Source organism: Sinohyriopsis cumingii, chromosome 14 (assembly GCF_028554795.1).
Source record: "Sinohyriopsis cumingii isolate HCF-2022 chromosome 14, ASM2855479v2, whole genome shotgun sequence".
NCBI lineage: Eukaryota > Metazoa > Mollusca > Bivalvia > Unionida > Unionidae > Sinohyriopsis > Sinohyriopsis cumingii.
The window spans coordinates 105,318,444-105,390,532 of NC_142974.1; the positions used below are offsets into that span (position 1 = coordinate 105,318,444).

The 72,089-nt window shown below is 33.1% G+C and overlaps 1 protein-coding gene across 1 annotated transcript; it reads right to left on the minus strand.

The window, feature by feature from the left end:
- Positions 1–21,824: 21,824 nt before the first annotated feature.
- LOC149784553 (uncharacterized) lies at positions 21,825–39,355 on the minus strand. The gene is made up of 6 exons (XM_089933005.1): positions 39,198–39,355; positions 37,436–37,606; positions 35,269–35,439; positions 32,660–32,893; positions 26,189–26,321; positions 21,825–22,074 (listed from the first exon to the last, which is right to left on the minus strand). The coding sequence occupies exons 1-6, from the start codon at positions 39,295–39,297 to the stop codon at positions 21,825–21,827; spliced, it is 1,059 nt and encodes a 352-aa protein (XP_089789131.1). The 5' UTR covers positions 39,298–39,355.
- Between the last annotated feature and the right edge of the window lie 32,734 nt (positions 39,356–72,089).

The following is a 72,089-nucleotide window of genomic DNA, read 5'->3' on the forward strand; positions in this document are numbered from 1 at the left end:
AGCTTATATGGTGAAAGGGAGGTAACTCAATGAATTACATACTGGTGTAGTAAGTTCTGTGTTTGGCTTGTATGGAATGAATGGGCCATATATAACCAATGTAATTTCTGTTAATAAATGTTCGGCTTTATATGAGAAAATTACTATAGAAACAATTCCATAATTCTAGAAAAATTAATAAAATCAATACAATTTTTTTTTCTTTTCTTGATATGATGGTCCTATACATTATATCCCCTGCCTTGCGCTTGAGCCGATATACTATGATATCAGCAAGTAGAATCTGAGAGAGTGCATTTTGCTTTTTCATGCTTTCAACATTAACACAGCGCTAGTAAACTGATATTAGGCGATATTGCCGATAGGATAAATGGTTTAAATGCACTGGAATTAATGCGTTTTAGTGTGAGCAGAGCAGTCCCGATCCACTGTTTGAAGTCAACAGGTAAAACACATAATTTTTTGTGTGATGGTATCATGAGTGTTTGTCACCGAAATCAAATTTACGCTAAATCAAGCATTTAAAGTTATTTACGATTGATCTGAGTCATTAGCACGCTTCCTTTACCATTGATAGCTAATACTGGATTCTCTCTCTCTAACTCTCTCTCTCTCTCTCTCTCTCTCTCTCTCAAACACACACGCGCGCACGCATTGTATTTAGATGAATACAGTAATTATAATTTATGTGGCAAATACCACTCACACTCTTTATCGCTGCAGCACATTTTGCTAGACACTAATACAGGGCCGGATTAATGCCTTTGGTGGCCCTGGGCACAGCCAACATAAGGGCCCATATACGGGGCCTCCTAAGGCTCGGGTTACCTGACTGTGAAATTAGACGATAATTAAGGGACCCTTTGAAACTCCGATGCCCTGAAAAGATTACCCGCTTTGCAGTATGGATAATCTGGACCTGCTCTAATATACGTCTTGTCCTGTAATGTGTTATATGTTCGTTAACACTTTAAAACCGATAAACGTTTCAATTGTGTTTCTAGTGACGTACATTTCATGCTAAAATAACTATATTAGAATGTTTTATTATGTACTAAACAAGAAAAGTAGGCAATATATAGTATTGAACATAACTGGTTCATTTCTAGCCATTACATTCAATTTTGTATTGTAATTTGTATCAAGTTGGATGGATTTCATAAATATTAAGTGCATTTAAAATATTACAGACAACATTTGACTCGTGTCCGTTTTGGTCTTTTAAGATAGTATCAATAATTCTAAAAACATTCTTATTCCTTTCATCAGCATCACTCCTAATATTTCGTTTAGGTTTGTAATTCTTCAGGTACATCCTCAACCACAATACTATTCCAGCATTACTTTGGATCGACATTACATTATTAACTCGTTGACCGCTGCTGCTATTTCAATCAAAGACCGTTATTGCTTTCATCACCGAATATAAATTAATTATTCAGATAATTAATTACGTTTTGTTCATTAGATCATTTTATGACACTTATACGTATTTTAAGTTGACAGCAATCTGTCCTCGGTCTTCGTGGAAATTGTTGAGTGTTAAAAGGAAAAGAAGTTGCAGGCGTGTAGTTGTGTATTTACTAAATTGCAACACTGGCCACGTAAAGACCGTTTGGAGAATGGCACTCAAAGGAGTATTGAATACAGATTTGTATTTGCTGATGAAAGAAACATACAACATATCCACACTGACGTTTTCATGAAATGGACTGAATGAGTACATAACGTACAGAGTGTTTTGTCTATGAGCCTAGTCTCGGAAGAAGAAACACTATTTCCATCAAAGTCTTACATTTTAACACTCTTAACTAGATAAAATACCTCTGATATCTAGCCGTTCATTACACGATGCTTTATATTATCCATGCACCAGCCCAGATGAATGCTGAGAGTCCAACAATATAGGTCCACACACTTTATTGTTTAATTTAGTTTTGTGATGACTTACTCGATACATATTTAGGGATCTCTTGATTATAACTTTGAAATAAATACAATTCTTCTTCAAAATGTGTCCGTATGTATTGTTTGCAAAACGTAAAACAACTAGTGGTTATTGTCCAGTTGAGAGACAACGAAGACCACGAATCCAAATCAAACTTAGCATATTCACCCCGAAGTAGAACTGTGCTATATACCGATAAATCAACCCCAAAATCATTGTTGATACTAATAGACAATACGTGGGTCTTCTGTCACATGTTCATTAATATGTAAATTTGCATTGTATGCAATTACTTCCCGAACAAACCAGCGTGCACTTTAGACACATAATGGTAATTGGTAACATAAATATCTAGCGCGAAATTTCAATAACACATCAGCCAACGGTAGTTACACAGCCATGTATAAAACACCTATGTGTGTAGCCAACATTTTCCGTAGACTTTTGCAGATTTGAATGAATAGGCGATATAATCCTCTAGACTGAAAATCGAAAACATCAAGGATGAGGATTTTTATCGGCCTACCTTATATCTTATAGATCTTAGTGTTGAATGCGTGCGTGTGTGTGGGTGGGGTGGGGGTGTGCGTATGTGTGCAAAAATTCCATTACTAGGTACATAAGACATAAATCTCACATTTTTTAGCAATCTAGTGGAAGTATTTGTATTTTGGTATGTGCTCAAGTTCCTCCAGATTATGCCAGAGGTGAAATCTCTTCATGCGCCCTGACAAGTGAAATATGTGGATGCTCACTGACAGGGGAAATCGGTTTATGCTTCCTGCAGGGTGGCAGAATCAGCGATACATCAGTTATAGTGGACTGCTTAAAACACCTATTGCTTTCTCTATGATGCATATCTAGTGTGTTCAATTTGTCCAAGCATGAACTAGCACTGTTGAAGTTAATATGGTGTCATCTAAATGAGATGTCTCAAATCGTAGATAAATTTTCAGTGTTCTCCCTAACAGTTTGGATTACTGCATTATTTAGTTTCGAATTCTTTGTATTTGTTGATTTTATTTGGATTGTTTTAAAGCAATTTATTTTTGAGTTACACCATGACCAACTATTAGCTTGGCTATAGGTCAAAAGAGAGCGATTGTATGGGGATAGGTCCAGAACGAAGATGGGGGTGTAGGCCTAGAGAGAACACGTGCTTCGTAGTCCAGAAGAAAAAGGTGGTTATCGATCCAGAGTCTATGCGTGGATGTAGGTGCAGAGAGAAGACGCGAGTATAGATCCAGGTAGAAGACGTGGGTATAGATTCAGAGAAAAGACGTGGGTATAGGTCTAGAACAAAGATTTGGATATCCATCCAGAAAGTAGACGTCGGTATAGGTCCTGGGAGAAGACGTGGGTCGAGGTTTGGAGAAAGGGATGGATATCGATCCATAGAGAAAAAGTGGGTATAAGTCCAGAGCTAATACTTGTGTGTAGGTAGGGAGCAAAGTGACCGATTGCTCGATTCTCCATATAATAAATTTTGAAGAGAAAGTATAATAATGTCCAGACTTTCAAGTAATTGTAGACATTTAGAATCTCACCTTGTTAGAAGTTCATAATTCCATATCGTGTCCATGTTGATGCTAAATCATATTACACACTGTGTTATTCATCCTTTAACGTAGTACACGGCGTTATACATCCTTTTAAGTGGAACACATTGTTATTGATCCTTTAGTGTGGGACACGGTATTTTGAATCCTTTAAATTAGTAAACGGTGTTATTCATTTTTAATGTAATACACAGTGTTATTCATCATGTAAATTAGTACACAGTGTTATTCATTCTTTAATGTAATACGCGGTGTTATTCATCCTGTAAATTAGTACACGGTGTTATTCATTCTTTAATGTGGGACACAGTGTTATTCATCCTTTAAAGTGGGACACGGTGTTTTCATATTTAATGAAGTACACGGTGTTATACATCCTTTAGAGTTGGACACGGTGTCATTCGTCCTTAAAAGTGGAGACGAAGTTATTCGTTCTTTCTCATTGGAAATATTAAAGGTAAAATAGATTTCAGTGATGACTATGAAAATATCCTAAATTTGAGTGACCGTGTGTGGCATGTTTAATAATTATGCAATACTGTGCTGACAGGAACGTATACTTGAGTTATACTGTCATTTGGTGTCCCTTTCCATGTGTTGTTTCCAGCCATGTTTTCTTTGTTCCAGGGATCCGCTATAATCCCGTTGGCCTCGAAATTGATAGGTCGTCGGTTCGAAACACGTCTGAACCTTTCTGGGATGGTTATCGTTTGTATATCCTTTTGAAAGGTACTTTGATTTCATTTTGCCAAATTAGTATAGCCAATAAAAAGTAACAGGTATCGTTACTAGTCAACCAGCAAAACAATGAACGAACATATTTTGTTTGGACTTAATACCACGGTCATTTTAATCTATGATTTGAATTATACATGAATTTGAGACAGGTGATAAGGATACACAGCCATATGAGCAATCATATTGTTTAAAAAAGGCTATTAAATTGCAAACAAAACCAACACTTTTGTTCAAAACAATAATCATATATTTTGTAGGGAACAAACGTTGAAACCTAAAACCTATTATTGAAATTCGAGTTCAAATAACCATGTAATGCATATATAACTGTATAAGAAGTATTTTATTGATAACGGGGAAACCATGCAGCGGATTGCCAATTATAACGTGTTAGTTGTCATTAATTATTCTAAAGACTAATTCGAATGCGCTTGGAGGAATAAGTGATTCATAGTTATACGATCATCTATATCACCTTGGGAAAGCAAGATATTATAAACCATTGTCAGAGAACGTTAACGTTTCTTTCGCTAAACCTTTCTCATCTAATTTGTAATCCAATTTTTCTGATAAAAATATTTGTATATGTCAAACCTAAAACTGTATTAGACGTTATTTGGACAACTCAGTGTGTCCAAAAATTATGAGAAGCTAGGGAAACTTGTCTTCTCTCATTCTCCTTTTGTTAATGGAATACGCCCTATCAGAAGCAGCATGCCAAATGACATATCTTTCAAAAGAGTGCATTCGGGAGATTTTTTCCGCTTTTACCACAATATACCATACAAGCCTATATCAATGCGCCACTGAGTGTACACTTAGTAGAGAAAGATTTAAATCTTTTACTTGTGCAAAGACGATCTCAGATGTCCGTGCTACAACACAAACACATCGCCTTTGCTGCTAGATTGTCATGTATTAACTTCATTTCTGTGAATAATGTAAGGAGAAATCTCATCTTATTCCTAACAGCCATTGGCCTGTATACATTTCCCAGTTTGGGTCAAACTGGGAACTACATTAAAAAATTAATTCTGTCACCGATAAAGGTTCTCGGTCTTGGTGATCTTTTTTAATAGGCGATCCACTTTTTGTTAGTTGACATTACTCATAAACACGACCCAATCCGAATTATGTGCTTACCATTCATAAATGTAAATATTGTATGTTGACTGGAAAATTTAAGTAAATAAATCACCTCAGATATCACTTCTTAATTGGATTCAACATATGTATAATGTATCCTATACTGTACACTTACTCCTTAATAGCTAGAAAATGTAAACGGTCTAGTGTAGGTATGCAACAAAGATGTATGCGATACAAGGATACAGTTTATTCTTTCTACCCGCCATAAAAAAGGATGAAATATTGAATAAACGTTATAACAAAATTACTTTTTAATAAACTGATATGAAAAGTATCCAAGTCATTTCTTGGAAATGTAGATGGTAGACTATTCCAAGAACTATAAGGCTAGTTAATGCAACATACCCCAATGCAATATGAATTGTTCTACGTTTTTTCCTCTTCTTCATGTATTCAGACTACATCTTAATTATTTTCACATTTATCATTGAATTATGTAAACTCTGTATATGTTTTCCCACTACAGAAAATAATAGCACGAACATCCATTAAGAAATCCGGATAGTATCCATTGTTATAACTAAGGAAATCTTCTTGAAGGTTCAAAATGTGTATATAAAAATTAAAATATTTTTCTTTCACGGATGTTGGCTTCACTATTCTTGTTGAAGCAGTACTAACATGTATTTTCTCATTAGACCGTACTCCAGTTCGGTTCATGGTAATATGCAAATAATCAAGCAGGTGTGGTTTGTATCTATATATTATGGATTCATACTATTCAACTCCGTTCATCTTAAACACACCGTCCAAGGCACGTAATGTTAATGGTACCTCATGTCCATATAATTATGTACAATTACCAGTGTTCAAAAGGGACATAACTCTTCCAAATATTGTGTGCGTAGAATGAATGGTCAACGTGAGTATTTTCTTATATGACCCCAATCCACTAAAACCTACGAGAGTATTTCCATTCGCATAATTATAACGTAAACGATATTGCATCCATGTATACGACAAATGGGCAATAACTCTTAAAAGTCAGTAGTACAAATAGTTTTCGCTATCTATATCCGTAGATAATGATCATAACGTTTACTGAATTGTATGGTGATGTGAAAGAATGCGGGATAGACGGATAGACAGACGGGCGAACCATACATATGATTCAATATTAAGTATGATGCAGTGAACGACTACATTAATAAACGTGTACTGGGGCTGTACAATATGTCTCTAACATCACAAGACAATTCAGTGAAAATTTATATGGAGACATATATTAAATATTAAAGTCTTGGTTACTTTGTTGTTGTGTCGTTATGTGTATATGCTAAAAGTAAAATCCATACAATTTAAAACATTATTTTTGTGATCCCGGCATGAAAGGAATGATGAAGCAAATCCTTTATCGAAAAATTGCAAAATTCCTATTCTGGCTGAAATACATTAACGCGTTTTGACTGCATCAATTTTCATATTAATGATTGATTTCGTCTATTTGAAATATGAAACTTAAGTGAAATTCCAGTGTATTTATTCATGAACAGTAGCGCTATAAATTATAATAAGCTAGACAGCCGCGTTTTAGACTAATTGCCCGTAACAAACGTACTCAAAACATTGAAATGATGAGATGCAGTTATGAATGACTGACTTAAAAATAAATGAACATCAAATTTAAAGCATCAATTGATAAATCAATCACAAACTCTTCAATTAGGATAGTAAGAATGGATAATTGTAGAACGCGCGTGCGCTTGTGTGTGTATGTGTTTAGAGTCTATAAAGCAGAGTGCATCTAAACTGAAATACTAATATTTTCTAAAAAGAAACTTTAGGTTTAATTTAAAGTTAATTTATTGTCAAACTTTTATAATATATTTTGGGAGCGACAATATTATGAGAAATGTTCTCTCGATCTGTTATAGTATAGTTCTACATATGAGTTGATGATGAACTGGGAGAGAGAGAGAGAGAGAAAGAGACAGAGAGAGACATAGAGAGAAAGAGAGAGAGAGAGAGGGTGGTCTTAAAATATAAATTTCGGTATTTTTTAAAATAGTGGACTCAATGCTAAGTTGGATATAACATGCAACATGAAATGTTTCTTTGGTAGAAAATATCTCCAATTATATAATTATAACAGATTGCGCAAATATGAGATACAATGAGAGGCAAATCCTTGTTCAAGATTATTTTTTAAAAACATAAAAAAATTAAATAATCATAATTTAAAAAATGTTTGTCCTGTTGAGAGAAATGCACCATATTATAAATGAATGAGCATGACATATTATAACATTTTAGAAGATGTGTACCTTTTTATAATTTTCAGGCGAGAGATAAAATGATTAAATTTAAAAGACACAAATAGTTAATACGTCAATTCACGCAACTCTTCTAACATCGATGAAAATTTGCTCTCTTTGTTTGTACAGTTGTACTTTTCATGTTATTTATTTGATATAAGGACAACAAAATAAATATAACGTTACTGGTTTTTTTGAGATACGATGGTTCCAGCATTATTCGATCGTATAAAATTGCGAGGAGGTTAACATAGATGAATTAAGCATAAGCCTTGCTAAATAGGTATGGTGTCGGAGAGAACTATCTTTAAAAAGCTAATATGAAGTAACAATTGTGTCACTGATAGTTATTTAGAATCTCAAAATATGCAAATCATCAAATTCTACTGATTTTAGAGATAGCGAAAAACCTACATAAATCTATTACTTTATACTCAACAAAATGCTAATTTTCGAAAAATATCAGTATAGTGGAACAAGAACTAGATGGTTAATGCACAGAACTTAGGTATGTCATAGTTCTTCCAAAAAAGGCCGTAGGGAATAGGGCAATTTACATACCTTTCAAAGAAAAACCGTTAGGAATTATGGCAATCAATAGGTTTTCCAAAGAAAAGACAATGGGAAAATATGTCAACGTATCCTAAGGTAATTTGAAGTTGCAGTAATGGTTATCTTTTAAAATCTCTCGCACATATTTTTGTATCATTAGTTTTCATAACAGTCCGAGATTGAGCGATACACACCTTTCACGTAAGCAATGCACTTTTAAATCAAAGTTCACCTGACCTTCGTTACTCTCTCTCTCTCTTCACATGGAGGTCTAATTGTTTGAGTAGAATCATTTATTTTTCGTAATTCAGATCGGAGAGTGACCACTGATTAATTCTAACATATGCTTAGAAATGTTATCTATGTCTCTGATTATAACAGTGTTAAAAAAAATCAATAGTATGGTGATGATATTACAGACAGGAAAGCGTTTCGTTTTCGGACTATGGTAAAAAATTGATGTGTAGGAAGAAGAAGATAAAGGAGAGAAAACTAAAATTATATTGGAACAGAGAAAGAGATCGGGATTTGGAAAGATGAGAATGCATATGTTTTATATAACTTTTTTATGAACTGGAATATCCCCAGTATAAAGGTATTCTCAACATCATGTATCACACATTAATATATACATAGGTTACTTTTCTCAGTATAAAGTGCCTATTTTACTCAACAATGTTTATCACTCAGTCAAGTACAACCACATTCCTTCTCTCATTTTAAAATGTATATTATACTCAACATCGTGTATTAATCAAGTACAACCAAATTCATTAATTCATTTTAAAATGCCTATTATACTCACTATAATGTATCACTCAGTCAAGTACAGCCAAACTCCTTCTCTCATTATAAAATGCCTATTTTACTCAAAAGCATGTATGAATCATGTACAGTTAGGTTCTCGTCTCAACATAATTTGTCATACTAAATTTTATCAGTCCTCAGATTATCTGAACAATGCGTATATTCATGGTACAAGTGGTAAGAGCATTGTGCTGTACCTTGCGTCTACGATCTTTGATTTTGTTTCATGTGCTAGTTTTTCCCTCCCAATGCTGTTATTTCATGAGTTCACCTGATCGGTTGGAAAGAGGAGGTGAACATTTGCGTTATATAAAGATACCGAATATGGTAAACGGTTAATAGAGAAAAATATGTAACGCTACTGGCCAAGGTGAAATAAATTGTTTGTCATAAGAAGCATTTCTGATTTATTCATGACCAGCGTGTCAGAAAGAAACAATGAGTATGACGATTGTTTGTAAAGTATCCTTGACGACGTGAATCAATATTAGAAAATCATTACACAGATCAGAATCAAACGGCAATACAATGTTTGTTTGTTCTTTTTTGAAACAAATTAAACTTTGGACTTATGAAAGCAGATGTAATGGTCTTGCTGAACAATTCGGTAGCCAGAGGTCTAGTTCGTGTTACCGGTGTCCCCCCCCCCAGTATATGCAGCAACCTTGATTCAAAAGATAAATTCATGTCATTTAACCGCAAAACTAAGCTGCAAAAACTTTTGTGTATAAATTCTAAATCCTTTGAGATGTTTATTTATTTTCACTTAAGTTGTTCATCTGCAGGTAACAGGACCTTAGCCTGATTTAATTTTGAGATTTATTGTAACAAGATAACCGGGTTGATTTCGGATTTATAACAAAATGCTTTTAATGGTGATACATAAACAATGTTTAATTATTAATAACTTGAATGAAGAAAGAAGTATGATTAATACGTGCGTATATAAAATCTAAATATTGGACAAATTAACATAATCCAACAAACATTCACTGTCAAGTGATTGTCTTATTTGCTTATTCATAAGCTGTGTTACAATGTTATGGCCTAATGACGCATCTTTTAATTTGTCCATATCTTACTAAATGACGACAATAACATATATACATACATGCACTCACACACACACGAACGCAAGCAGGTACGCATGCAGACATACATACATACATACATACATACATACATACATACATACGTACATACATACATACATACATACATACATACATACATACATACATACATACGTACGTACATACATAAATACATACATACATACATACATACATACATACATTCATATAAATTTACATACTTACATGTCTCAATCTTATCAATCGGCATTGTAGACATACCCTTCAACCAGACTGTACATTGTCTATGTCATCAAAAGTATTTGTGATATACACGAATATAATGAAATTAATTTGTCCCCACAACACCGCCACATATTTTCTTCCCTATTTTATATTAGGGTGTTTTAGATCCTTACGTACTTTGTTATTTCGCTTTTGGCATTGCCGTCCGTCAACATTATATGTTTAATTCGGTACGACCAGTCTAGAGATAGTATTTTCAATGCATTTAACCTGTTCTTAACTTCTCCATATTGATCCAGTCGATTATTTGTTTGTTTCTAGGTCTGTAATACATGTATCATCATGTTCGCTGAAACTGTGCACTTCATTACTTTAACAACTAAATCAACTAAAAATGTATCTGCGATGTTATCTTCCTCAATGTGTTTGCTTTCGTTGTAGAGCGTGTAAACGTTCTTTGTTATTACCTTTTATCTGACGAGCAAAATTTGGTCCAACCTTGTAGAAATGTTATCTTGGACCACACTAAACTTGAAACTACATTGAAATCCTAGGGGTTGTTGTGCTTTCCGTACCAGCGAAGTGTAAATATTACTTTATTCTAAACGGTAAAGGTTTTGTGTTTGATAAAAATGGATCAATATATTTTCAAAGATTCCTCCTTGCAGGATGACATTAGGTAGTAAGATTGTTTGCATTAGAGGACGGTCTTTATGCATCGCTTAAAATCTTGACCTAATATTGACAATGTATGAATTGCATTTGTATCCATAGTGTGCCAGGTTAAATATATCACACACACTTTGTCCTCTGCCTTTTAAATTATGGTTACAAATTACTATGTATGAGATGTATTAAGACTCCGTATTTGAATTTTTGATTGGAAGTATTAAAAGGCAGAGTAGATTCTTATTAGGTCTGACCAGTTTATGTATTCTATATGTTTGCCGCATTTGTTGCAAGTCATATTTGAATATCCGAATTGCACTATCTAATTGAGAACAGCTTTGTTGTGTTGCTAAAGCTTTGTATGTTCATTTTCAGTGTATAACGTATGTACTTTGCAACAAGATATGGAAACACAGCAATCAAATACTTTTTGCATTTGAACAAAAAGTTGTTTACTGCATTTTCTGCTATACTGTGTATTCTATGTTCTTTTTTTTACTGCACATGACATAACGCATAAAAGTATTATATATGCTAGCCTCCTTATCTTGTTCGATATGGAGAACGCAAAATTATTGTGTATTGTATCCCTTTTATCCTCTTAATGATAGAGAAGAAAAAAGGGTTGGTAGTATGCTTTCTACTATTCTAGTGAAGACATATAAAAACTGCATGGTATGTTTACATATTTTGTTTGAAAAAAACATTAAATGTTTCAAGTATGAATATCTTTCTTGTAAATATTGTTGCACCTTCTGATGGGTTAGATTGGGAAAAAATATTTTCTTACGTGAAATGTGGAGACACAGTTGTCACATATATTTGCTTTCCACTTGATCCTGGAAAACGGTTATGCAATATGTGTTCCCTCCATTGGCTTTATTCACTAGTAGATGTTGTCACCATTCCAGATTGTATGCCCTTACTTTAAATAATTTTTTCTCTCGCAAAATACAAATCGTTTTATTAGTGGAAATTCATGAAACTTTAAAATTGTTGCAATATCATAGCCAGTAACAAATTTACACTTGGTTCAATTTTGGGTAAGCATCGCAGCAGAACTGAAAGTACTTCACATATATATTACTATGTCCCCATTAACCATCTGTCATTTCTAATGTTACACATGATTTTATTGTGTGTTTTTATATACTGTAGGGACGTTAGTTTGAAAAACAAATATCGAGCTAAAAGTCATAGGCAATCAACTGATAATATACATACTATCTAGAATGTTAATTTGTGTCGTAGTAGTTTGGTTTTGGTCATAAATGGGATTCAGATGTTCGAATACGATTGTATCGCACGTGTACTGAGCCATTCCTTATTCACTAACATATCATTCCCTATACAGCTCTCTCCCAATAGCTAAATGCCCTTCCGTCTCCTTTCAAATAATTTATCTTTAACATAACAATATCCATTCATCTGATTTTTTTTTCCTTTAGATCTTGATCGGTCATGTATCCATTAGATCAACTCATCTGTCACCTATGCCTTAGATCCAGTCATAAAATACATCTTACCTTCCACACATCCATTTCTCACATATCTGGTACAGTTTACATATAGTGTGTACAGTTTAATATTGTTTTATATCGCAACATGCTATCATATTACTTGATGTGATTCTGCTGGTCCAAATATGTACATGATATTCTTGCGCAATATTTTATTTACTGATTAGATGCGATCGTTCGCAATATTTTCCTTTCCCCGTCTTCAAGACCATTTTGTCTTTTACTAGTCTTGAAATTAATGACTGGTAATCAATAATCACTATGAAGTATTTCATTAGATCTTACGTCACTTTTGACGTTATGTCCACATACATAATAAACAAACGATGATATAAGTGCGATGTGTACCTACTTTACGTGAATTCCGATGCTACTTATTGATACAATAACATCATCCAAATCACTTGAATATGTTAATGTCAAAGTTATCAACATGAATATGTCCATTCACCTTGTTTTAATAATGATACATAATGTTTGTACCAGAGAGGTTCCTTCATATTATCGTTTTATTTAAAATGTCTTAATGTTACTTTGCAACATAACTATATTCTAAAATGTGATGTATTTCTATTCACCTCCCTGGATACTGTTGGATGTGAAATAAAAAGCTTAATGCCAATAGTTAGTGTGTTATATTGAAATTTATTTATCATTATAATTTGCGCTTCATGAAATCTTATTTATGTGTGGTTGAGACCTGGGCTCATATCAAATTTTAAATTGACATTTGATGTATTTGTCCGTATTCCCATTTCATCAAAGCTGCATGAGAATGTCAGATCAATATGTTTTCACCTGCAAATATCAAACAACGTTTCTGTTCTTCATAATCTAAAATACTATAGAAAACCATCCATATCTGCAGTCAGACTACTAGAATTCACTTATAAATTAATCATGGGACTTTATTTCGCTGAGGCCTGAACTATGTTTTGAAGCATATGGCCTTACCAATATCGTTACATGTATATTAGAGATAGTGATGTGACATATTCATATTTATCAACGTAATCAAACTCTTACGTTAGTATGTCTCGCATGTCTCCTCTGTCAAATAAAAACCAAGAAGTATTCTAGCCATTTAATCATTTTAGTACATAACGCATGCTTTAAGACACAAAATATGTGTTTTTTCCAACAGTTTATTTTCTCTCTTCATTAGAGCAAGTTCACGAGTAGCTTCCACAAGTACTTGAATACGCATATGAGCTTTAGTCATGAATTAAATGAAGCCGTCAGAAGTCTTTCCAGACGTCATTTTGCTGCCACAATTGCACAGACTCAAGCTGGAAAATCATTGCGTTTCCTAAATGACCTGGCAATGAGTCAGACTTGTCACAGTCACAATAAAAGTTGTATCTATAAATCAATATTTGACTTAAAAGTGGATTATATGTTAAAACTAAAACGTCAAACGGATTAGTCATTACTGACGAGTTAAAGTTAATTGACCTGTCAGAAATCCTTTGTTTATCTTTTCAACGTAGCATTATATCCCACCTAGTCACATTATCATGACACCAGGCCGAACATTCCTTGTTTTAACTTCTTAATGCTGAGTGCCAAACGAGTCAGCTGCTGGTACCATTTTTATGTCTGTGGTATGACTTGGCTGAGGATCAATCCCACGATCTCCCGCATATGACGCGGAATCTCAAATCTCTAAGGCCACATGTGCGGTGTCCATAGCGACATATGTAACGATCTTTGATAGCTAAATTACTTACACTATTATTATTATTAGTAGTAATATTATTAGTAGTAGTATTAGCAGTAGCAGTTTCGTTAACGTCTAAGACTAGTAACATTTAATAGCTCAATACTATGATCAAACTATTGCCTGATATTTACCTGTCTGATCACATCACATCACACCACATTAAGGTTGTATCTGTAAATCAATGTTTGATTTAACGGTGGATTTGTTGTTTTTTCTTCATATGTTAAAAATAAAACGTCTAACGGATTAGTCATTACTGACGAGTTAAAGTTACTTGACCTGTCAGAAATCATTTGTTTATCTTTTTAACGTAGCTTTAACACTTTTCAGTCATGTCGCTACGACGTCTGCAAAGTGGCACCTTATAGTGGTGTTTTGCAGAGGGCCATCAGGCCGCAGACATGTAACATCATATCTCACCTAGTCAGGTTATCAAGAAACCAGGCCGACCAGTCCTAGTACTAACTTCTTAATGCTGAATGCCAAGAGAATCAGCTGCAGGTAGTATTTGTACAAGTCTTTGACATGCCTCGGCCGAGGTTGAAACCCACGATCTTCCGCATCTGACGCGGACTCTCTAATCACTTAGGTCACCGGTGCAGTGTCCATAGCGACGTATGTAATGATCGTTGTTAGCTAAATTACTTATATTATTAGTATTATTATTGTTAGTAGTAGTAGTATCGCTTACGTCTAATGCTAGTTCCATTTAACTTCGATAAATCATTAATATTGTCAAAGCATTGTCCAATATTTACCTTTACTAAACTATGTTTATTCTGAAAGTTTAGATGAATATAGATCATAATCAATACTCAGGATGTACACTATGTTTCTGAATTTCTTAATTTCAATGTGCATATAACAAGTGTTTCCAGTTTACGCGTACATATGCTTTGCTCTTTCTTGTGGTTCAAAGCAAATTTACTGGGCATGCTATCATCTCGAATTGCGTAATTTATTAGTTCATTTCATGACTTTTTTGTAAATGTATTGTTAGGAGTTTTCGTGGGATGAGGGCAGATATGAAGCTATCAACTTTGTGCCTGTGTGATTTTGTCATTTTGTAAAGATTCCTATATAGTCAATGTTCCAGATTCCATAATCATGTGTTGCAAAGTTTGACAGCAGCATATTGTCCATAGACATGACTTGAACGAGCTAATGAATACGTCATTAAATTCAAAACTAGTCTCTCTCTCTCTCTCTCATTTTTTATTTACAATGCGATTGAGAGGAGATATAAGCCCATCCTCACACCAGAGTCCAATTAACGTAGAACGGTATAAATATGTACTGATCTATGGGAGGTTAATTTATGGGTCTCAAAAATTTGATATTGAGTTACTTCCCTTGCGTAAACGCCAACTTCACCTACATTTGAAACAGAATGTAATATTTGTATATCCCAGTTAAAATACGACGTTTTCTGTATCGCTAAATGCCATCAGGTATGACAAAAGTAGCTGGTTTTATAGTATTCCTTACATGTCACAAAGTAACACTGTCGACTAAAAATAGGACCATTAGTGAAATACATGCTCATAAAGTAAACGAGATTCTGCGTTCCTCTTTTATTACGGTAAGGCAAAAACACGGACAACAATACAAACATGATTTGTTAAATTCAGTCCAGAAAAACCTTGAAAAATTACTTGAGAGTGTTGTAATTAGTTTCTTTCGGAATATGGTTCCTGCGAGAGAAAGGTATTAGAAAGATACGAGTTTGGTACAGCGTCGATACATTATTAGTGAAGGAAGATGTGCTTGTGTGTCAAGATGTGTGTCTGTGTAATTTTGATTTTTAATGTAACTTTAGCAAGTTTTCAGTCATATCGCTACGATGTCTGCAGTGTGACACTTTCTAGTGATGTCTAGCACTTAGAAATCATGCCGCAGACATGTAGCATTATGTCCCACCCAGTCGCAGTATCCTGACACCTGGCCGACCTCCTAATAATAAAATCTTAATGCTGAGCGCATAGCGAGGAAGTTGTTAGTGCCATTTGTATGACTCTTTCTTATGACTCGGCCGGGGTTCGGACCTCCCGAAACCGTGGCGGACGCTCAAAGCATTAGGCAACCGAAGCAGTTTTGAGAATATTTAGAGAATTAACAATAATCGAATCCGCTTCCTTAGAATATCGATCATCTTTAACAACTATCCCTTCACAGTTCCAGCAAATCATTCTGTAGAATATTATTTGGTCTATTCATCTGTGTTAAATATATTATTACGTGTTTGCTTAACCATAACGTTGCAGTAGTTGTTATCCTAATTTTATCAAGGAAATGTTAAGCACATCCAACCAGAAAACCGCGACCATTGATTGTCACCCTGAGATAAATTGGAAATTCCGTCACATATATGATGTGTCGTATAACATAACATTCTTCACCAGTCATAAGGTCGACAAAGGGTGTCATCAAACCGACAAAAAAACAAACAAAATCCAGACCTATCATCTACTCCCAGGAAATTGGTTTCAGGCATTATTTAAATATGAATATTTCTGATGTATCGGCTCAAGCGCAAGACAGGTGAAATACATGTATATGATCATTATATCAAGAACAGGAGAAAAACAATTGCATTGATTTTATAAATTTCTCTAGAATTATGGAATTATTTTTAAATGAATATTCTCATATAAAGCCAACCATTTGTTAGCAGAAATTACATTGATTAAATATGGTCCATTTATTCCATACAAGCCAATAATAGAACTTACTACACCAGTATGTAAATTCATTGAGTTACCTCCCTTACGCCGTATAAACTATTTCAATGTATAAAACCTCATGTTTTAAGCGCTTTTTTTATGACAAGTCGTACAGCAGGAAATGCATAGTCTAAACTCAATACGATGATCATGTTGGTGTCAATGAGACTTATCAATTATCCTGAAACGTGTTTACTTGCCGAAAATTAAAAGTGATGTCTATAAATGCCATATAACTTGTCAGTCTTGCAAAATAGTAGCAAATCCTAATCAGAAGTTATCTAAGGCACATATGCAACCTATTTTTGCGTTTAAGCTTTTAACAAGCCGTTTGCAGCAAAATTGTAAACTGTACGTTTCCTACCTAATACCAAGTCAAGCGAACAATACTTGTTGACAAAATTGTGTACGTCATCAAAATTTATATAGGGTATTCAGTTGAGAATATTAAAGCGAAAACTGTTCAAAAAGTTTAGAAAATGGTTTGAACACTTGTTTGCATCCCCAAATCTTTCCAGCAATGTATGTTTGATTATTTCCAGCAACTTATGCATCACTTAGACATTGAAATGTTTACCTTTTCTGCGTATCACACTGCATGTCATTGGCCGAGCAAATGACTGTCCAAAACCACTCTGTCGTATCCAAGATACATGTATACCATTTTACTGAATCGACCGTTAAACAAGACAGTAATCAGTACAATCCTGCATTGTAGAATGATCGAGTAAGATCAGAGTTTTCCCCCATATTGGTGTTTATCACCAAATGAAAGACCCCACGACTACCCTAAAACAACAATAGACTGTCCCGGAACAACCTCAATTACCCAGGATACATGTAGGCAATTATATAAAATCAAAACGAATTAAAACACCGTGATCGGTGACGCATGTGTACATTTGTAATATCGTAATGAAACATGCAGTTTTTGGTACATTCTCTCTCTATCTCTCTCTTTGATCAGAGATGATTTAATACACTACTTTCAAATTGCAAAGAAGTCAGAATCATGCTTCACTACATTCGTGTTTCAAAAATACTTTAAACTCTTTTCTTACTCTTTAATGTGACAAAGAGCAGCTGAATAATAAGAACTTAACGGTACTATATTTATATTTTTCTATTCGTCAACCAATTTATTATTTTCATCGATTTAATAATAATAAACATTACAATAAATAAAAGTAAAGTCTCCTGTAACAGTATGCCTTTTGTTTTTGATGATGTACACTTTTAGAGACAAAAGTTGTAATGGGTGCAAACCAGTTTAAAAGCTTTCTTATTCAAATGTAAATGTTGAGGTTCTGTACATTAACAATGCAAATTGGGTATTGTACAACAATTATACACTAATATCGTCATAAGAATAAGAAAACATTTGTGAATGCTTTACGTTCCTAAATGTAATTTTACCTTCAATTTGTTATGTGCTATTGATATTGCTCTGAGACGTATGTGTGGGTGACGTAAAATACGATCCTTACAACCAGAGGTCGTCTGAAAAAAAATCGTTAAGAAGAGTACGAGGGAATACATCATTGTCATTTCTTATCCTTCCTTCGCTAAAATAAAGAAACGAAAGAAATCTGTCAGAAGTAGATTTCTTCAAAAGTGAAAATAAATCCTTATTGGTTTGTCAAAACTCGGGTTGAAAAGATAGATTTCCCTGCTATAGTTTATGCGATTTTGTTTTCGTAAGTTGCTATAAATGACTTAGATCTTCGAGTAAGCACATGGTTTTAGATATCGATTAAAACTTTGTTGCTGACGTTCACTTAAAAAGGGACTGATATAGTTACATTGTTTATCTACACAAAGTGAATGTCGTAAAGCTACTTGGGAGCATTAGGAAACAATATAGAAATGTATAGCGTCGTTTGATGTAATAATGTAATGCCAATCGTTATTATGACACTACGAGAACTAAAGGCGACAGCAAAGACGATACTGATAAGGTTTAGTAGTTACATTGTTGCAAGGCCAAATCTCCATGAAAACACCAGGTGTAATGATGTAATTGCATTTTTCAGTTTAATAAACAGAATATACAAAACTGTTACTAACTGATATAACGTTTGCCATACGACAAAAAATACAGTATCAAATCAGTAGTTGGTAAGCTGTAAGATACAAGGACCCAGAAGGAATGTAGATCTAAGCACATACAATCAACCCTTTACAGCTTGCATGAATGAATAATAGAAAATTCAGTACTAGAATTATGAATGTTGCACTTTCAATCAGCCATTTGCAATAATTCAGAAGGAAAGTAGCACTTGTAAACAGATACGTACAATTGGATTTAATGAAGAATACAATATACATGGATAGATTTATGAAAGTAGAACATGCAGGCAGCCATTTACAATATAATGCATCAAGGAAGTTTAGAACATACACACATGGATATATGGCTGTAATCCGATTCCATACTTATGATCCACCTTAGAACTTTCCTTCAAAACAACATTGGCAGTCACTTGCATACATTCTCTCAAAGACCTGGGAATGTTTTAACTCATTAAAACCTTTCTTGTGCTCCAAGTCCCCATATGGGTTTAAGACACACCTGTTTGAAATCCCTTACTATTTGTAACTGTTGTCTTACCTGATGTATCTGTTTGTACAAGATACACAGTTTTTACTACCATTGACATATTGAGCATTCACCCCTTTCTCTCCAGCCCAGTCCACGACTCTATTCGTTTTTTATTTTTTTCCCACGGAATGCGTACATTTACCTCTTAGCAACTACATCTTGTGTCTATATCAACGTTACCCACATAAAAACTTTAGATAATGAAACCGGGTAGGATTGAAAGAAGAGGAGAAACTGAGGGCAGCTATGGTAACTAGACGTGTCTATTTAACACAATATGGTAACTATACGTGTGTAATTTACATAATATGGTAACTATACGTGTATATTTTGCCTACTATAGTAACTCTTCGTGTCTATTTTACCTACTATGGTAACTAGAAGTGTCTATTTTACATAGTATGGTAATTATACGTGTCTATTTTAGGTAATATGGTAACTATACGTGTCTATTTGACCTAACACGGTAACTATACGTGTCTATATTACCTAATAAGGTAACTACACGTGTCTATTTTACATAATATAGTAACTATACGTGTCTATTTGGCATATCATGGTAACTAGAGGTGTCTATTTCGCATACTGTGGTAACTATACGTCTATAGGATTATTAACATTCTAACAACTATATGAAAATGTCAAAATAACGTAAATGATTTTGTTTTTACATGGGTAGTAAACTAGATTTAAACATTATGAAGCATTGTAATTGTAATAGAATATATAGCATGCTGTCATACATTAATCTATTCCATTTACTTAATGTGTCATTTTTTCAGCAGCACGTCTAACCACAACACCTACTACGACCCATAAACATCCGGCAGAGACTAATATAGGTGTAACAATAACAACAAAGAAAAGTAAGAAGCCAGTGTGTTATGTCATCTCTCTCTTCTTCTTCTTCTTCTTCTTTCTTAGGGCGGGAGTGTATTTCATTATAAAATGGCCTCATATTAAGATCACGAAAGGTATTATTGAAGATAAGGTTATGCTGAATTATTACCACTCTGATTCTTCCTGTGAATTGTGTCTTATAATACCATAAAGGCATATTCTTCATCGAAATTAAGAATCAAGTTGTCTTGTGCAAATTTTGAGTTGAAGAGTTGCGACGTAAGTGACACTCCTGATTAATGATATTGCTGTCACAAGAATACATGTTAAAAATGAAACTTCCTATTTAAGGATGCGGCTATGCTGAATAATATAATGACATGAAATGTACCAGTTCTACTTCGTTTGTCTTTTTCGTCCAGTGATCAAATGTACCAAATATTATCATGCGATAGCAAAAATCATTTTGCCACAGGTGCCGCATTGCTTACATCAAAAACGTTGATAATTAAATAATGACTGAACCGATTTTCCCTTTTATTTAAGTGTGAGTCCTTGTGCTCGCAAACAGAATTGTACAGCTTATATTTTTGCTGCTGTATATTCTTTCCAGTTTTACTCAGCTTGGTTTGCTTATCACGTACTATATCGCTTTTAGTCTCGAATATCTGAAGTCACGTGATGGCCCGTTTCTTAACTTGACAGGTGTTTCCGTGTGTTTCTCTGTCTTTGCTCGAACGTTGGAGTTTAAAAGACATGTCCATACATGTCTAATTACAAATGTTTTTTGTTGCAAACGACTTTGTTCTATGACATCATGCTGCACCTGATATGCTTACTTAACTGTATTACTCTTGCCTAGGAACTTTTGATATATTCGTCCTGGACGGTGGCTTGTCAACCTTTTAGCCTTTAAATTATAGGCTAGGCATGGCTTCTTACTGCATTGCCTATGTATTTTCTAAACTCGCCTTATTGGCTTAAAATACTCCTCTGTTCAAAACGTGTGCAGTGAAACTAAATCAATCGATTCGGCTTTGATATTCATTGTAAAAAATTAGCTGTTCTACAGGGTTTATTTTTTTCTCTCCGTTTGCGTGTGTGTGTATTTCATATGTTCCATGTACTTTTTACATCAGTCGACGTTGATGCATTATATGAAATGATGGTTAACTTGCTGGTCTCATGGTCAAAATATTATTTAATAAACAATCCGATGCACAATTTAGCTATTTTTAGAAACATACACAGAACGAAATGTCGAAAATAAGTGTTTACGACATTCTAATCATTTCGTTTACAACTGCAATTACAATTCTTCTTCTTCTTCTTCTTCTTATTATTATTATTAGTAGTAGTAGTAGTAGTATTTTTATCAACTTGAGGTCTTACAGTAACGGATATTCTATTCTCTCTTGAGTCATCTGACAGCGTAGGACCGGACAATTTTAAGAAAATCCTGGAGTTTATCTACAACATCGCCCGTCAATTTGTCATAGGTGTGAACAGCGTCCTTTTCAGCTATTCCTCTACGGCCAAAGTCCGATGCTACTTGATTACTTCCATGTCCAGAAATGATATCCTGAATGCCATCCATAAGACTAGCTACATCGAACTGGGAACCAACACTTCCAACGCACTCCATATTGATCGGACAGTATTCTTCAAACCTAACATGGTTCACGACTAAATGCCACAAATATTGCAATATTAATTGCCCACTTGCGTTCTAGGTATAATAACTCTACAATGAAGAGGCAGAGATGCTAACGGAAACAGAATACGTATTCAGCATCTGAATTAGCTCCGATGTGGATCAGCACGAACTCGATGTAACCGACAGCAAACCCAGCATCGTGATGCAGATCAACAGTTTTGAGTTGCTAACATGGTTCAAGACAAGATCACACAGGCAGCATGCTCTGGAAGAACTTGAACCGATAAGCATGATGATATATATCCAGCTTTGTCTTGACAAATTTTATTTTCTGATGTGATATCTTGAAAATGTAACTACAGTGAATTCGACTGCAAGAAGTTGTAACTTCATCCTATGGGTTGCCATAACAAATGGAAGTGATATGGACAGTAAACAAACATAAAATCTAAGTTATCTGATAATTAAATTTTATTATACATACCGTGCAGATATTCTATGTTAATTGGATGCATACACAAATTTTTATCTTTTCTGAGAACAGTGTTACCCATATCAGTCTGTCTGATGGGTATCTTAGCAGTTGAGTACTAAGGGATGTTTGAATGTTATTTACAGTTTATGAAACAACTTTTATGTAGCCTCAATAGTCCGAATAAATTCCATTATTGAATGTGCTGATGTACCAATACGCATGAATAGGTTGATGTATCACAATGATACGATCCACAATGTGTTTAAAATAAATTCACAATACTCCCAAAATAGTGCTTTAGTCCGAAAGGTCAATTAGCATTTTGTAATTCCAATGAAAAATTTAAATAAATGAAAGACCTTAGACAAAAAAAATTTGCTGTAACTGACAGTGCCAGGATAAGCAAGAAAGGTGGTGGCCCATGAAACGAAATTGATCTGATATCAGCTACATGTCCCTGGGTTGAGTCTGAGCAGCTTAGTTACCTTATGTCGACTGCGAAACTCTGCAAAAAAGGTGATCCCACCCTGATGATGGAACCGGGAGCAGGACTCTCTTCACATATTATCTTAATAAAACTCAAAGTGGTTCCACAGACAGATAGTAAAATAGGAACACATAATTTTGCTTATCTCAACCTTATATAAACAATTTAACACTACAGATTGACCAGGCTTCGGGTCACAGGTTCGCTTCCCGAACCGTCTAGGTTTGTAAAGGAAAAGCTGGTATTTATGACATTTTTCAGTAAAGAACTTATTGTTAACTTCCAAATATTAAAATAAACATAAACATAGTGTGCGTAATATATTCTCCCAAATGTGGATAAAGCTCAAAAACACAATACATATTAAATATCCATAACAATCGACAACACCCTTTGTCGTTAGCAATATATGATAGATATGGTTCTGATAATCATAATTATTAATTAATATCTTAATATCAGTCCTTTGAAATCCATCATTAGACGTTTTAGTTGATTTGTTTTAGCAGGTGAAACTATATTTATTTGACATTCTGATGAAGCTTTCATGAAATGAGAATACAAACAAAAACATCAAATGTCAATTTTAAATTTTAAATTAGTCAAATTATCAACTATTCATAAAGAAGGATACATGAAGAGCAATTATAATGATTTTTAAATTTCAATATTACACACCAACCAGTGGCTTTTAGTTATTTCCTTTTACATCCAACAGTTTTAAGGGATATGACTATAAATCGTGCACATTTTAGCATAGTTATCTTGCAAGAAAAAATAAGAAATTTCCAACAAAACGATAATATGGAGGAATCTGTCGGGTACAAACATTATGTATCATTATTAATACCAGGTGATTGGAAATATGCATGTGGATATCTTTGACATTAACATCTTTCACTGCTTTTGATGATGTAATTTAGATAAACGTAATAGATAGTATCGGAATTCACATAATGTAAGTACTAATCGCACTTGTATCAGCGTTTGTGTATTATGTAACGTCATAAATGAGGTACAGCCTAATAAAATACCTCATAGTGCTGCTTGATTACCAGTCATTAACTTCAAGACTAGTAAAAAAAATGTTCTTGAAGACGGGAAAAGGAAACTATTACAAATGATCGCATCAAATCATTAAAGAGAATTGTGCGCAAGAATATGATGTGCATATTTGGACCAATCAGAATCACATCAAGTTATATGATAGCATTGTGCGATATATATATATATATATATATATATATATATATATATATATATATATATATATATATATATATATATATATAATTTATTCAACGGGACACAATATATGAATTTTGCACTAATAAAACTCCTTGCATTTAGAGAAAAATAAAGAATTTAACGTAAGTGCATACGATCTAGAATGATATTCACATCGAAGTTTCAATAAAGCCAATAGAGGGAACACATATCGCAAAACCGGTTTCTAGAATCGAATGGAAAGCAAACATCTGTGACAAAAGCGTTCCCTCATCTCAGGAAAGAAAATATTTCTTCCCAATCTAACCCTTCTGAATATACAACAATATTTGCAAAACATATATTCATAAACGAAACAATGCGTTTTTTGTTTCAAACAATATATGAGAAAATACAGTGCAATTTTTTTCTCTGTCGTCATTTTGTGTTTTATGTCATGTGCAGTAAAAAAAGGAAAATACAATACAAAGTATACTAAAAATACAGTAAACAATGTATGTAAGTATGTAAGTATGTATGTATGTATGGATGGATGGATGGATGCATGCATGAATGCATGCATGCATGCATGCTTGCATGCATGTATGTATGTTTGTATGTCTGCGCGAATGCATGCATTCATGCGTTCCTACGTGAGTGTATGTATATGTGTAAAGGTCGTCCTTTAGTAAGATATGGACAAATGAAAATATGTGTCATAAGGCCCTAACATTGTAACTTATGAACAATAATTTAGCAGGGAAATAAGACAGTCACTTGACATTGAATGTTTACCGCCACAATATTTTCTGCCAATGAATTGGTTAAATATATGTCGTCAAACAATCACAATTTCAGTTCTCTGACGAAATCTGAAATGGCAGTGTAAACAGATTTTCGTCTGTGCGAGGAATGGTAGAGTTGTAATATGGTTTCAAAAACACCCTTTGCAAGATACACGAGTAAATACAGGGAACATTCAGTGGTAGGGCTGATAAACTAGTAACATTTATTACACTGTTGAATGAGAATGTATCTGACTAGATACTCAGAATGTTACAACTAGAGTTTGCCCATAGTAATATAAGCAACAACGTATATTGAGGACCGAAACGTTGACGATATCCAAAATATCTAGATCTCAACCATCTCTTGAGCTCCATATATAATTTATTAAAGAACCAAAGCTACGAAAAAAAAGTTTAACTTAGGATTTCCCTTTGTCTTGACAAACCCACAATAATGGTGAACTAATGTTACTTTACCCTTGTCCCTATAATGAAGCATTCGAAGAAAGTAAACAAAACACGATAATGTCGACCTCATATTAATTTCCCATCTACAAATATTTTCTACAGACGATCTTTAACATAATACTCCTGTTTTGATTTCATGGGGCATCCTATTCAACTGCCATTGCCTGAAAGACATCCTGACACATTTTTGATAAGGCGTCTTCCTAAGACTACTATCGTGATGTTTTCTTTAAAAATGATTATGTGCGATATGACAAATTTAATAGAACTTGGTCAAACCGATTCCATAGATGAGAAAAAACATCAAAAAGGTGGATTAGTCGATTTGAAGGAATTTATAACAGGTTTTCCACCTCAAAGTTATTATATTTAGGTTAGGTCCCACCAAATATAGTTTAGGATATATGTTGATCATAATTAGCAGAATGATTCTCGAGAACTAATATATAGCACAGTCTGACGGACACAAAATGCACGATAAAAATATATATACACACGCAATATGGAAAAGGTCATAACACAACTATATTTGACTTTACGTCTAAGATATTAAAAAGTAAACATCAGAAAAGAAAAGACAAAACGAAGGTACTAATCCGGAAATAGCCAGATGCATGAGTTAGATGTAGATTACACATTACTTTTTTGACACAGAAAAGGTCCACTCCTGGAGCATAGTATATCACCAGCGTTGATACTATACCAAATAACTGCACAGTTCTCATCAATTCCTCTACTTGGTTCACCTGGAGACCAGTAGGGATCAAGCGCCTCTCCTTTCCAATTCACCCACTGTTCTTCACCAGTTCTTTTCCACAAACCAATATATGTATATGCTGTGTAAAAATAAATATTAATATGCATGTATGATGCTCACGCTTCGTACACACCTACGTACATTCTGCTATTCATATGTAACGATGGATGGATGTATGGATGGATTGATCTATGAAGCTGTTTGTGAAACTGTAGACTTATTGCAATATATAGATATATATATACCTTGCAATAAGTCTACAGTCTATATATATATATATATATATATATATATATATATATATATATATATATATATATATATATATATATATATATATATATATATATATATATTGGTGGTTTATTTAACAAATACTATCAGGAGATTTTGACTTTAATGTGTATTCGAATTAGGAAAACCTAAAGGCATGTTTCAGGTAAAAGGGACTTGGGGAAATGCTAAATATATTCCCTTGTGGCGTATAAGTTTTTACGTCTCTACTAGAGTTATGTATATTTAATTTGTATTTTGTATTATTGATTTCGCTTGATTATTAGATATAACGATAATAATATGAATCATGAGGAAATTGTATATCGCCTAATATTTAGAGCTCTAAGCGCTTTACAACATTAGACAACACCTATAAGATAAAAAGACATAATGATACGATTATAAAAACAAACACCATTAAATTAGAAAATATAAAAAAAAACATTCTGAGAATATTTAAGGTAGGAAACATTATTAGGTCTTTAAGTGTGTAATTGCAGTTGAAATAAATGAGTTTTGAGAGCACTCTTGAATGGGATCACTGTGCATGTGTGTCCAAGTTCAGTGGGCAATTGATTCCTCATTGCTGGGCCCTGGCATGCAAAAGAATGCTGTGCAGATGCTTTGTTTTCCTAGTGGGAATAATGAGTACACGATTGTCAGAAGAAGAACGTAATTATCTTTCTGGCCTGTACACATGGGTGAAGTCAGATAGGTATGTTGGACTAGAGTCTTACAGTAAAACGTAGCACAGAGAACACATTTTGTGTTTGATTTTCGATCGAATGTATATCCAGTGTAGGGTACAGAGCAGCGGGGAGATTGTGCTCTGATGGTGGTACTCTAAGTATGATCCGAGCAGCTGTGCTTTGAACCTTTTGAAGTTTCTGGAGCAGATATTGAGATGAACCAGACAGAATTGAGTTACAATAGTCCAGTCATGAACGTGCTAATGAAGACACAAGTATTTTAGTGGCATCAGCTGAAATATATTTGCGAAATGAGCTAATGCGTCTCAGCTCAAGATATGCAGCTTTGAATATGTTCATGACATGTTGGTGCAATGTGAAAGTACTGTCTAGAATAACACCTAGGTTTCGTACTGATTGTGTGATTTTAATGTTGATGTTGCTGATATGTATTGTTGATGTAAAGGATGTGAATGAGAAATGCCTTGTATTGTAATGAGAACGGCCTCAGTTTTATTATCACTCATCTGCAGCTCGTTACATGTTATCCATGTGTTCACATCAGACATGCAACTCCCTACACCTTGGATGGTAGCAACAGCTTCAGTTGGGTGGCTAGATTTGTATATTTGGGTGTCATCAGCGTAAAATTGGTTAGACACTGGCTGATACTCTATGACACTTGAGAGCGTTTTAGTGTATATAATGAAGATATTAGGTCCAAGAACAGACCCCTGTGGAACACCACAACATAGATAAACTGGGATGGAGTGTATTCTAATCGCAGATACAAATTGTGTCCTGTTGACCACGTAGGACTTGAATCACATTAAGGCTTTATCATGAATGATAAATACATGCTGAAGACGGCGAATTAATATATCATGGTATATTGTGTCAAATGCACGTAATCTTTCCGCTATTAAAAGCAAAGAGAATGTCATTAACTACTTTTAGAAGAGTAGTTTCAGTAATGTGGCAAAGGCGATAGGCAGATTGTACATTGCTAAAAAGATTGTTTTAATTCAGATGAGATACAAGCGGGGATAGAATAATATTTTCTAAAATTTTTATATGAATGGGAGATTATAATCTAGGCGGTAGTTCTTTAAATCGTTATGGTCTAGTGTTGGTTTCTCCAGCAGAGGCTTTACTATGGCAGTTTTGAAAAATGATGGGAATTCCCCGGATGAGAGAGAGGTGTTAATAATATCAGTTAGTGATGGCAATACTGGATTTAAGCACTCAAGCAACAGTGATGGTGGAAATTTATCAAGTTCACATGACTTTTATGCACTCTTCATCAGGATTGTACGTACGAAATCCATAGAGACAGGTTTAAATGCTGCTAATGGTTGCCGCTCAAATTATATATCCCAACTGGTGACGACGAATCAGTTGAAACTGTGGTGTCAAGCTAATCTCTAATGGTTTGTACTTTGTCACGGAAAACAATTTGCAAACATGTCCGGAAGGTCTGCTGGAGAGAAGGTAGTTGGAAGTGGTTTAGCTTTGTTCCTAGACATTAGCTTGTTATGTATATCTCTATTTAGTACTCTTGCCCAAATTCCAGTTAATAATGTACCGGACCAGTGACATTTCATTCTTAAACACCATTAATATTATTGCTCCATGAGTATATATTAAATATTCTGATCATTATTAACAGTAAGCATGTAGCAGAGTATTTCAAGAAAATAGTAATTGTGATCTTGGTCACCTTTCTTGCCTCTCAGCGGTGGGGTGTAGATTTGTGTATTCACGTTATTGTTATTCACTGGAATTTCAGGATGTTCAATAAAATCATTGAACTAAAATATTAATTTGGAGCTAATGTCCATCCAGACAAGTACATGCTAGATTATATTACAGCGAAACAAGAAAAGAATATTAGCGCGTCACCGAATTCCAGGACACAATAAATCACTCGATAATACAGGCACATCAACACATTAAACATTGGAATTTATGTGGAACACCTCTGGAGTTCACTTGCAACTTCATATATTTGAACTTGTGATGAGACTTGTATGAGTATCATGGATTTAATTCACAATATTGTAAATTATTTAAAAATGTTCATTTTTTTATTCTAGAGAAATAAAATATTCGTTGTATTTTGCTCCTTTCTCAAGACCATATAGTTTAAACACTTGCATTTACAAATAGCACTCATACATACTGCTATACCTACCTATATTAGACGAAAATGTTTTGCACAACAACAATATTGAAAAAAGTAAAGACGATTTAACACTCAGAACACCCCGATGATTTCATTAGGTGGAAAACGCAAAATTATTCATATTCTACACTATAATCATCTATATCGAAAATGAATATCCTTTTCAGAATGCACAAATGACACATGCTGTTTGAAAATGGTGCTTTTATGTTGTAATGTTCTTCACTTGAATAATTTTGCTTAATCCCTGGCATCAATTCTTTTTCTCGATCATCTACCTATTTTGGAGAAACTCTTAATTCAATGCATGTTTAACATGAATAATTGTGTATTATATCTCAAACGGAAACATCATCTATTCTACAGACCGAATTTTATTTTAATGTTACGTAACGCAAGCAAAGAAATTCTAATTTATCATCTTGCTGTATAATCATCAATCGAAAATCGGATGTCATTACGAATGAATGCATAACGTAATTATTATAAATCTGAATAATTCTTTGCAATCAAACACTATAAAGCTTTCATATTCTGTGAAATATGTCACTAAATCATGCAAGGAAATAAAACATTTGCAAGACAATATTGTCAGAAACAAGCTCCTGTGCAAAACGTTACCAACTTTGATAAAGAGATTCCTGAGATTAAATCTGGATGAAGATATTTAAATTAGATAAACCTTGCAACAATTATTTTCATAAGATATGCAATAGTTAGAAAAAACACAAACAAAACACTACATTAATGATATCCTGGAGTCGTTTGGAGGACGTAACTAAAGCTCTAGCTCACCATTACCCCTTCCCCTACTCTCCCAGAAAGATTAAATGTCATTCTTGTATTGGCTGAAGGAATATTTATTTTGTGCTTGTGTTGTGTTCTTATTATTTACCGTAACTTTAACAATATCAGTCATATCACTCACTACGATGTCTAGAGTGTAGCTGTTTACAGTGATGTCCAGTAAAAAGGGTTATTATGAAGACGTGTAGCATATCTGTCTTTCTCTGCATGTCTATTCACATAAAGCGTCTTTGAACTTTGCTCAGGTTTCTCGTCTTCTTCTTTTCAAAGTGTTCTGGCATATATTTACACAGTTTATCGGCACTTGTACCAGAGAATTTGTATGCGATGTCTTCCTTACGTGTCATTTTCTTGCGTTTCTGACGGTTTCAAATTATTACAGGATTAAGTTTTCGTGCTAATGATATAGAACTTTTTACAGTTATTCAGACTTTAAGGTTGAGCTTGTTTTTGAGGGGAATGTTTTTAAAAAGTAACATCAATATTCACTTGTTCTGTTATAAATAGTTGTCGTGCCACGTACCATTCCCAAGAACATTTTGTGCATCATCTACCTGAGTCCGGGTCGTAATCACAAGTAGTTTCGCCTTTTCAGATTCGCATATTTTCATCGCATCGTTGAACGTTGCCGATTCTGAATGGTACTTGACGCAAAAGTAGGAGCCGCCCAAGGTTACATTCTTATAGTTCATATCACATGTTGAAGATGGTGCTGTAAGATGCATTTCATAATTTCTTTAATGGCCGTGTTCATAATAAATGCTCTCGATCTTTATATCAACTAACTATCACAATATTTATCATAATTAGAATTTAAATACTAGTGAAACTGATGTTTAATGAAAATGATAAAGATTTTACGTATTAAAAATTGAATCTAATAAATAATCATTGCGTAATAAGTATTGTAATTAAAATTGAACAATCACAAAGACAGTCGTATCAACGCTTACGTAAAATGCTATACAATCTGTTACCACACATGGCAAGATTTCTTAAAAGATTGTCACTTTGAGTACTTGCAGGCTACGAGGATTTATGATTTTCCCAAATTGTATCAAAAATTACTTGAAAGATATAGACAGCGCCGCTTAATTTAAAATACAGGGACAAATATAACATAACAAACGAGAAAAGGTGAGATTCCACAATTTTTTACCCTAAATATTTAAACAGAAAAGGTGAATGATCACCCACAATTACAGTTTTGCAGTGATGTTTGAATTGTTTTCCTAACTTTTTTAAGTAATGGGAAATGAATAGATCGAACGAAATAAGCAGACAAACGAGTAAACATACAACAAACTGAAGTGGACTTACCTTCTTATTTCATATAATGCATTGCCGAGTTTAAGGTTGTCGATTCCTCCTTTGAATTGTAATTATTATATGCGAACCGATGTAAATATGAATTGAGATTTAATCCTTCATTTCAATGCCAATTGTAACTAAATGAAGCGGAAACAAGATATATCGAGCATTGCAAAAAGAAAAGAGAAGACAGCATTATGTCATCTAGCAAGCCAGGTACTTAACTGTCATAAATAATATAAGAAATAAAAGGTACAGGTAGAGTAGTGTTAGCCATAGGAAGATAGTAAGAAAGGGTGTACATTTAAGAAAATAAAATGTAAACACTTCCCAGCCATGCAACCGTGTACATCAAGATACAACTATTTAACTGTTATAACGTTTTGATAACGTTGTATGTTTGCAAAATGCAGACATGTGCAATTGAGACACAATTATTTCAACGTTCCTTTTAATTTACCAATAATGATAAAAAAATTGAATTTACGGACAATATAGGATGTTTATCTTTTCTTAATCCTTTGTCTTATTAAAACTGTATTTACTTCTATCAATAAAAATATCAAAACTTATAAAGACTGTTGATCCTTCTGGTGACACAGGTCATACTTTTTTATTTTACCAGTTATTAGTAACCTGTCCATCAAGATTACAAGGACTTTTATTGGCTAGATCGTGAAAATCATTTGAAAAGTTTACTAAATCCCGGGAGTTTTCTCCTTTGCCTAATGGTTATTATACAATCTTCACATCCATAAAATATTATACCAGTTGAATATGACACTCGATAAAATACGTCAGCAGGTGGACGTTTGGAATGTGTTAATTGAAATTAAATAAATTATCTTCAATTTTAATAGAGCCACTGAAATTGTACGAAAACACATCGACTGCATATTTGCTTATAATCACTTGTAACTGCAATGATTCGAGTCTATATTTGTTATCAATATCAACAGAAACATGATCTATAATAAAGAGGAGAATACGTACATTCGTGTTTTGTCATTATCCTAAATGTGCTATTATTCTATGGACAGAATGTTATGACATTTTAGCCTTCAATACATCGTCATCTGCATAGCAATTATGTAATACTTGCATTTGTAATAGACCAATCCGTCTGTATGACAATGATCTAATACTTGCCTGTGTAATAGAGAAGTCCATCAGAAAGTTGAAAACCCTCTGGTAATCCTCGTCGGAATGAAGAGGACAACAGACAGTGGCCAGTGTGGTTATCATAAAAGAAGGACAAACAGTTCGCTTTCTCATCACATTGTTGCATGCACTTCAACCAATCAATTCCAGTCTCATTACTGATTACCTCAGAAATTTGAATGTTGTTTGGATAGATAGTGTCCTGTGTCCAGTTCTGTTTAACTAAATGAGAAAGAAACAATGTCAACATCTTTAAAGAAGTGTATTCTGCTATCCTTACATACATACATACATACATACATACATACATACATACATACATACATACATACATACATACATACAAACATACATACATGCATGCATGCATGCATGCATGCATGCATGCATACATACATACATACATACATACATACAAAGATACATACATACATACATACATACATACATACATACATACATACAAAGATACATACATACAAAGATACATACATACATACATACATACATACATACATACATACATACATACATATAATATACAAAGATCATTTCATTGTATTGCTATCAATATCAGAATTATTAAATTACACATACACTATATAATCATATAATGATAAATCTAATATATTCCTGTAACATTTGAAATGAAGATTGTATAGCTTTAATAAGTCAGTTGTATCATTTTCATTGCTGTACATTTTTTGCCCAGATCGATTCATTTTTCCTATCGCTGTTACTCGTTTTTTTCTACCTCAAATGAAATCCCCAAGAACTAACATTACACCCTTATATGTCTCACATTTCCCTGAGCTGCGTTTTGTTATATTTCAATATTTATTCACGATCATATTTGGAGATCCCCAGTTGATGCCATCAAATCGGACTGAACTATCAGTTTAACTAATCATAATGTACTATATCTCCTGAGTTGTATTTTGTTATTTACCCCGTCTAACCGAAACTGGCTATTTCAATCTCCACTGCCTTACATCTTCGTCCACGTGACGAAGCTTAATATATGCATTTATCGACCTTTCTACGTAAGTGTTTCTACCTGAAAGCAATAACAATGTGATGACATTTGCTTTGTTTGTTTTTCGAGACCATCATTAGTATTGTCTTATATTCTATAGTATACGGTGTACGCTCCCATAAAACATCAGATTCATAGGTCTGCACATTGTCCATTAATTTTAAACTGGACACATTCTTCTATTTATCCCCCATATCCATGACATGGATACAAATAAAATAATTTATTTGCACATCAATACATTGTGTAGATTCCATATAACGAGAAGCAACGTCGAATTTTAGAAAATAAACATTAATGACAGCTTGACAGCAACAATGATGCAATTCACTTAAATTTAATATTAACGTATCGTTGTTTCTTTTGATTTATATCTATGCTTAATCTCATCAGGAGTTGTTAGTTCAACATTGGAACAGATATTAAATACTAGCACAACATGCAAGATTGGAGAAAAATGCAAGAATTTTAAATTGAATTACAATGAAGATATGTGTTTGGCTGCCTTTAGCAAGTCATCACAAGAGAAAAAGAACATCTGTGCGTGTGTGTCTGCCAAGACGCTGGATATCGATATAATACAAATCTCCGAATACCAGTAGTCCTTCCTTAGCAATGGTTGTAAAGAGAAGTATGTGTCGTGTTTACAAGTGTCATATGTGTAACAGTTTGCTTAATCATCACAATATGCCAATCTGTGTACCTTCAGTAGCACGTCTTATTATGAGAAATTGGAACTGCGGTGAAATCCGTGATAAATAAATGTTGAAAGACTTAACGGTGGTATCATGCAATTAGCCTTATAGTCTGATAACATTATGTTAATTTAAGTTAATTATGCGAGGAATAGCACATCAGCCCACTTTGTGTATTTGTTCACAAACATGGACAATTTTCAGCGACCGACAATAAAAGTGTTTCTTTTACTCTTTCATTTTCCTTGAACAAACGGTCTTCTTCAATCAATTTTCTAAATTATATGCTGTATAATGCCCTTAATTATTGATTATTTTATTTTTAAAACAAATTATTAAAACTAATATGCGTTTGGTACATTAGAAAGTACAATTTAAATTAAAATTATTTATTTCATACCCAGATGAGCGTATGAAAATGATGTTTGTTTCTAGCGTACTTTAATGTAATGCAATATTGTGTAATGAATGATTACGTCATCAAATATGTTGTAGGCCTTCGTATATGGATACTCATTTGATAAGAAATTTATCAAACTAATTGAACATAATCCAAACTTCCGCTAATATAGGATAAAAACAGCTCAGCGAGATTGATGACTATGAGCTCTATTGCACAGATATCAGAGCCTTCGATCCCATTAAAGATCTACTAATTTTATTCACGAAAGCAAGGTAATGAACAAATTCTTCAGAACAATCCGATGTTTCAGACATTGTCTTTGTCTTAAGCGATGTCATGAATTATGACGTCATTTATGTGTATTAGTAAGGTGTTATTAAATAATAAAATAATTAAAATATTTTGTGATTTTATTAACCCAGATCACATTGTAGTCATGTGATGAAATGCATTGCTAAATTACCACAAACTAAATCTGACGTGGTCCAGCTGCCATCATGTTGGCATGTGACTGTCGGATTAGATCCACCTTTGTTGAACGTAGTATCCTGGCATCTGTAGGTGTAGTTCTGTCCCACCTCCATTTCTAATGTTTCATTTATCGTCCGTGATTTCGCAGGAGGGGTTTTACACACTGTTCAAACACGATAATACATATTTTATGCTAACTTTCTGTATAAAATTTATGGATTATAGTTTTAAAAAATATCTTATATCTTTCCCAACAAAAAGTGATTATAACTAGGAAAATGATTGTAGTGAGAGAATACACTTGAGTCGAATTGCTACAGAGGGTTAATACGGGTCTTCATACAATGTTATAAAACATCGCCATCGACGTGGAATATTAACTTATAGCATTTTAAGCTTATTTTCAATATGCAGCCTATAATAGTAGTGTAATATACAACGTGAAGCTAACATTATACAAATTAATATGCTTCCACTGTTCACTCGTCCAGATAAGCTTTTTAAACTGAACAAAAACTAAGAATGTAGATAATACATAATAAACAAAATCTTTATCTAAACATTCTAAAATATTTTGGATCTTTACTTTACTATACCAATCATTCATGAACGGCATATGTACGTTCTCGCTTATGCACATAAGGTAATCTGGTCATTCAGGTAGACTTCCCACGTTCAAGACTAGAACACACGTATGGTCATTACACGGTGTGTATATATGAAAGAGCAGTCTCGTGAACCGTTTGAAATCATATATTTATAGTTAATATAAATTATTAACAAATGTTAGGAAAATATCACAAATTGTTTGTTTGATGCTTTGAAAGTTTTTCTGTGATAAAACATGAAGAATATCTAGAACATTTTCATAAAGAAAAACGTTAAATTCGCTGCCTATGATGCAGCAAGTTGTCAATGTTGAAACCGCGTGCATTGTAAATGCATTAATGATCGAACTATGGAAACTGCATGTTTGGAAAATACATCAGTGATTTAAAAATGGGTGCTTTATCTGTGGAAAAGTCAAACGTTTATACATGGCAAACACACTTTATTAATTCTTTACTAGTATTATTTGGTGCCATGATTCATCCTCTTTAATGACGCTGAAGTAATACATTTTGACATTTATTTCACTTATTGCACATTTTTCTTGTTTTATAAGATAATGCAAATAAACTAAATCTATAAGTAAAGACATAGAATTATATAATTTACAAGACACAAGGAATTGTCTTGATGGTTCCTTGTTGTAGTTCAAAATTCTTTCATTCATAAATATGTAACGAATTTAGAAAAAAATAGTCATCTGAATCATGCGAATAATTAAAAGCACCCAAATGTCTATGCAAAGAAACAGTTTATTCGTTTCCTGTTGATAACCTGGTCCAATGCAATTGTCAATGACAGGTGATGCACGTGCAGGTCCTTGGAAGCCGCGAGACAGTTGGATGAACAACATCAAGAACCAGGACTAGGCATTTGTGAGGACTTTTTACTGCTAGAACAATTTCTAATGTTTTGGGAATAGATTAGCACTAAATCAATGTGATCATTTTTATATAATCAACATCCTTGCATATGCACAATTACATTTTATCATTTCTGCATCGCATAGCTCAGACTTGAACTGTGGACTGTCTATCTTCCGTCTTTTGATATTGATATTTGATTCATCAACCATACACCATAGATCACACGCCCAGATTGGAACTACTTCTTATCGATATTTTTACTTAGTTCTGCATGCAATTATTCTTGGTTACGCTGAATGAAACTTTCTGAATCGCAATCTACTTTAAATCCAATTTACCTTTCATGGTGAAAAAGAACAAGTATATAACAAGATCACTATATTCTTGTCTTATCCTGATTCGTGAGAAAAACTTGTTTCTTACGATTGTTAGGACCTATCCTTTCTCCATATCAAACTAATTGTAGTGTTTGATACAAAGGTTCAATCCATATTTGTGCAGCTTTGGCAAGAAGAGGATTGAAAAAATGAGGCATGTTTCATAATTTTAGGGTCATGTGATGTTCAGACCACATTTGTGACGCAACATGATATTATTAAAGAATGTATTTTGTAAAACATATAAGATTTACTACCACGAATGTTACTGTTGTTTAGTGTTTGTTGAAATGCATAGATCAATTACCACAAGTAAAATTCTTCGCTGACCAGCTTCCATCCTGTAAACACTTCACTGATGGATTCAGACCACTTTTCCCGGATAGACCATCCTGACATTTGTAGGTGTAGTTCTGTCCAACCTCCACTTCTGCCGTCTCATGTATCGTCCAAGATTTCGTAGGAGGGTTTTTACATACTGTTCATACATGATAATACATACTTCAAACCAACCTTCTGTAACAATCTTATAAATGTTAGATAGTTACCAAACAAATATGGTTCAAGGAAATGGATAATTTGAAAGAATATCTTAAAACTGTCCTAGTAATGAGGTAGTATTACACCTAAAATTTCAATATGGATTTAAACATGAAATATATGGGAGTTCATACTCCTCCAAAGGACTAAAATACTTACTAAATTAATATTAAACAACGCGATCGATATGGAACATTTTCTTATAGTATGTTTTCTTCTGGATATGAAGACTGCCTTAAATATGTATCATACAACAAGAAGCTAAAGGCATTCAGTTTAATCTTTTTATTTGTGGTGTGTTATTTTCTTTTCATTGTTGCTGGTTTTTTTTTTTGGGGGGGGTGCACTGTTTACTTGTCCCTATTTAAAGTTTAATGATGAGATTTTATACTTTAACAGAAATCTACATTCCTTTTTCGACATACTCCAAAAACGCTATATATGTAGGTAAAGTCTTATAATTATTTCATTTACAATATATAATATTTTGGGCTCCTTTGTTATAGTTAAACATTCTTGAACTCACAAATATACAACCTACTTCTCTAGGAACACACAGCTATACGTGAGTCATATTTGTTGAGAACAACCTTAATTTGCTCTTAAGACTTTAGAGTTACTTTTGTATTAATTTGATCCTTTGTCTGATGAGAAACATGGAACGGTACACACATTTCTTTGCAAATAAACAGTTTCTATTTTTGGTATTGATAACAAGCTCGGGTACACGTACTACTGACACTATCAACAATAGGCGAGGCACGTGTAAATATGATGGAGCCTAGTGCCGGCTGGATGAGAAACAGTAAGAATTATGACAATATATTTCTGAAGACATACTAAAAGCTACCATAATAATTGACGTCATGCGAAAGGATTAATACTTTACGAACGTTACCGATGGAGCAGAATCCACGTCCATTCATATGCATGTTTACTTCTATTATATCTGCATTGCACACCAGACTGAAACCTTTCAGTTATTCTAAATAACTTATGTTTTTCGATATACTTGCAACATTCACGACTAATAAATGATTGATATTGCGTTCGGTACTGAAGTTCAATCTACAGTTACTTTGTCGCATTCGCATGCCCAGATTATAATTATTTTTATTGATGTTTTCACTTACTTATGCCTGCTGATATTCCAAGATGTTATGAATGAAAATTTATAGAAATCATTATACCTTAATTCAATCTATACAAAGAGGGAGTATATAATAAATGCAAACCTGCATTCCTGTTTTATCCCTAGTCGTAAGATGATTTTTTGTTGTGCTTACCTTGATCGATACCTAAGCCATATCAAACTCGTTGTAGCATTTGATACAGTTACTCAATCCGTGGTTGTACAGCCTTGGTGAGCCGACGTTGGAAATAATTCGACACGTTTCATCAATTGAGGGTCATATCATGCTATGTGACAATTGTTGCGTAACATGGTGTTATAAAAAAATTTAATTTGGGAAGAATATATTAAGCTTTGTTATTGCGAATATCACTGATGAAATGTATTGTTCAATTACCACAAGTAGCATTTGTCGATGTCCATGTACCATCATGAAGGCATGTGACTGTCGGATTTTGACCACTTTTCCAGAATAGTCCATCTCGGCATCTGTACATGTAGTTCTGTCCAACTTCCGTTTCTATCGTTTCATTGATCGTCCATGGTTTATCAGGAGGGGTTTTGCACACTGTTTAAACATGATAATACAGAATTGACGCAAATATTTTGCTAACAATCTTGAAATTTTCGAAACATTTGAAAAACTTTGATGGTGTTTAAAACAATATGTATGTCGGAAGAATATCTTACAACTCTTGCAGTAAGGAGGTATTTATTTCTAAAATAGCAGTATGTTTTTATTAAATACATACATTGATGTCGAGACTCCTCCGAGTATTTAAATCATGACTTTAGCTTCAAAACACTCTAGTGAGTATCGTGATCATTTTAAAATTTTGCATTGTGGTGAATAATTCAAAATGCGAAATTAAAAAGTAATTAGTGCTTGAAACATTGATATATCCAGAGCGACGGTATATATGGTATCACTGCCATAGTAAAGCCACAACTAGATCTCCCCACTGTACGTGCAAATTAGACCCAACGGTGAGCTAGTATTAACGTTTAAAAGTAGAGTATTCGTTATTAAACAAAAAATCAAGGAACAAGCAGCCTTTGTAAGAAACTGAAGATTTTACATAAACAGCATCATTTTTCTATACCAAATGTCAAATGTGTATGATGCCACGTTGTTTGCTACAGTACCGTTAAGGTACAATATAATGTTTATCCTAAAGTGTCATTTTCACAACTGAGCATTACATTGTTTCGATAATCATGTGAAAGGATGATTACAAGATGCAGAAATTCCCACATGTACTGTCAGGTATTTCTTACCGGACATTTGCTAAAATTGCCCAATTTTATTTGGAACTGTCGACAGCAGAAAATGCAAACAAATTTCATTCTGAGTAGTAACTGCGTCACCTTTAAATATGGTGTGTTTTGGATAATGTTATTTCAGCTCGGAGGCCGGTACATATACACATTCGTCTGTTAAAAGCGGTTAGTTTATTTATTCTGTAAGTTAACATTTAAACCAGGCGTTTTATAATGATGTCTTATAGCAAGTCCCATTTGGGAGTACATTCGCCATATTCAGACAGATGAAATCATTTATTCTCCATTTTCTTTCTTGACTCGAGTCATGAAATGGTCGCCAAAATGTTACTTGACAACAAAACATTACATAAAACGGGGCTAGAATGTTTTTCCAACAATTGTAGACAATCAGTAACGATAATATTCCACAGTAATTTCATGAGCTTATTAGGATCATTTACATAAAGTTATACGTAGCACGTTGTGAACTCTGTATCATCGAGTAAGGACATGTTAATTCATGACTAATATTAGTAGTAAATATCATGACTCATCGAAAATCATCGTTCAAGCACTGACACACACTTTCAAGACTTTCTGGCTAGAAATTCATCTCCGCTTAACTCCTGAATGTGTTGCGAAGCTACCAGTTATTCGACATTAAAGACTGATAGAACACTTTTACTTTTTATACATGTTTATTGCTGATATTTATAAACGGTTCACTGTCCACAACGCAACACTTACAAAGTCTTTTTAAAATGTCTCTACAACTTACTGTGTCAAACAATAATCTTATGTGCTAGCCAGGAAGATATATATATATATATATATATATATATATATATATATATATATATATATATATATATATATATATATATATATATATATATATATATATATATATATATATATATATATATATATATATAACATTTTCCTTTACATAAATATTTCTAAGTATTACAAGTGAGTATCTATCCTATGATCAAGTGTTCCACGGTTACATCGAAAACCAATTTGATTACGGTTATGTTACATTGCCATTCTGAGTTGTTATTACAATTTTCCTAAAACGTTTGCTAACACATGTGTTCTAGTTGTGATCCTTTCCAAGAATATGTATATGAATGTTTCCAATTATATTTAATAAAGCTAGTTTAAATGTTACATAGTTTCTTCTTTTTATTTTGTTCTTATTTCCTTCTCAGTGCATATAAATGTGGAAGCAGATATATATTACAAAAAGTATTATATGATGGGAACACTCTAGCTGTATCTGGAATGATTGTCTTGCATTTAAAATATTTAGTTGTCTTTAATTGTGTATTCGTTGTCCATTTCGTATGTGTTGTTCTGTGATAAATATATCACAATACTGTAAGCAAATAGTAACGGGTAATTGTAATCGTTTGTGTCAATATTTATCAGGTATGTTTAACTTATTAATACCACTTGACATTAAGACTTTAAAGTAAACGTGATGAGATAGCTTTGTTCCATTTGTACTCAGTGGAATAATGTTCAATTGATATTTCATGACAGAATCATTTATAGTATATCAACTTAATTCAACAAGGCTCTTGGAGTGGTCAGAATAGGTGGGCAATTTGTCAAACATGAAATATAGAGTAGATGCCTTTCCAAAGTTCTATCATTTAACACTTTAATTCCAGCAGCAAATAACTAGTCAATATTTTGATATACGCATTCATTCTATTATGTCATTGAGTTTATCTTGTAAAACGGATTGCCATTATCATCAACAGTAAGTTTATATACAATATTTCGAATTAATTGTTACGTTAGTATTCCATTCATAATCGAAACTGTTTCATCTGCAAAGGATATATATATATGTGTGTGTGTGTGTGTGTGTGTGTGTGTGTTCCCCATATCAATGATATATCAAGAGATGTATAAATGCTTCGTTAAAAGGTAACTAGGCTTGCCGAATTTCCATTTAATGAAATATTTATGCATGGCGTATTGACCGAGTGGATGAATTCCTCACATCCCCGAGTGTGTCTGTTACAAAATGTAGTTGTATCTCTTTTGTGGGTATTCACAATCATCTGTGCATATTGATTAGTTGAGTGTTTTTTATTTTAATTTATATTTTTCTGCAGGTTGATTAAATCAATATAGTACACACTTATCATTTAAACATGAAAGATGGTTTAATGAAACATGTAGAGCACTAAAAACACTTTGTTATCTACGCCGTTCACATGAACGCTAAGCCATTCACGTACCAGCTCATGGAAATTAATGTGGAATAGAAACTAGAGATAACTAAAATATTTTAATATATTTACAGTTCATCTAAGTTAAGGAAAACGAAGTGTGAGAAACACAATGTCCTTAATTAGCAAACATATCGACATTGCAGGCCACCAGGACACTATCAGTGCACCTCTACTCACTTTTTCACACTGAATTTTGCAAGTATTAAATGCCAGTTTGTATTAGTTTTATATGTTGATAATTTAGTGGAATACTTCACGGTCAACCGCATGGCGACTTCCAAATCATCTGACCGAGACAATACTTTACAACAGGATCCCGTTAAAAACTTCTTACACTAAACCAAGTCTATGTTGATATTATTGCAAAGTTTGGATGCCATGCTGAAAGTCTGAAATGATGGCGGATTTATGTACGTTGACATAGAGATTGTTTACTGAAGCATGTAGAGCACATAAAGCACTTTGTTATCATTCATACGACCGCAAAGCAATTCACGTACCAGGTCATGTAAATTAATGTGGTTAATGTGGAATAGAAACTAAAGGTAACTAAAATATTTTAATATATTTACAGTTCATCTAAGTCATTGATCAGCTTAGAAAACAATACAACCAATCAAACAACTTTCTCTGTCTCTCATTATTTGGTATTTTTCAAGTAACCTTTACCATCATTCAAGCGAAAGTCGTTCATATGTTTAGAGTCATCCTGGGTGACACAAGCGAAAATCCTCTACGCTCTTATTTTCATACATTTTCGCCTGTATCTTCCTACGATAGCCCTGAGAGAGAGGCCTTTGGATATTTTCATATTTAATTATTACTTTTTGGAACATTATAACAGGTTGAAAAAACATCAACGACGACAAAATATTAAATACATCACAGTATGTGTAACACGTATCCGATACATTTAACAAATAATGTGGAAAAGCTTCTCAAGTTTGTATCATTGATTATATTAACACTGTAGCTAAATCCCTATGAAAGTGAAGACATACCATTATGACGAACAATGTCATTGTAGCATACTTGATTTAAGTTCAGTTTCAACGTTTTCATCCAACCTAAAACATTGTTCTCTCTAACTCCAGATATTTGCGTAGTTTATATCCGTTATACATGAGATGGGAGCGGGTGACAGGAACCATAAAGGATTGCGATGAAATGGTGCAACATATTAAATTCAATTAGAAAACTGGGATTGTTAGCACTTTTATCGTTATTTTCAATGTGTGGATATTCATCATTGCTCTATAATCAACATCACACGGTTGCGAGAATATGCGTATGATTTGTGCCATTGAAGAATCGCAATTTGATATATGATATTGCTTCATCTAGTCACTAAGACCATGGATTCTAAGAAACATCCCTGCTTACTTACATGGGTAACATTCAGCCAGATTCGTCGTTGTGTTGATCATGCATATTTCGTCCCACGGACACAGTCTGTGGTAGCATGGATCTCTCTCTATGTATTCCTACAGCAAATTGAATATTTGCATATAAAAAATGTTCAAGAAAAAAACACAAAATTAATTGTATGTGTAGCTTTAAAAGACCGTAGTTTAAGTTTTTTATATATAAAAGCAAACAAAATTTACTGCTCTCGTTGACATTCCATAGTATCATAATTGTGTTAATTATGATAGTGCTAAACATCATAGCGCTAAACACGCCAACTTGAATATATTTGAAATAGACTCGCTTGTTTGGAAATAAGCATGAGATTCATTGAGAAATTGTATGTAACATTCAGGATTGTAACCATTACAGGTGGTTTAATAGCAAAAGTATATCCCCGAAATAGTCATGTATATATATATATATATATATATATATATATATATATATATATATATATATATATATATATATATATATAATGAATATGTACAATTTTAACGTGTCGTCCAGTATATATATATATTATTAGTAGTAGTATTTAATTAATGAATTTCTATATTACAAAATACAAAGACTAAGTTTGCATTCCACACTAAATATTAGTGACAATTATGCATCAAACAAATATTGCCATAATACAATTCCGTTAAAATATTGATTATTATTTATCAAAAATCCAGAGTGTGTGCTTTCAAAAGCTAGTATTAATGGAAAGAATGAGGTACTTATCATCGACTCTTAGAAGCACAAATTATCAGCACAAATTCGTATATAAATACTACTTAACAAGATCAATCCTAGAAACTTTAAATATACACTATTTTTATCATATCTGTAAAATTGTATACAAGTATTGCATTTCATATCAACACTGATAATTTCTTAAGGGTCTGTAAGGGGACCAAATGACACTTTTAACGTGACGAATCACGCATCCTGATGTTGCACGATAAACCTGATTTGTAGTTTCTTGATCATTGTTCCAACTAAACTCAGATTTTGATCCTTTATCAGGATTCTTTCAAAAATGATATGTTCAAGAACCAAATCTTGATAAATGTGTACATTCAAAATGCAGTTGGATTTCTTATGATAGGGAACACTGCTGAAACCATGCTATTGCAAATTTTGATTTCATATGAATCCCATTAAATCTTCTACAAAATAAGTCAGTTGTCTAAATTTATGGCATTGTATACCAGATTAAAGTACAATTTTAACGTGTCGTCCAGTAATGCAATACAGCAATTTCGAACATAATTTATTTAAGTAAAAATTGCAATCTATACAACAAATATTACATGGAAGAATATTATTACATGGAATTATATTGATAATACAGAAATTCATTTACTTACATTCATCCACAGGTGGTTTTAGTCAAGTTATGGACACTCATGAACTTTGACTATTTTGTATATTGTCACTCGAGTACTTTTGTTCAATAGTAGGGTATACATTATACTCCTTTATTGTTAATATAAACTAAGTACGATTACATTCAAAGAAATAAAGATATTGCATTTCCAAGATCACAATGACGCATACGTGACAAATACATTGAAAAAAAGTCCTATCCATTCTAAACATATTTATAAAACACTTTGATGAAATTGCACGCAACAGTTTTGGATAATTCCAGACAAATGACCTTCACAAATGATCAGACATGAGACAGATAATAAGCATTAACTGATCGGAATAGTGGTTTATTGTGGTCTGGAACGTTAAACTCTTGAACAAATGTTGGTGTTATGCATTTCTTTTTGTAACAAAATATTCTTTTCGTTCTGCTGTTGACATTTTGATTCGAAATAAAATTGTCTCAGAGTCAATATTAAATATTCGGTAGTGATTATCTGTGATGAAGCTCATTTCTAGTTCTATGAAACACTCGACATTAAAATGGGAAATGAAGGGTAGTTTTCTGCTGGAAATCCGAAAGAACATGAAGGACTGGCAATAAGATTGTATCTATATAAATTATAATTCAGCAAACTAAATAAGAGTGAGTCCTAACCGGCTTAATTGCAGTGAAGTTTAAATATTACAAAATACTAGTCAACTTGGGGCAGAAACTTTGCGAACGGTAAATTCTCTTATAAAACTTAGTACAAATGAAGAATTAAATGTGGATTGTTGCAGATCGTTCCATTATTTATGTGTGTCCAGCGGGCCAAACAAAACGTCGCAAATTCGAAAAATCGAACGGTATTGAAACCATTGTTATACTTGGTTTGCATTATTGTGTTCAAACTGTCTTACAAGCTAGCTCATTCTAACTTTTTTGCATTTATTTTACCTTTATTTAATATTCATGTTAACTGAGTAACTTTATTTCAGTTAGCGAACATTACACTTTATAAGTCATTCCATATCTATTTTCAAGAAATTAAAATGCTTAAGTAATCACTGTTTAGAAACAGAAGTGGCATAGGTTCATGAAATGAATGTAGGAAAGACAGCACAATCTATCAGCATTATAGAAAGTTATGCACAAATATTAACTTCTCATTCCTTACCTTCGTTGGCTTTCTGACAGACTTGTAAAAGCATTTTGCAGCCTTTACAAGTTTAGATTCTGGCATAGTCTGATTTAGAAATTGGCAAGTAGCATTCAGTCTGAAGTAATTTACCGCAAAGCATATGTCTAACTGCTCACATATTTCTACACATCTAGCGACCCCAATAGGGCTCAGTTTCGCGAAGCTACCCTCGCGTTGGCGTTTCTCTGCAATGAAGTCGATGCACTCGGCAATGGAACCATCCAAATGAAAGCACCCTAAGTAAACGAGAAAAATAATGTACAGCAGACAAGCCATCGCCTTACTTGTCAACTTGAAGCAATAATACATTCATCTATAAACTGGTTCATCTGTTTGCATCATCTGTTTCGTTTGCAATTTATATATGAACTGCTCGTTAATGCTGAACCATCATTCAGAGCTGTTGATACACAAGTTCATTTAAATAGGCATCATTGATCACCAATGTAGAAAATATATCCTAGACTATCGTTCACTAAAGATATTATCTAACTCCTCCTATTTCAACCTTGTTTTCCAATCAATGTAAAACATTGCCTAAGTTCCAATCAACAATTCTTAGTGTTGAGTCAACTATAACGATCCGGTGCCTTGGGACTCAATCTAACACTATTTGGATATGATTATCATTGATTAAAACGGCAGACAAATGTCCTGATAATATATATATATATATATATATATATATATATATATATATATATATATTAGTGATATATTCTCTTAGTTGCCATAATCATTGTGCGAATATATTAGTGTCACGTGAGAAGTTCCGATGTATCAGGCATTAAGTGTAATTTTGCAATCCAATAGCATGAACGAGTTCAACCAGCGACGCATAGGACGTAACATTTTATTATCAATATATATATATATATATATATATATATATATATATATATATATATATATATATATATATATATATATATATATATATATATATATATATATATATATATATATATATATATATATATATATATTTATATATAGCACGTTAATGCTAACATATATACATTGTTTAAACTGTATGCTAGTATGTGTATATAGCAATGATGAACTTAAATTAATGAATCATTTGCGACGTAAGAAACCAACGATAAAATATGATTAATCCCATATTTAGCAAGGTATACAATTTTATCGCAATCTCTTCTGCTTTCGCTTGTTTCCTCTTTTCTCTTTCTCATACACTAGGGATACAATACACATATATTTGGAATGAGACAGAAACGAAAATTGAACTTAATAAACTTTTGAAAGCGACTTTGTACGAAATAACCTACAAAAACCTGTTTCGTCCTATCTATGTCTGAACACTTCCTATGGGATTTAACTTCAGCGTTCATGATATAAATCATGCAGCATTGCAATAGTCTCTGGACTCTACACAGTAAATTTCTTGGTTAGTATGCACACATACTGTAATCTATTTAAAGCTTGGGGATTTGATGATGCTATTGTTGCTGCTGTTGTTTTCTTCAAGCTATAATAAGGTGTGCAAATCAACTATTTACAAATATTAAAATTACATAAAGCTGCCCACAGGCGCCTGATTATGTTTGAAAATATTAATTACATCCTCTCCAGTTGGAAATGGTGTTGTCATTAGTTTTCCTCAAAAAAGTGCGTTTAAGAGAAAAGCAACGGGATTGACAATAACAAAAATGCCCTGGTGATAATTTTCCCTCAACCCCTAAACAGCATATACACTGACTTACATACATATATTGTTATTTACAAAAACAGAGTGCCTAGCGGCGTAAACAATGAACAAATTCGGTATTTGGATGACATACGATGCACAAAACAGGATGCAAATACTTAGAACAAAATAATAGTATGATGTTAAAAGTATAGTTATGACTATTTCTGACATTCAGGATATGGGGTTGTCGGGTGGAGCAGTTGATCTAGGTATTCATGGAACAAATGATACCATAAAGACGGGATCCACACCATTTCAGGAGATGTGATAATGTATTTCACCTCAAAACCAAGAGGGTTTATTTATACAGTTACCAGTAATGTGTTTAGGAAAATATTGATTCCATCTTAGTCAAGCAGCGGAAAATGTGATGGTGATTATTTGCGTTTTGTTGGTTATAATTGTACTTTCGACACGCCACTGGCTATATCACGCGGAGGAAAATGGAAGCAAAGTGCCTTCCTGTGGAAACACCTAAGCAGCTGACCTCCACTAGCCTGGGATGGAATAGAAAATCAAGACCCTTTGATTACTAGTCCGACGCTCTAATAACTGATCTAGGCTGCATGTGTATAGGTTAGAATTGTGTGTCAGAAACACACAATCAATAACTGGTCCTGGATGAGTCTAGTCCGCTTTAAGGTATTCTGCCTACAATTCTTACAGCTGTATATTGAGCGTGTTATAGTTGATAAAACGTAACCATATTATTGGACTAGATAAGTACCTACCTGCAAAATACATTAGCGTCTTTCATATGTTGCAATGTTTTCCATGAAAGATCATCACAAACAAAGAGTAATTCAGGCGTAGTGTTGGTTGTTATCAGCTAAATATAAACAAATATGTCGTCGAATAAAGACACATATGAAGTTGACATGTTTTGTGGTTTATTTAAGGTCATTAATATTCAATTTAAAAAATAAAATAATTAATATATTCAGTGTAAATTGGTATGTGGAACCTACATATTATTCAATTCGTATTCATCGCATAAGTTACCCAAACACCCTTCTAGGATTGTCCCCATAATCAATTTATAAGATGATCGATCATTTTGATACGATTAAGAGGGTTTTATAAAGACGGCTTATCAATTAATTTAAAGTATATTTTAAACGTATACAAAGAGAACAAGAAAACATCTATTTGTAACTAACAAAAATCAAGTGTATCAATTAAAATAGTTACACCATTTCATATGTTACCCCTACGTATTTCTGAGCAACTTATTTATGGGAGGAACCTAGAGCAGGAAACAACAGTGTCTTGTTTTTTTTCGTGTGTGTGGAACAAATTCCTATAATTAGTTAAATCTAATACGATTAACCATTTATCCACCTAAAAAATGTATACCAGTAAAGTTTGTCTACTTCAATTGCTTTTTTCATTGATCGTTCACAAATCGAAATGTTTCTTTTCAACCAATGGGTGCTATACATATTTGTATTTACTAATGACATTTCATTAAAACAAAACCACGAAAGGAAACAGTATTTAATTCCACACATTATATCTATCGTATAAAATTTAATATAACATATTCAGGCACAAGAAGGCTTTCAGTTGTCGACTGATAGAAATCAGGTCATAATGTTTCCGTCATTTATTTTGTTGTTGTTGTTTTTGTTGTAGGCTTTAACACACGATAGGCTATACATGGCGGCCAGTATTAATGGTAGAGGAAGATCCAGGAAAACCCCGCAAAGAATCACCTACACACGAGAAGATACGGGCATGAGTGGTCACGTACCACATGAGCCCGATCCGAGACTATAACCCACGCGAACAGAGGTGAGATGGCAGCGATCCGTAACGGAAAGCGCTTTAGACCACTTGGCCACTCGGGGCCCCAATTTATTTTTGGATCCGTAAAATTTGCCAAAGTATGATATACACTTTAAGCAAATAAATGGAGAAGGAAATATCCAAAGCTCATTTAATATTAATAGACTTAAATATTGTAATTCAATTAGATATTACGAAATAATTGAAAGTAAAACTGAGATTAAATGGCAATCGCATTCAAGAATTTAAAAAATATAAAATATAATATTTTCTGAAAATTAAATCAGGTTACAGTTAATTTACCGTTCGATAAGCAAAGCCTGTGGACAAGAAATAAACGACTTTAATTAATTAAACAAAACCAAGATCATTTTTTATATCAAGCACCATAACAGGCACACGTTGGCTCAGTCAGAAAATAGCAGTTGCAATTTCAATGTCTAATGACAAACATTTTATTATCACATGTTTAAATAGGTAATACATGTTAAAAGTTCCATTATTGATATAGGGTGTTAATTTGTATATGTCGAATTAAATAGCAGTGGTTAATGCCTCCATTTCCTATGTCTAGTTTGGAAATTATATATGTTGAATTACAATGTGGTGTATAGAATATCAGTCTTTTGTTTCGAGAATTCCCATCTTCACATGTATAATCAAATTGTTTGTGTTGAAGGTTCCATTTCCTATGTGAATTTCCTATGTCTAGTTTGGAAATTTTATATGTTGAATTACACGGCGGTGTATAGAATATCAGTCTTGTATATCGAGAATTCCCATCTTCACATGTATAATTAAATTGTTTGTGTTGAAGGTTCCTTTTCCTATGAGACATTTTAGCTTTTGCTAACAATTTAGACGGCGGTGGTGGAAAGTTTCAATGTTCGTATCCTAATACTAATTGCCTTATGGTCATTCCACCCCATGATATATTCAGCCCCTATGTGACCGTTGCACGTTAAGTTTGTCACTCACTCACACTCACGTGACTTGAGTAATTAAATCATTAGATGAGTAGAGTACAGATTGGAAGTGCCCCCGAGGCTTCCCGAAAAGGTAAAAACGACAGCCTTTGATAGGACTTGATTATTAAAACATATGTTCTCTGTTGTGATTGTAGAAAGGAAAATGCTGCAGAGGGATGTACTTGTTCAGGATTCATATGGTGTTGATCAATGTGCACACACAATGCGATAAATTAATCTAATGCATACAGGCAGGCTGGTATTATATGAACAAAATATTCTGTATTTATGTTTTCCTGTGCTATGCATGCACTGCTTCAATAGCAAGATTTTTGTTCTGGCAAAGAGATTAATATATTAGTTGAGTTGTGAATATTTTATGGAATAAATACAGTGTCGATCTGCAAACTAAATTTAGAGATGTTGCGAAACCACTGATTGCCAAAGTATTTTGAAAGCATTTATGGAAGTTACAAGTAATGCCGTAAACCTGTCAAATGAATGGAATCTAAAAATGTGACCGACAACTTGAAATCAGTATCATCTGAATGCACCATATAGCTTCATTAAAGAAACACAGATGTTGTACGAATTCTCCCAAACGAAAACAAAACACACTGTTACGTTGGTGAATGTGGAAATGATCTTAGAAATAGTACAATAGTTACTTGTTTAGGCTCTTTTAAACGATTAGAAAATAAGAGTGAAAACGTCATACTTTGTCAAATTTGACAAGTAATTTTTTTCCTTAGACAAACAAGGTAAATATTAGAAAAAAGAATTTACGGTATTACAAGCCAAATCTAAAATAATCCACGAATAATCCAAGAATTAAAATATAGAATTCCTAGCAATAAAACATTCTAACGAAACCGAGTTTGAATCCCTATAAAGTCAAACATTAAACGTGATGTATAATTAAGTAAGCGTCATACTTAAAAATAATAATATTCTAGTGTTTGAATTTGTTATAAATTTCGATAACTGTCCTTGTTCTAAAATTAATTTAGAGCACAAATATTTCCAGGGAAAATGCTGTCTTGGATTTCAAAAAAACTTGAAGCAAACAAAAACAAAACATTGCCCAAAATCTGGTCACCAGATAAAAGACTTGGAGGTCTTCAGTACTGAGGCAAGTAATCATTATTCTTTCTCGAAACATCTTTAATAAAATCTAGCTACAACGCAAAACAGATGCCGGGATGTGGGTAAATCCACTGGAGAAACCCAATTTATACATGCTGTTTATCATGTACTCCAAGTATGGCCTAGATTTCACTTTAATAATCTTACCCTGAGAAACATCTTTTAAAAAATCACTGTTCATTTCAACTCTTACTGGTTCTGAATCAAGGTTAGGAACTATGTCAGCATTAGAAACAGAGTTTATATTATTAGCGGATTCCGCAAAACAGTCAGAACAAACAAAACTGAACTTAATTTCTGGAAAACGTAAAATCCAGAAAATGAAATGAAATTACATGAAAATTAATAGAATACAAAAATCTAAAACTAACAAACAAACAATTAAATTCAATCAGATCTAAATTAAATTCAAATAAATATATATATATATATATATATATATATATATATATATATATATATATATATATATATATATATATATATATATATATATATATATATATATATATAACACAATGAAATTACAAAGAATGTGATGAATATCGTGCAAGAAAGAGGAAATCCTAACCCCAGAAAAATAGTAGCTCACCTACTGCATCTAAAGCGAGCGATGGTTTTAATTGATGTCCATGACGAAAATGTTTAAGAGCAGGATCATTCAACACATGCAATGTGGACATAAGTTTTAGAATGACATCCGAACTACTTGATCTGCAGTATTTGTTTTGCAGAGCAAGATACCACAATACAAAAGATAGCCAGCGCAAGTTTACGAGAAAATCAGCAAAAGCTACCATGCAATTTAAACCACTCAATACTGTTAATAAATTTTACAAAATTATTGATATTACTGCGTACATACGAAGTCTGCCAAAACATATGTTAGTGCCGTAGTCAGTAATGGGTCATTTGAGGTAACTGAGGCAGACTTCATTTTGAAAGTACTTTGAATTTGCGACCAAAACGAATTTTGATACCTTGAAATAGGCATACTTAATTATCTTACAAGGGTTGACTTACATATTTGTCTTAATTCTACTAATGGCAGATATTAAGTCTTTTTATCATAAAACGCATGTGGAGGCTTATAACAGAATAAAACTGAAAATTGAGCAGTGTTGGATAAACGCTTGTGCGTATCTATATATAAGAAGCACCATGGTTTGGAACGCAACAAATCCATGCTGCCTGATTTGGAAATAAGAACCCGGTGGCAGTACAGGCCACTATGAATATTTTAGACACACAAGGAAGTATTACATGGGAGATTAAGACCATGCCTTTTTGTCAATTCAATTAATCAGCTCTGCAGCCTTGTGGAAATCCCTGGTTGATATGATTTTCCTTATGAAGGAGAAAAGATGTCAGCTTGTTACCGTTATTACTTATGGTCGACCAGATATTGTAAGAGGTATTTTAGTGAAAATTCCATCACAAAATTGTCAACATGATGACCGTGGTGGTCATATTAGAAGTCAGATCGGCACCATATTTTAAGACCAAATAAACGTCATAATATGTCGCGTGCAAAAATTATCTAGTCACCACTTGTTAAAGAGGAATGGTGGCATTGTGGTGATAACGCCTTTTGCGAGCAATGGAAAGGCTATATCTGGCGACTGTCTGGTATATTTATTGGAAGAAAAACCAAACAAGACCCAGGGAAGAACAACCGATCCACAGGATGTTACTGACGATCCTTCTCAAGTATATACGTTGGTCTAGACCCTTTTTAGCATTACAGTGACAAAATGTTCATTTAGGACAAACTAGACATTGTAAGAAATATTTCAGGGAAAATCCCATAATCATTTACCATCCCTTTTTTAGGAGTTGAGATTATAATATTTTGTAAAGGTTGGACAAACGCTTTTATGTGTGACAGCTATACTGGCGATAACAAACTTATGTTTAAGAACAACGAGAAGACGGCTGATTTGCAGTGAACTATCAGATACGCTGTCCTTGTCTGTGAAAGTAGAACTTCAAAGGTATCTATCACATATAAAGCTGTAGAAACCTTCAAACAGCCTAAGAAAAATTACAAGCGTAACACGTAAACACCAAGGAATATTTGTTTTCAAGCATGTTGGAAACATAGATGAAGGGACGAGACCACTGGTTGAAGAAACGTTATTCATCATTTAGTAGGTAAAATATCAGAAACATAAAACTTGAATTTTAATTTTAACTATTTTGCTCGTACTCTCAAATGTTGCCTACTCACGCAGAATAATTTGCGTGTGTGTGTATTTGTTTGTGATTTGGATTTGTAACGTAGTTTTAACAATTTGTCAGGGCATATCGCTACAATGTTTGCAGTGTTACAAAGTATAGTGATATTTTGCACCGGGGCATCATGCGTCAGATATGTAGCAAGATGTCCCATCCATTTACATTATCCTAACACCAGGCCGAAAAGTTCTAACACTAACCTCTTGATGCAGAGCGCCAAGCGAGGCACCTAATTGAACCATTTTATAAGTCTTTGGTATGACTCGGCCGGGGATCGAAATCACGACCCCCGCATCCGGGGCGGACGCTTTAATCACTATGTCACTGGAGCTGTGCAGACGAATCTCGAAACTAGATCCAGTTAAACAACTGAATAAAGACTTACCATATATAACCAGAGTTAGGATAAAATTTTTTTAAAATTTGTCATACGTTTCGGAAATCAGAACGTTACAAGTAAGATTTCAAACGCAGTCAAAATCTGAAAATTCGGAAACCGTTTTGGTAGTTGCTTAAAATGGCGATTTGGCCAAATATTCACTATATATTAGAACAATATATTCTGAAAGTGTAGCTGAACCACGATATTAACTAAGTATTAAATAGCTTGCTTCCTGAATAAAGTAAGCTCTTGGAAACACCTTGAACAAATATTTAAAAAAAGTGTAAACCTTTTTGTTTTTCATCAGAACGCGATTTATGTTCATTGCGTTTTATTGCGAAATGGAGAAAATAGGCACAATCTAAAACCTTTTTCAAGACAGAGGAAATTAAGTCACACCTAAATAGCTCTTTGATCTGACCCAGCTCTTCATGGAAGGTAACGTAGTTTATAGGCAGTTTAACCATTATTTACGTTTAAAATATATTTGATAAGATTTTCAAGTACATTTTAATTGCACCAACGTTCTTTGTATGCGGTATTTTTTACATATATTGAACCCCTTGTTAAAAAATATTAACGAATTCTGATTTACCACTACGTCCTCAGCAACCATTTTATTCTGCGGCATTTATTAAGGAACTTAAAGTTTGAATTGGAAAAGAATATAATTTATAATATCAGACTAGAATACATTTCATGGTTTTACGAGTAGGGCTTCCCAGCATAATCATTATTCATTCACTGAGTTAAGATTATTCGATAACAGAAAGAAAACTTTCTCACAACTTTCGTTGCGGCACTTACGAGGAGGAGCCTAAAGTTCGAATTTTGAAGAAGAAAAAAGTTTAAATTTAACACCATTTGTGATATAATGAAACTGAATGCAAGATACTATAAAATAGTATATACATACATACATACATACATACATACATATATATATATATATATATATATATATATATATATATATATATATATATATATATATATATATATATATATATATATATATATATATATATATGTATATATGGAACTTGAATTGATGGATTTCTTAATGATAAGAATGATCTATCCGTTTGACCATGAGGATTCTTTGAAGTTCAAAATAGTTCTCCCTGTATTTGCAGGTAACATGAAAAGGTGTTTTTATAAAACTCTCACTGTACTTATTGCACCTTGATGCATTGTCACGAATTTGTATTTGAAGACTGTATAATTCTCTATGTCACGTTGTTGTAAAAATTTAAATTAGGAAAAATAATTGTATCGTCTAGTAAATCAGGTATTAAAACCGGTTTTATTTGATATCGTCGTTACTGAAGTTTGTAGTATATTCTGAAATGTATAATTAATATGGCAACTAGAATTTTAACTGTTTGTTTATACAGAGTAACATTAATTAAAAATATGACAATTGAAAGTTTCAGCATCGACCCAATCATCAACACAATCATCATCATCATAATCATCATCATCATCATCAACATCATCATCATGTTCTTTTTGTATTTCACAGATTTCTCAAGTAGACTAGTTCTATGTCGCTCATTTTCTATCATCCGAAGTTTGCACTTGAGCAACCATACTAGGCCAGGACTTTGTATGTAATATTACAGTATAGATTTATACACAAAGACATCTTAGGCATGGACTATGTATGTAATATTACATTACATATTTATACACAAAGACATACTAGCCATGTACTATATATACAATAGTACCTTATAGATTTATACACAAAGATATACTTGGCATGGACTATATATGTAATATTACATTATAAATTTATAGACAAAGACATTCTAGGCATGGTCAATATATGTGATGTTACAATATAGATTTATACACAACGATATACTATCCATGGACTGTGTTAGTAATATTACATTATAGATTAACAAAGACATACTAGGCATGGACTATAGAGGTAATATTACATAATAGATTTATACACAAAAACATAGCGGATATAGACTATGGATGTAATATTAGACTATATTTATACTCAGAGATATACTAGGCATGAACTATGTATCTAAAATTATATTATAGATTTATACACAAAGATATAATAGTGATGGACTATATATTTAATAGTACATTATAGGTTTTTACACAAAGACACACTAAGCCTGGACTATGAATGTAATTTTACATTATAGATTTACACACAAGGACATAGTAGGCATGGACTATGGATGTATTATTAGACTATAGATTTATAGACAGAGACATACTAGGCATGTTCTGTGGATTCCGATGATAGATAAAGACGTACTAGGCATGTAATATGTATGTACAATTTAGGAGAAATCATGCTATTGTTGCCTGGAACAAATTAGACGAAGTCAACAGAGGTTCTAAATTTTAAGCATTTCCAGGGCATTATTAAATTTGTTTGATTGCAAAGAAAAATCACTCGTTAAAATGTTGCGAGTTCCTTTTGTTTTGTCCTTATTTTTAAGGGGACTGGGTAATGCCTGATGGGAAGGGCTGCACCAGTTCCTCCACAACCTCCTCTTTCTGACTATGCACATTACATAACGACGTTATGTTTCACATATCACAACGTCTGGTACATGTATTAGGGTTTCCGGGCATACCGTTCCGTCTTTAAATATGACCGGTAATGTAAAAGATTCAATCTTCTATTTCAAAACGGAATGAACTGAGAAGAGAAACTACTATTAGAAACAAAAGGAAGATCGTATAAATAAGTCAACACACCTTTGTTTGATGCAGCTTTTTTCATAAACAGACAAAATAATGTTTTATTCAGCTAGTCTGTGTAATACTAAACTGGAATGAAAAGTGTTTTTCGAGAAAAGAAACATGAAATTATATTCACCAGACGAAGCTGCTTTTGATAAATATACTTTAAGACTTTAATACTTCATCTAGTTTATTATTAGAAAATAAATGAAGTACAGTATATTTTCAAATGCAATACAGTTAAATTGTATTGACTGTAATTTTTTCTGCACCGACCATTGTTAAGAGATAATGCATAGTGTTCTTGTGAAAGGTTATGTTGTATAAATAAACTCATTGGAACGTGACTTTTACAATTCCGAAGTGAGCGAAACAACGCATTGATGCGCAAATTGATTCAGTCTAAACGCATAAATTTGTCGAAGCTCGAATAGATGATTAGCAGCTTCGTGATAAAGGATTTGCTTTCTACATTTCTCTATAACCCAGGAGACAAATTTAATAAATGACATCGGCGTTTTCGTAATTCTATCCTATAGCTACATCGATAACGGACTCACATAATGATGTGACAACAAAATAACATTACTATAATATTTCTGTCCAGGGGACGGTTTCACCGAAATTTAAATATAAAATATCAAACATATACAGCACACGTGTATCAATCTAAAATGATATATGATTGCTTCATACTTAGTATTTAATTATAGTGTCCGTTCGTCTGTCTTCTGTCAGTAGCACAATTTTGTAAAACTAAATAGACTCCCGTTTTAAGCCGATCGCCTTGTAAAGGTAAGCGTATATATAAATTAGTCTTACGACGCAATTTATTATTACTCTTTTTGTCTTGTAGCTGAATGCAGAATATGAAACAATTTAGAGAACGCAGCTAGCCACAACGTGTGTTACTGGTCGCTGTACAAATTGGCGCTTATTACAGATAACACCTGAAAACTTCGCATATTCCTTGTACTTTGTTACTTGGACGTTTTTAATAGAGTAATTGCACTTTTTATTTGCAGCATGTTGTAACGTATACCAAATCTTGCAAACTCCACAAGTCGCAGTTTGCAAAGTATACACCTGTTGTATTGTCCACTGAAGAAACACATATCTGCAATAGACAGTGAGTTGTTAATTTTAGAGTCGTTTGATTTTTTTACCACGCAGCTGATTTCATTATAAAATAGAAGCAATTGATTATAATTTGTCAAAAACTTATATAGATCGCTTTGAAATTTGGTACATATTATCGTCATCGTCTGAAGGAGCGCATATTGATACAAATGTGTGCAAATGATCGCTATGAAAAGCATTTCAACAATAAAGTACTATAACCGAGCTAGACGATACACAGGCAACTTACCAATAAAGCGTAAGTTATCTATCTAGACTATACATGAACATTTCAATATAATAGTTTTTGTAATCGCTCTATAATATACAAAAGCACAATAACGGGCTTATTTAATTACAATGTTACAGCTGTATAAACGTTTGTTAATAAAAACTATTTCCATATGTGCAAACAAATAACTAAACATAAGGACATGCATGTTTTAATAAAGCAGATGGGGATGTTGCAAATACACGTTCTAGGCTTAAGTGAAAAAATAATATCGGTGACAGTAGTATTTTCTCATTGCACGGAATAAATTATTTCTTTCCAGTCTAAAGCATCAATAGGGGAACAATATTTGCCACACACTAGGCATATAAACAGTCATTCCAAAATGTAAATTAGGATGTCAAATAAAAGACATTATTTTTTATGTATTCTGTCGCGTTTAGAATAGGAAAAAGTACAAAACACAACAATGTTTGTGTCATCTTTTTTTTTTCGAACAACATATAGTCAAGTATAATACGTGACACCTAGATTCTCTGTCTTGAGCGGGATCAGAGCAAATACAACACACAATAGTTTTAGGTTCCCTATCTGGAACAAAATAATGAAAATAATATATACCACACTTCTGTTTTCTATGTCAAAGAGTATAAGAAAAAATACAATGCACCACACTTGTCTTCCCTATTTTTAACATAACATGATGAAAAAATACAATATACAGTACTTGTATTTTCAGTCTTAAACATTATAGAAGAACATTCATAACACAACACATTTGTGTTTTCAATCTCAAACATTATAGAGGAAATGTAAATGCACAACACCTCTGTTATCCATCTCGATCAATATACAACAAAATAGCTTTATGCAGAAGCAAACATTGTTTATAGTTTTGCTAGGTGCGTACATTATATACCAAATATGTACATAAGGATTTGAGTAACACGCCAAATGATGGCTGTACTTAAACGTAACGTGAAATTCTGGTTTTTGAATACGGCTGGCGTTGTAAAGAGACAACCTAAAGCAACCTGATTGTGCAAGGGTCTACTGAACATTTTTATAATTAAATTATATGAAAAATACTGGTGTTTGATATATCTCATAAATATTAACTTGGTATGATGAATTTGACCAAAGAAGCAAAAGTGTGTATGATATGAAATTGCTAGGGCATGGTCACGAATTGAATTTCCCAAAATATACTCTGTCAGTTTAGGTAGGTAAATTTGGGTGACGATTTAGTCGAAGTTATTATAATTCTTGTTTGGGTTTATTACAAAGTCTCATGCTGCAAGAAATATATTTCGACAACATGTGTATGCGTTTTTATCAAGCAAGCCTTTGAGGTTTAGAAGAGAACGTGATTTAAATGTTGTTGGTATAGAAGGTACAACAGCCCCAAATATGTCAACCTGGCTTCACTTTAGGTACACATGGTACTATTTACTATTCATACAAGGTTGAATCAGATGTACATAAGAAGTTTTAAAAAAACGAACTTGCATACGTACTAAAACGGAGGAAAAGCCAGATACATTTTGATACGGCCAGATAGACAGATACATTTTGATACGGCGTAATCAAAGGTAAAAATACTGTCGAGTTTGATCTAAATGAGATCCGTTGTTAAGGTAATGAAGTAAAATATTTACACGAACATCGTCACATTTGTTATATATATGTAAAACAGACAAACTAGTAGTCAATGGATCCGGGGAAGATGAAAATAGGTCTAACAACAAGAAACCAAACTATTAAGAAAGATCACACCAAATATAATTACGATATAGATCATTCAAAATGAACTGTTTTAGCGAACTAGAAACTAGTAAACGTTGACGGACGACAACAGCACGGGCAAAACAAAACGATATTAACACATGATCATTCAAAAAGAAAACCAAACATAAAGTGAGATAAAAGGAACTAGCACAAATAAATTAAAACAATATCGAAATGCTGTAAGCGCACATTAATTTGTTCAACTTAATGAGCGTAGCAAAATGTCTGCACGACACAAAAACATTAAAAGTGTGCTACAGCCACAGTCTCCAAAGCGGTTCCAGATGAAACAACAGTCAATCAATAAACAGTCCTCAATGTCAGGGACCTTTATTTGCAGTTGATTACAAATGGGAGAAATCGCCTCTATATCCATGTCATTGACACAACAATAGTTGTCCATTCGGTTCAGATAATAAATATCTATACGCTGCTATTTTATTCATCCTTATCTATGTATGTACGTATGTATGTATGCATTTATGTTCGTATGTATGTATATATGTATGTATCTTTGCATGTATGCACGTAAACATGGATGGCCGTCAATATTGTATTAATATTACGTATACTGGCTTTGTGTTTCGAAACTGTCTTCATAAATATACATTACAGCACTTCAGAGAGCAAGTGATGTAACGAAAGGTCGGAAACTTGAATGTTATCATAAAACTGACACAAGTCACCCAAAACACTTCCCATAGTTCCTATGCGTGTTGGAAAATAGCCAAATACAAAAAGTGGTATAGCATCATTAATATTTAAAGACAACACGATTGAAACCAACAGAACATTTCTATACTAGGGAAATACGAAATATTATGAGGGGATAAATATTACAACACAGAAATATTGAAGAGATATAAATGTTATACAAAATTAATCATATAGACACTAAGATATATAAGTCTTTGCTACTTATTTCGGTTTTCTCACAAAGTTGATTAACACACACTGAATCATTTATGTATGTACGGGTGCATATTCAACATGAACACTAGTGTTACGGTCACAAAATGTATGTACACACGTAATATCCTCAAATAAACAATGTTCGCAGATTAATTTGTATCGTATTTATTATATACATTACTTAGTTTTATGCAGTGTCTAACTCGAAACGTTGTCAAACCGAGTAAAGAATGTCGTAACGTACAAAGAGGCGCGCGGGTTTAACTAAGAGCAATTCTTTCTAACTTATGACATCTGCCTCTAGATGTTTGACGACTGGAACTATTGAATTATTTAAACGTTTGGTTGTCGCTCATGCAATTTAAAATAATTTATGTTATTTAGTTACAAATATTCTTTTGTAGAAAACGATTATTCGCCTTATGTTTGCATCATTGATCTGCACACCTGAAAACCAGATAAAATGACAGCTAATTTTAATGTTGCTAGTTTCAAAGGCACCTTGAACTCATCATTTGCTATGTGTTGCCGTGAAAACAAGAAATAAGTCCTTTTCCAAAGGACTCATTGAGGTACTTTCACTCGGGGGAGACGTGGGTCCAGAGCCGGTATCGAAAACTCACTGTTCTAATTGAAATCCAGGAGCTACCCTATGAGTGCTAAAGAGATTAGTGTGTTTTTGATACTTGGGGGTTATTGGTGTACATCAGAAATATTAATAATATCCTAGCTTCATAGGGCTTTGCCCGATTCGAAGTACTTTGCCTTAAATACATATTTTGTTTGCTTTTCTCATTCATTACATCTTTTGTTAATCCAAAGTGACATCAATGTTGCGAAAACACTTTCCCATATCAGTATATTTAGTTAAATTGATCTTTACAGCGCGATTGTTGCATTTTAATATTCAGGAAGAAGTAAATATTTATTCTATCGTTTATTGCATCACTTTGAGTAATTATAAGCAATGGATCTACCATCGCTTGTACTAAGTACATTGTCATGTAAATATTCATTCACGCTCACACCATTTACATGCCCCGTCTATCGGAAACCTTTATGTATTATCCGCACGACCTCATCAGTTTTGTTTTTAACGGTTTTATTTTACTATCGCAAGTCAATATTAACTTGTTTATATTGCACATAACATCTTCTAGGAATCTAAAAATCTTTACAGTGCTGCTAAATCACAATCACTATAAGTAAATCAAAGACACTGTTGTCAATGAATGGAATTTATTAATAATACCAAGTTTACATTTTATTATATCAGAACTATTTCCAGCTACAAAACCTTCAGAATTTCATATGTTGCCATGGTTAATTGCTGGGCCATATACCAAACACAAAACAAACAAAACAACACAAGTTTAAATAATTATGGGTACAAAATTCCAATAATGAAGCAAGTTAGAAAAATCAGGACGAATAATTTAAATGTTCATTAGAAGTTGATATATTAAACGAGATTTATTCAAAATTTCAAATACATTTATATGATGACCTTCCTTTAAAGAACAATTCTAACTGCATTGTGTAAGCTATGGAGTGAGATTAAACTCAAACTTTAAGATGATTTGTTGTGATCTTTGAGATCAAGGTTGCTGCAAATATATAGGAACTAAACACCGGCAACGCGGATTAATCATCTGACTGCCGAAATGCAACGCTAGAACATTACATCTCCTTCCATAAATCCAATGTTTCAGTTGTTTCAAAACAAACAAGCAAATATGTTTATATTACCGTTTGATTCTGATCTGTTCAATGATGTTATAATACGGATTCACCTTTTCTAATAAAGGTTTCCGTCGTCTAGGATACATTAAAAACAATGATACTCATTGTTTCTTTTTGATACTCTGACTAAATCAGAAATGCTTCTCATGACAAACAATGTACTTCACCATCAGAATCTTTACATATTTTATCTATATAATCGTTTACCATAGTCGGTCGCTTTACATGATGCAAGCGTTCACCTCCTGTTTCTAAAAAACAAGGGAACGTTTGCTTCTCTTTGTCATAGAAATAACAGCATTGGCAAGGAAAAACCAACATATGAAACAAAAGCAAGGATCGTAGACGCAAAGTACCTCACAATTTATCTTGCCACTTGTACCAATAATATACGCATTATTCGGATACTCTAATAACTGATACATTAGTATAAGACATTATTTTGCGACGAGAACCTAGTTGTACAAGCTTCAAACATAATGTTGAGAATGTACTTAATGAAAGAAGGAACCTTTATGTGCATGAATGAGTGGTACAGGATTTTAAGTATGATATTCATTTTATAATGAGAGAAGGAATTTTGTGTACTTTATTGAGTGATCTATGATGTTTAGTATAAATAGCACTTTGCACTGACAAACAGTAATCGAGGTGTATATTATTTGTTTGTCACATGATGTTGAGAATATCACTTTATAGTGGGGTTATTCCAGTTCAATGTAAATTGTATAAAACATGAGTTCTCATCTTTTCAAAATCCTGATCCATTTTTCTGTTCCAATATAATTTTCATTTTGTCTCCTTTGTCGTGTTCATCCTACACAACTGTTTGTTACCATAGTTCAAAAACGAAAGGCTTTCATGTTTGTAATATCATCACCATAATAGCAATTTTTTTAAATCTTGTTTTAATCAGACGCATATATAACATCTCTATTTATATGCAACAATTCATCAATGATCACTCTCCGATCTGCATTAAATACAATAAATAATTTCACTCCTACAATTTGAACCTCCATGTGACCAGAGAGAGAGAGAGAGAGAGAGAGAGAGAGAGAGAGAGAGAGAGAAAGAGAGAGAGAGGGAGAGAAAGTAACGATGGTCAGGTGAACTTAGATTTAAAAGCACATTGTTTACGGGAAAGGTGCGTCTCGCTGTCTCCAACTGTTGTGTAACCCATTGATACAAAAATATGTGAGATTTTGAAACATAACCATTACTGTAATTTTAAACTACGTGACAGTGGAGTGCCATATTTGTCATACGGCTTTTCTTTGGAAGGCCTGTCAATTGATATATTCCCTACGGCTTATTTTTGAAGGCCAGTTGATTACCATAATCCTTTTTGATTGCTATATTTCCTCACGGTTTACCTTTGCAAGGCCAATGGCATACTACGTTTCTGTCTTTTAATTAGCGAGTACTTGCTCCAATACTTTGTCATATTTGGAATATGTACATTTGTAGATTGTATACTATCACAATTCTGTCGGTCTTTGATTAGTCTGATATTCGTAGGAGGTGGATAACATGGACATTTTCAGATTTTAAATAACTATGATTGCCACAATTGTTACTTAATATTCAATTATTTTAAAGACAATTCTCTCCGACACCAATCATATTAACCATTGCTTATGCCTAATTAAAATATGGAAACCTTCTTAGTTTCCCACGATCGAGTAATGTTGGCGTCATTGTATCTCGAAAATGAAATCAGTAACGTGTTATTTATTATGCTGTTCTTTGTGGAGATACTTGCAAAGAAATAACATGTCCACTATATGGAAAACTACAATTGTACAAATGAGAAGAGCGATTTGACTTCGACGTAAGAAGGTAACCTAAATTGAGGCTTTAAATAATATTGTATTTTAATAGTCATCATTTCCTATTTCGCCTGACAATTATTAAACGGTACACAGCTTCTAAATAGATTACAATATGACAGGCACATTCAATTAGAATACGGCGCAGTTTTTTCAACAGGAAAGAAATTTTTTAATTCATGATTAATTCATTTTTTATTTTTGAAGGATAACTTTGAACAAGGATTTGTTTCTCATTTTACCTCATATTTCCGCAGGATGTTGTAGTTATATAATTGGAGATATTTTCTACCAAATTAAATTTAAGTTCAAATCTCTCTTTCGTTATATCTTTCGATGCAACCAAGTTAACTGCTATACAGGCAACTACTATCACAAACTGAGAGAACATGTCTCATATAATTGTCAAAATCAACTCCCAAAACACTATTTTAAAAACTTTTGTCAATAAATTATCTTTAAATAAACCTAAAATTTCTTTTAAAAACCATTAGTATTTCAGTTTAGATGCATTTTTATTTCCACACACACACACACACACGCTCGTGCTATATAATCATCCACTTTTACTACCCTAATTGAAACTTTGGAGATTACTTTGTGATTCGATGTTTAAAATTTAGATCAGTCAGTTATAAATGCGTCACATCATTTCAAAGTTTTGAGTACGCATCGTACCGGCAATTAGTCTATAACGAGGCTGTCTGACGTTTTATGATTTGCAGAGATTTTGTTAGGAAATGTGCATACATAAATAGACTTGGTCATTACTCTCCAGGTACGAGACAAGTATAATGAAGCATAAATATGAACAATGATTATGTCAAAATGACTCATATATACATATACATACATACATACATATATATATATATATATATATATATATATATATATATATATATATATATATATATATATATATATATATATATATATATATATATATATATATATATATATATATATAATTTGCAATTTTGCGATAATGGAGTTGCTTCATCATTCATTTGATGCCGGAATCAAAACAAATAATAATATCGGCGATTTTACAACTGCTTAGCATATACACATAATGACACAGCAACAAGGTAACCTAGACTTTAATATTTAATAGCTGTCTCCGTTACAATTGTTGGTGAATTTAATTGTTATGTTAGAGACATGGTGTACACCTTCGCTACACGTTTATCAATTTACACTTTCACTGCATCATATTTAGTACTTAATCATATCGTTCCTCCGTCTGTCTCTCCATCTGTCAGAGACTTTTGTGAAGGGAACGAAACTTAATGTGTACGTCGCCATCCACTAACGTAAATATTATGGTCATCAGATGTACATTTTGAAAAATCTTAGTACTACTTATTTTTAATTGTTATTGCCCTTTTTGCCGAATAGGTGGATGCAATGGCGTAATGACGTGTGCGAAATAATTTTTAAAATGCAGCTACTCTCGGAGGTTTTAGTGGATTAATGTCAAATAAGAAGATATTCACTTTGACCAATTATTTTATTCACAACAATAAAGGAAGAGTTATGTCCTATATTGACAATATGGGTTTTGCTTAATTATATGGACATGATGCAGATTTAACATCACTTGCCTTGGGCGGTGTATTTTAGATGAACGGAGTTGAATAGTATGTATCCAATATATATCGGTACAGACACATCTGCTTGATTATTTGTATATTACCATTAACCGAACTGCAGCAAATCTAATGAAAAAAATAGCTTTAACTACGGCTTCATAAAATATCAGGAAGCCAACATCAGTGAAAAATAAATATTTGTATGAATAGACGCATTGTTCAGATAATCTGAGGACTGATACAATTTAGTATGATAATGTATGTTGAGACGAGGACCTAACTATACATGATTGATACATGAAATTGAGTAAAGTAGGCAGTGTATAATGAGAGAAGGAGTTTGGCTGTACTTGATTGTATTGTATATGTATGTTGCGTATAATAGGCATTTTATAATTGGCGAGGGAATTTAGTTGTACTTGATTGATAATGAATCTGAGTATAATATGCATTTTATAAGAGAAGTAATATTGTTGTACTTGATTAAGTGATAAATGATGTTGAGTATAATAGGCACTTTTTACTGAGAAAAGCAACCTAGGTGTGTATTACTGTGTGATGCATGATGTTGAGAATAACACTTTATACTGGGGATATTCCAGTTCATAAAAAGTTATATAAAACGTATGCATTTTCATCTTTCCAAACTCCTCATCTCCTTCTATGTTCCCATATAATATTAATTTCTCTCCTTTATCTTCTTCTTCTTCCTACAGATCAATGTATTACCATAGTCCGAAAACGAAACTCTTTCCTGTCTGTAATATCACCATACTATTGATTTTTCTTAGCAAAGTTATAATCAGATACATACATAACATCTCTAAGTATATGTTACCATTCACCAATGGTCACACTCCAATCTGAAATACGAAAAATAAATGATTCTACTCAAACAATTAGAACCTCTGTGTGGAGAGAGAGAGAGAGAGAGAGAGAGAGAGAGAGAGAGAGAGAGAGAGAGAGAGAAAGGGGGGGGGGGATTAACGAAGATCAGGTGAAATTTCATTTAAAAGTGCATTGTTTACGGGAAAGGTGTGTATGGCTCAATCTCGAACTGTTGTGTAAACTAATTATCAAAAATATGTGGGAGAAATTTTGAATGATAACCATTACTGCAACTTCAAACTACCTTACGATACAACGCCATATTGTCCCATAGTCTTTTCGTTCAAAGACCCTATTGATTGCTATAATTCCCAACGGCTTTTCTTTGAAAAGCATATACATTGCCCTATTCCCTACGGCTTTTCTTTGGAAGGCCTTTGGCATACCAACTTTATGTTCTTTAATCAGTTAATCCTTGTTAAACTAAATTGACATTTTTGGAAAATTCGCATTTTGTCATTATAAAGTAATATATGTATGTATGTCTTTCGCTATGACCTAAAATCAGTAGAAGTTTGACAATTTTGATATTTTGAGATTTTAAATAACTATCAGTGACACAATTGTTTTAAAGATAATTCTCTCCGACACCATAACTATTTATCAAGGCTTATGTTTAATTCATCCATGAAAACCTCCTCACAATGTCCTACGATCGAATAATGTTGAAGCCATGTATCTCAAAAAGATCAGTCTTGTGCTATTTATTTTGTTGTTCTTTGAGGATATGATCGCAAAGAAATAACATGTAAACTTTCTGGAAACATACAATTGCACAAATGAGTAGAGCTACTTTTCTTCGATGTTAGAAGGGTTGCCTGAATTGTGGAATACAATATTTTTTGTCTTTTAAGTTTCATTATTTTCTATATCGCCTGACAATTATAAAAGAGTACACATCTTCTAAAAATGTTACAATATGGCAGGCACATTCATTTAGAATATGGTGAATTTCTCTCAACAGAAAATACAGATTTTAAATCATGATATTTTAATTTTATTTTATTTTAAAAACAAATTGAACAGTGATTTGCCTCTCATTGTATCTCATATTTGCGCAAATTGTTGTAATTAGAAAATTTTCCACTAAGGAAACATTTCATTTTGCATGTTATCTCTAACTAAGCTTTGAGTCCACTATTTTAAAAGTTCCCCCCCCCGTCTCTTTCTCTCTGTCTCTCTCTCCCAGTTCATCATTAACTCATATAGAAACCTATACTATCTCAAATCGAGAGAACATGTTTCATAATATGGCCACGATCGACTCCCACAACATATTATAAAAGTTTGTCAATAAATTAAATTTAAATAAAACCTGAAATTCCTTTATAGAAAATATTAGTATTTCAGTTTAGATGCATTCTGCTTTTTAGACTCATACTACATCCACACACAAGCGCACGCGCGTTGTAGAATCATCCATTCTTACTACCCTAAGTTAAGAGTTTGTAATTGATATGTCAGTTGACGCTTTACATTTGATATTCATTCATTTCTATGTCAGTCATTTCACTGTTTTGAGTATTTGTCCTACTGGCAATTAGTCTATAACGCGGATGTGTAGCTTTTTATAATTTATAGCGCTTTTATTATGAATTGTGCATAAATAAGTGCACTGAAACTTTACTTAAGTCTCATGTGACAGATAGACGAAATGAATCATTAATGTGAAAACTGATGCAGTCAAAACGCGTCAATATATTTCAGCAAGAATATAAATTTTCAAATGTTACGTTAAAGGATTTGCTTCATCATGCCGGGATCATACAAAACATATTTTTTAAATTGTATGGGATTTACTTTAGCATATACACGTAGCGACACAACAAAAAAGTAACCTAGACTTGAATATTTAATATATGTCTCCATAGACATTTTCGTTGAATTTTCATTTTATGTTATAGGCTTGGTGTACAGACCCAGTTCACGTAAATTAACGTAGTGTTTCACTGCATCATACTTAATATTTAATCATATGTATGGTTTGTCTGTCTGTCTCACTGTCTATCACGCTATCTTGCACATCACCATAAAATTCAGTAAACGTTATGGTCATCATCTACAGGTGTACATAGTGACAAATATTTGTACTACTGACTTTTAAGAGTTATTGCCCATTTGTCGTATACGTGGATGCAATATCATTTACGCTTATAATTATGCGAATGAAACTACTCTCGTAGGTTTTGGTGGATTGACGTCATATAATAAAATACTCAAGTTGACCATTCATTCTACGCACACAATTTTTGGACGAGTTATGTCCCTTTTTGACAATGGTAATTGTACATAATTATATGAAAATAATGCACCATTAACATCACGTTAGACATGATGCACCGTTAACATCACGTGACTTGGACGGTGTATTTTAGATGATCGGAGTTGAAAAGTATGGATACAATATGTATCGGTACAAACCACACTTGCTTGATTATTTGTATATTACCATAACAAAATTGGAGTAAAATCAAATGGGAAAATAGCTTTTAGTACTGTTTAATCAAGAATCAGGAAGCCAACATCAGTGAAAGATAAATATTTTAATTTCAATATAAATATTTTGCACTTTCAAGATGTCCATATTATATTAATGGATAATAACTGGATTTCTTAATGTGTCTTCCATTCTTGTTCCGCTTGAGAAAGCTCTTCAGATTTTTCCATAATTCAAGAACACATTTGATAATAATTAACATACAATCTGTATTCTCTGATTACATGAAGAAAAAGCCGAAGAACAATTCATACTGCACTGTTGTATGTTACTTTCACAAGCTTTATCTTTCGTGGAATAAAATACCATGTACATTTCCAAGAAATACCTTGGATGCTTGTCAGTTCAGTTTATTAAAAGGTAATTTTGTTTTAACGGGTATTCAATTCCAATCTCTTAGTATGGCGGGTAGGAAGGATAAACTGTATCCTTATATCCAATATATATATGTGTTCAGTTCCCACATTAGGCCGTATTAAGTCTCCGGGTTTATTTCCTCAATGACTAGGGATGATATTTTCAAAGTTTGAAGGACCAAGTGTACATTATGGGATACACTGGAAATATTTTTAATCATATTAAGAAGGGGATATCTGAGGTGATTGTTTTACTTCAATTCTGCATTCAATCTACAATGTTTATATTTATAAATGATAAACACATCATTCGGAATGTATCGTGTCTACGGATAATGTCAATTAACAAGAAGTGGGTCGGTTATTAACAATGATCACCAAGACCGTCAACCTTTATCGGTGCCTGTTAGAATTAGTTTTTTAAAGTAATTCTCAATTTTAATCATACTTTGAAAAGTACACAGATCAATAGCCGTTAGATTTACGTCGAGATTTTTCCTTACACTATTTACATAAATGGAGTTAATATATGATAACCTAGTTGCACTGTCGATATGTCTCTTTGAACAAGTAAAATGAAAGGACAGATAGTCTGTGCTTAAAATATTTAACTCTTTCTCTTCTAAGTGTACACTCAGTGACGCACAGATCTAGGACGCAATCTTCCGAGAGATATGTTAGTTAACATCCACCTACTGGTAGTTCTTATTCAATTAGCAGACGGAAAATGAGAGAAGAAATGTTTCCTTTGCTTCTTATAATCCTGGACACATTGTGTTGTACAAATAACTTGTAATACAGTTAAGTATGACAGATGCAAATATTTGGATTGAAAACTTGGACTACAAGTTAGATCAGAAAAGTTAATGTTCTCTTGAACAATTATGTAGGTTGTGGGCTATTTGTCCTCACCTGGCAATGATTTAACATTTCTTGTTTCGCCAAGGTGATATAGATGATCTTACAACTATGGATCACTGACTCCTTCCAGTACATTCGGATTAGTCTTTGGAAAAATTAATGATAACACGTCATATTTTGCAATCCGCTGCAAAGCTTCCCCGTTATCAATAAAATACTTCTTATACACTTCTACTTGCACTGCATGGTTATATGAACTCGAATTTCAATAATAAGCTTTACGTTTCAGCTATTATTCCCTAGAAAATTTATGATTATTGATTCGAACAAATAATTTTGGTTTTGTTTTTCAATTTAATATAATTTTTCAAGCAATATGATTGATCAAACGGCTGTGTATCCCTATGTCCTGTCTCCAAATCAAGCATAAATCAAAACATATATTAAAATGATCGTGGTATTTAGTCCGAACAATAGTTGTTGGTTGATTATTTGTCTGGCTGCTTAGTAACGATACCTTTTACTTTTTATTGGTAATATTATTTTGAGAAAATGAGTTCAATGTGCCTTTCCAAATGATAAACAAAATATAACCATACCAGAATGACTCAGAAGTGTATAGATTCCATGACCGTTCAATTTCTAGGCCAACGTGATCATAGCGGATACCTCGAACAAAGAAAACATGGCTTGAAACAACACCTGGAAAGGGACAAGAAATGGCAGTAAAACTCAAATATACGTTCCAGTCAGTACCAAAATATTGTATAAGTATTAAACACATTGTGACTCAAATTTATCATATTTTCCTTGTCATCATTTAATAATATTTGACCTTAAAGACTTTCAATGAGAAAGGATATATAGCATCGTCTCCACTTTAAAGAAACAATAATACCGTGTCCCACTCTAAAGCATCAACGACACCGTGTACTGTATTAAATAATGAATAACACAGTTTCACATTTTAAAGGACGAATTACACCGCGTCTCACTTTAAAGGATGTATAACGCAGTTTACTACATTAAAGGATGAAT

Coding starts and splice junctions, on each gene's coding strand:
- LOC149784553 (XM_089933005.1), bottom strand. CDS start 39,297: ATGTACAGATGCCGAGATGGACTATTCTGGAAAAGTGGTCAAAATCCG. Junction 37,607..39,197: donor ATCGACAAATGCTACTTGTG/GTAATTGAACAA, acceptor ATGTATGAACAG/TATGTAAAAACCCTCCTACG. Junction 22,075..26,188: donor GAGAACTGTGCAGTTATTTG/GTATAGTATCAA, acceptor GAACCATGTTAG/GTTTGAAGAATACTGTCCGA.